Source organism: Rhipicephalus microplus, chromosome X (assembly GCF_043290135.1).
Source record: "Rhipicephalus microplus isolate Deutch F79 chromosome X, USDA_Rmic, whole genome shotgun sequence".
In the NCBI taxonomy this organism is placed as follows: domain Eukaryota; kingdom Metazoa; phylum Arthropoda; class Arachnida; order Ixodida; family Ixodidae; genus Rhipicephalus; species Rhipicephalus microplus.
In genome coordinates, this window is record NC_134710.1 from 449,032,172 (window position 1) to 449,104,260 (window position 72,089).

The 72,089-nt window shown below is 42.8% G+C and overlaps 2 protein-coding genes and 2 long non-coding RNA genes across 4 annotated transcripts; 2 read left to right on the top strand and 2 right to left on the bottom strand.

The window, feature by feature from the left end:
• Positions 1 to 6,281: 6,281 nt before the first annotated feature.
• LOC142777504 (uncharacterized) lies at positions 6,282 to 9,257 on the top strand. Its single transcript, XR_012888142.1, has 3 exons — positions 6,282 to 6,459; positions 7,433 to 7,511; positions 9,111 to 9,257. It is a non-coding gene; the product is annotated as an uncharacterized LOC142777504 (long non-coding RNA).
• A 9,095-nt stretch (positions 9,258 to 18,352) lies between these two features.
• LOC119182742 (uncharacterized) lies at positions 18,353 to 36,890 on the bottom strand. The gene is made up of 8 exons (XM_075880601.1): positions 36,620 to 36,890; positions 34,764 to 34,858; positions 33,841 to 34,051; positions 31,328 to 31,386; positions 29,624 to 29,728; positions 25,157 to 25,462; positions 20,538 to 20,769; positions 18,353 to 18,577 (listed from the first exon to the last, which is right to left on the bottom strand). The coding sequence occupies exons 1-8, from the start codon at positions 36,804 to 36,806 to the stop codon at positions 18,468 to 18,470; spliced, it is 1,305 nt and encodes a 434-aa protein (XP_075736716.1). The 5' UTR covers positions 36,807 to 36,890; the 3' UTR covers positions 18,353 to 18,467.
• A 3,646-nt stretch (positions 36,891 to 40,536) lies between these two features.
• Positions 40,537 to 44,697, top strand: LOC142775513 (uncharacterized). Its single transcript, XM_075876951.1, has 4 exons — positions 40,537 to 40,906; positions 42,471 to 42,728; positions 44,263 to 44,523; positions 44,603 to 44,697. The coding sequence occupies exons 1-4, from the start codon at positions 40,537 to 40,539 to the stop codon at positions 44,695 to 44,697; spliced, it is 984 nt and encodes a 327-aa protein (XP_075733066.1).
• Positions 44,698 to 50,202: 5,505 nt separating this feature from the next.
• Positions 50,203 to 56,970, bottom strand: LOC142776631 (uncharacterized). Its single transcript, XR_012887689.1, has 3 exons — positions 56,836 to 56,970; positions 53,826 to 53,927; positions 50,203 to 50,273 (listed from the first exon to the last, which is right to left on the bottom strand). It is a non-coding gene; the product is annotated as an uncharacterized LOC142776631 (long non-coding RNA).
• Between the last annotated feature and the right edge of the window lie 15,119 nt (positions 56,971 to 72,089).

Here is a 72,089-nt window from a genome sequence, read left to right on the forward strand (position 1 = left end):
CTTGCCACTGATTGTCCGCGTATTGAACGTTCCAATAGGTTAGGTAGAACATGCCCTGAACGTTCTTGGCCTGTCATTCTGAAATTGCTAGACTTCAATGACAAACTATTACTGCTAAAGAATGCTTTCAAGTTGAAAAATTCTGATATAAAACTGTCCGAAAACTTTTCCTCGAAAGTACGTGCCGTACATAAAAAGCTATGGGACGCTTCAGCTGAGCATTGTAATAACAGATCAATTGTCAAGATGAGGTTTGATCATTTATTTATCGATAACGTTCGGTATAATTGGGATGGCTTTCAAGCAGACTAATATTAGCTCGTGGTTCTGACAGCAATGCCAGAACGACTAACGCACATGCATCACTGCCTTGACCGTCCTATCAAACCACCTCCACTCTTGTGTTTTTGAACGTTAATGCCAGAAGCATTACTAACGAATTCCCAAAATTTTTTGCTAGTTTCTTCATGTTCTTCTCATGTTATAAGCATCACGGAAACATGGCTTCACGATGAAATTCACGATTCTGAATTCACGCCTCCTGGTTACCTTGCTCTCCGTTGTGATCGCCAGAATAGAAAAGGGGGTGGTGTCGCCTTGCTTTTACGCTCAGATTTTAGTTTTAAGGCTCTATCTGGTCCCCCTAACGTTGAATCAGTTTGGTGCAAGCTAATAATAAATAAGCAGAATTTAACCATATGTGGTGTTTATCGCCCTCCTTATGGCCCTAACGATCTGTTCGACGATCTCTCACAATTCATACATGAGCGTCACCTGGATAGTTCGAATTTGATACTTCAAGGGGACTTCAAAATCACCGGCATTCACTGGCCTTCACTTACGTATTCCGCTTGTAGTGCCTCTATCTGTAGGGATCTAGTTAAATTTTCCTTGTCACATAACCTAATACAACTAGATCATGAAAATACTAGGCAGAACTCTATTCTTGATTTAGTGTTTGTTAGTAACAGTCTGGCTCATTTAGGTGTCACATACGAGATCTTAGAAGGTATCTCTGATCATAATGCAGTACTCGTGCACATTAACTGTCCCATTCCACATGAACGTTCCAGCTATACCACATATCATGATTTTTCTAAGGCTGATGATACGGCTATTGTTGACGCCCTGGCAAACAATCTTGATCATTTTGTGTCGCTAAGTACTGAGTGTCATGCTGACGTGCTTGTCGATTACATTGAGTCACTTGTGAGGTAATGCATAACTTGCCACTTTCCACAGAAAACAATAAAGATAAACAATAAACTTCCTTGGAATAACCGCGATATCTTGCACATATCACGACGTGTTAGCAGGCTGCGTAAAATTAAACAATCTAATCCCGAGGCTCGCGTCTCCTTTGAAAAAGCTAAGAATGAACTTCACACTATTACTAAAAATGCTAAAGATTTCTATTTTTCAGTGCAGCTTCCTCAACTACTAAAATCAAATCCTCGAAAGTTCTGGACGTAAGTATAGCCTAGTATGACTGGCAGTACCTGTTTTAAGATTAACTATGCTATAACCAACGACCCTGATGTCATTGGGAATGCTTTCAACTCATACTTCCAATCTGTTTCCACTCTCGATAACCATGCAGTTGCGGAGTTTAGGTATGTTGCTTAGAATAATAAGCTAGAAAATATCGCAATTAGTTGTGATGGTGTCTGAAACCTTATTCTGAAACTTGATACAAAAAAATGTACCGGATCCAATGACATTTCTACTCTTTTCTCTCACGATACTCTTTATGGACAGCAAAATACCTTACCTGAACTTTTCAGAAATCCTTGGACTCTGGTGTAGTACCACGATCATGGAAATCTGCCAAAGTACTTCCCTTGCATAAATCAGGCGATAAACAACTTCTTTCTAATTATAGACCAATATCTCTTACCCCTTATTCTTGCAAGATGTTAGAACACATTATTCACAAACATATAATCAAATTCCTTGAGTCAAATAATATCCTATCATCAGCTCACAATGGTTTCCATCGCGGTTATAGTACTGTAACACAATTAGTCGATTTCATGCATGACGTTGCTTTTAACTTAGACCTAGGTAATCTAATAGATGCCATTTTCATTGATTTCTAAAAGGTTTTGATTCCGTCATTCATTCTAAGCTATTGTTAAAACTAAACCGCATTCTCGATAACCCTCGCATTGTTTCTTAGATAGCTAGTTTTCTTCATTCGCTTTCACAATTTGTTTCTTTCAGCGCGACAGATTCGTCTCCCATTGACGTCACATCCGGTGTTCCTCAGGGATCCGTTCTAGGCCCTTATTATTATCTTTACTTTTCAATTATGATTTACCTCATAGCATCTCGTCTAAAATAAGACTCTACGCAGATGATTGCGTCCTCTATGAAACTATCAACTCCATTGTTGAGCATTACCATCTCGCGCAATCACTCACGTCTTTTAGCAACTGGTGTGACACGTGGCAAATGAACGTTAACTGCACTAAAACAGTCGTAATGTCTTTTACAAATAGGCGCAACCACTTCTCTTTTGACTATTTTCTAGGTGGCACCCAGCTCAATAGAGTTTCACAGTACAAATATTTAGGAGTAATTGCGACCGAACACCTTTCATGGACTAGCCACATTGATCATGTATGTCGTTAACCTATAAAAAATTAGGTTATTTGCGCAGCACTTTACCTAACGCCCCTCGAGATACTAAACTGCTTCTATATAAATCACTCATTCGCCCTGTTCTCGAATATGCATCCCTTTATTATTTTTACTTTTCATTAATGATTTACCTCATAGCATCTCATCTAAAATAGGACTCTACGCAGATGATTGCGTCCTCCATGAAACTATCAACTCCATTGACGAGCATTACCATCTCGCGCAATCACTCACGTCTTTTAGCAACTGGTGTGACACGTGACAATTGAACGTTAACTGCACTAAAACAGTCGTAATGTCTTTTACCAATAGGCGCAACCGCTTCTCTTTTGACTATTTTCTAGCTGGCACCCAGCTCAATAGAGTTTCACAGTACAAATATTTAGGAGTAATTGTAACCAAACAGCTTTCATGGACTAGCCATATTGATCATGTATGTCGTTAACCTATAAAAAATTAGGTTATTTGCGCAGCACTTTACCTAACGCCCCTCGAGATACTAAACTGCTTCTCTATAAATCACTCATTCATCCTGTTCTCGAATATGCATCCGTACTTTGGTTCCCTTACAAACACTGTGAAATAAGCTTGCTAGATAACATTCAGCGAAAATCTATCCCTTTCATTTTTCATAACTATAGCCGCAACTTCTCGCCGACCAAAGCCCTTCAATAATTAAACATCCCATCACAACTATCGCGATACCAAAACGAAACTTTAAAAGTTTTTTACGGGATTAATAACTCGTCCTCCGGCCTTGGTCATGGTAACCACATCACATTTACTGATGATAGATGTACCCGCAGTTCCCACGCTTTGAATGTAACACTTTTCTTTGCTCGTACTAATACCTTTATATACAGTTTTTTTACGCGTGCAATAGAACTTTTGAATTCCCTGCCTGGTAGCATTCGCTCCTTACCACTAACCGACTTCATAATTGCGGTCGATGAATATCTTACTGACGCGTAATTAACTTCATTTTTACTTTTACTTTGTTACGAGTGTACTTGCTTCACAATTAGTATAATTTGTTTGTATTTTTTCTTTGTTGCCTAGTATTACATAATGTTCCATTCCTGCGATAGCACTGAATAGGGCTGCAGTATGTGTAAATAAATAAATAAAATAAAATGTGTTATAAGTTTGTGTAGTGGTTGATGTACGCGGTATACGATGTTTTAAGTTAGTAATAAATTAAATGAATCAGTAAACAGGAACAGGTCGTAGAGTCTCTTACTTCCCGGCCCCAGCACGAATCCCTGTATGTGGCAAGTGATTGAGCCACGTAGCCAAGAGGGAACCGGATAGAAAAAGGGTTGAGTGTTCTTCCCTTTTTTGGCAATCAGTGGCGTAGCGGGGGACGTCTCAGCCGTGCTGCCGAAAAAGACGAAGCGAATGACTTTGCTGTAGCGGAGATATCCAAACAAGCACCGGAGAAGATGGAATAAGCACCGAAAGATCCCGGCATCTGGGTCGTAAGACACTCGTAAAGAGAGCCTCAAAAGCAGCGTTGATAATGAGGCATTAGATACGGAGACGACTGCTAACAATGTGTGGGGATGCACCGGCACCTTCATAACTAAAGCCGAGCATCAGGCAACTGTGCGGCAAGCGAGGAAAGCGACTCGACTGCATGTCCGCGTCAATCACGTCGTCGCAAGTCATCACAGCCTGCAGGAAAGTGCAGACGCTCAAGGTGAAGAAGGCCGGGTACTGGTGACGGGGTGCATTCACCCGCCCCTTCTCCTCCAGACTGGCCAATGCAACTCTGAAAAGGATACAGACACCATGGAGCTGCCCCAGAGAATCAGTTTTGCGATGTTCAACGTATATGGACTACTATCCAAGCAGAAGCAGGTGCAGCTCCACCGGTTACTCTTAAGCCGACATCTCGATTTCGTCACCCTTCAAGAAACGAAGATCGAGGGTGAAGTGAATACAGAGAGGGCCTTGCGGCCTTATCTCTCTGCATTTTATTTATTTATTTCGCATGCCGTGGGCCTTTCGGCTGGCTGCCTTCTGTTTCTCAGGAAGAGTTTACTGTACTCATTCACAGAGTGTTGACCAAGAAGGGTGGCTGATACAATGGGATTTTGTGTTTTATGGTTTACCGGGGCGCCTAATCAACGTGTATGCCTTTAGCGATGCACCACGGCGCACAAGGTTTTTTGAAAGTTTGGCTGCCTTCTTAGATCCTGACCGAAACACTGTGCTCATGGGCGACTTCAATTGCGTCTGCAATCTATCCGATAGTTCCGGGCTTAGTCGCAATGACAGGAGTGCTGAAGGGCTCTTGCTTATAGTTAAAATTGCGGGGCTAGTTGATGTAGTATCGCTCAGCAGCAACCCGCCCTCGTATACGCATGCACAAGGAAGTACACATACGCGCGTGCCTTGATCGTATTTGCGTTTCAGCACCACTTATTTCCCACGACGTTACATGCGAAACGGAGCCTATTGTATTTTCACATCACGGCATTGCTGTGGGTCAGATACACTCTAAGCCAAAAACGGCCGAAATGGGAGCAACGGCTGTTTTTACTCCTTCAGACCGGCTGTTACTCTCCAAAAAGACCAAGCGAAACAAGATGGCCGACTTGTTCGAGAATGGGGGAGCAAATGTATTCATCTTAAGTTTGTAAGGAAGCAAAGGAAGGAGGAACCGCTGTAAATGCTCTCGTCTCGCAACTGTTACTCCCCGGCAGGACACCGCACACAAATATGCATGCCGCCCACATTGATATTCATGGGCCAGATTATTGTTTGTTATGTGTGCCAAACTTCACGAAACCAAAACCGTGATTTATTTTAGCATCCGCAGATAATAAGACAGCAGCGCTGGCTTAACACAGAAGGCTAGAGAATACAGCTACGGCAAGAACCTAACACACGCAGCAGCAGAATGAAGAGTTGGCACGTCAAAGCGGACCGAACGCCGAAACACGTGCAAAACAACGATAAAAAAAAGCCTAGACACGCCGTTCGTCCGCGAAGGAAGACGTCAAAGTCAATCAAGCACCAAAACACGTGCATAAGAAGCCCCCCCCCCCCCCCCCCGATATATCGGAGAAGAAAAAAAAGTGGACCGACCAACTTTGGGCCGTCCAGCAGGCCCGCGGAGCGGCCGATAGGTTTGGCCTAATGGTCCCGACGTGGGAGTCGCCCGCTGCGCGCTCACGCGCGCTTTGCAGGACCTCAATAAAGTTTTGCAACCAACTAACCAACCAGACACGCTTTTCATCAGCCGTGCACTTAGTAGCACGCTTCCCCGTGTAGTTTGAGGGCAGAATGACAAATCTGCGCCATCTGCGCCCGCACGACAAGTGTGGCGCTAGTGTAGCAAGCGATGTACTTTACAAAGCAATTTTTATTCAGTGTTTAGGTTTACTAGCACAAAATAAAAATTACACTCAATTTTTTATATTTAATTACGAGTTTTAGTGTACCTCAGTTTTTTTATAAGTGTATTAGGAGAACACACTGAAAGCATTGCGCTGACGCCTGTGATGCCACTGCTCGACGTTTTTTTTTCGGCGCAACTATGTTCGCGTTCGCACTACTCATATTCATATGGTCTGTGGTCGGCGAGCACATGGACATGCGAGCTTGTGAGCTATGTTTTGATCGCGTGTGTGTGTCGCAGATTTGCGTTTCTACTTATTCGTGATGAAGGTTAGTGTATATTTATCTTTATGGAGCACGAAGTTGTGGATTTTGCTGCTGGGTGGAACAAACACATCGTAAACACGTCTTCAGCTATCTGCAAGCCTGTTCGCTCGTCGGACAAAGGACTGTGCATGCATCAGCGTGCAGGTGAGTGGCATTTCCAGCAACATTTAATGCTCTTAAAATACATTGTTGAGTGGTTGCGCTATTAAAAGAAAAATGATTTGCTCTTTCTTATTTACCGTATCCATTGCTAGCCGTATTGGACTAAATTACCTCTATTATTACTGTCTGCATACCCTCTTGCTTCCCCTGTAACCACTGCAGTGCCAGTGTACTTTTGCAGTTAAAAGTTCATTTCTGCAACACTACCTCGCTTCAAAAAACATTGGGGCGGGGTTGTTGCTGCCTTCATACTGGCACTTTTCTGCCATTGGCTTTATGTAACGTTAACGGCTGGGTGTTGGGGCCTTGGGCCGATGTTTTTAGAGCTGTAAAGTCTATGTAAATCAGTAAGTGAACAAATCATTGTCACATCACTTCACTGGCATAGCCAAGCGGTTGCGCACAGAACTTTTTTAGGCCAGGCATAGGGAGCCCATAATGACGACCATATTCGCTTGTCCGGCCTCCAATTCAGATAAGCGGACCCCACCCTCTCCGCACGCCTCAAAAAAAAAATCTGCCCACATCACTGCGTCACTTGCTTTACCTCCGCGCTGAACTTACTATTTTATAAACGCACCATCAAGCGAGCAGTTTACATATGGACAGAACAATCGGAGGAGGAATGACCCAAATCTTTCAGATTTCTTCAGTGATGCAAAACCTTCGCAAAACTGAATATTGTAAAAGACAATCATAAATGCTCTATGATCTCGTTAGCGTGTCATTATTCTGCATCATGAAATCTTTATGCGCTGTGAAAACTTCGCATGCCGTTAAAGTCACATATCGACGTTAATACCAATCGACGAAAATGTCGACAACCTCAATAACGCCATGTGGGATTTGCCGCATGCTCATAATTAGGCTGATTCCCACTTGGCTGTTCTTAACCTGACTTCACTGCTACCAAATGAAACAATATTTGATGCATGTCTTTTACTACTTTTTTCAGGGATATGACACAAATTTGGTTATACTGCAGATAAAGATGCTCCCAACGATGCTAAAGTACAGAAAGCAAGTGAATTTTGGTAAGTGCAGACTTTTTGTACTACGTATATGAAAGCATCGCTTTTTAGGGGCCAACTGTGCATGTGTTGACCAGAGAATAGTTCATCATGACACATGGTTACACTGGCACTGACAATTTGACATGGCTCCGCTAGCCCGTGTGTGTGCTCACACTGTTACCGTTAAGATAAAATGTTTATGTTTTCATTGCAGGGATTGCTATTTGTACTAGAAAGCCAACTGCCAAGATTTGTTTACGCTGGTGCTCCTAAAAGTACGCTTTCCCTATTTACATGGATTTTGGCTTGCACAAAGCATAACACTTGGGCCTAGATTCACAAAGCTGACCATGCGCAGGCCTTCATAACATCGTTTTTGACTTGCCTTTACCCTGTTTTCTGCAGATGATTCGTGGGTTTAAAAGTGCCACAGCATGTTGACCTCCCCCACTCTTAAAAATTTGCGTTCAAAGTTCTGCAAGAGGGGGCTTAACTTTCTTGTGCACCTCCTTGCTGTTCCAAGATCGTGAAGTGTTATGCTCCTAATAGAGGTGGCAGTGTTTCTAATGTTTGTATTTCCATCACAATGACCAAGTATGCGATCTTGGCTTGACTGGTAGCACATCCTCAACAAATGACTTTGCGGGACATGTAGAAGGCAGTAGAAAATAAATAGGCAGAGTTAGCTCCCATTAACACTGGGAGCTAACTTCTAATAATGCTTTTTTGGAAACCACAGTGCGCCTATTCCAATTTGTCTAACAAAGCAGTAACCTGTTTGGCTGTGAACCAACAAAACGTTGAACTAATAAAAGCTTCACATCTTGTTGCTCTCAGATATATATGTATTGGCAAGCTATCTGTGACACTGTCAAACAAAGAATCAGAATATCTGTGCATGCCTTAAGATATATTGCTTCGTTCACATATCTCGTGGCTGTGACTCGTCAACCGAGGGAACAAATGCACCCTAGTTTACTAAATTTAAAGTATTTTTTGAAGGTAGCACGGTCTACATTTATTTGTCTATAGTTTTGTCCAGCCGTTTGCATCAGGTACAAATAAATATACTGAATATTATCATGTAGCCTCTGTAAATGGTTGCTTTCAAGCAGGCTTTGCATGCTTGGCTTGTGCCTACAGCTATTGCACAATTCAAGACGCAGCAGCGTATGATAGAACAGTAGAATCGAGAGCAACTATGTGCACGAGCTAAAGAAGTATTTTAACATGAGCGGACGGTACGTGATATTTGCCACACACATTATCTCACTTAGAATGCCCATTGGTGAATGGGCTCATAGAAATGTCACTCAGCTGTGTATAGGAAACAAGTTACCTGAACCTAAGGGTATATCTTTAACTGCTACAAATATGCCTTGTTGAGGTGCTGCACATTTTCTTCCAGAATATTGCTATCTGAGACATCATGTGAAGAGCGTCTACCACATCAGCATTTATATGGCTTGCCAAGTAACGTTTGACCGAACCTTCCTTTTTTTCCACATTTTGTTTTGCAGTAGACATTCTAGAATGTACGTGCTGCTGCAGTGTGTGTGACTCATTGTTATGTATTGATTCTGGCATGTTTAACCTCACACTTCTATTTTTTTCTTGCAGCAGTGAGATGCTTCACATATGCCTGCAGTGACATTCCGCTGCGCTAGCCTGATGGAAACACCAGCTGCGAAACTTGAGTTCTTCAGAATTGGAGAAGTTGCCCTTCTCTCACCAATGATGACACAGACTGCCCTATGCTAGAAATTCAAGATTGTTTTTCCACCGATGACCTAGAAAACTTTTGATGCATTATGGTGCCTGTTTAGTGCTGGCTGTGGTGTGGCGAAGTCTACTTTTACGTGTGCTCACACGTCGCCTCATAAAAAGATCAATAAAGCATTTATTTTCCTTTCAATATTGTCCACTTTTTGTGTTAGAAGCACCCAAGCAGTGCTCTTCCAAGGAGCTCTAGCCATGGGTTAAGCGTGTGACAAGCATACTCGAGATAGTCATTTCCCCAAGGAGTAACTGGAAGCATGTGCACTTGGTTTTCAGAGAGTAACTGCGAACACGTGGGAGGAACAGTAAAAAGTAACTGTTGCTCTTAGAAGAGCAACTGGTGGGAGTAATGGTTGGTCCGCCGGGAACAACTGGTGGGAGTAACTGTTGGTCCGCAGGGAGAAACTGGAGGGAGTAACTTTTCATCCCCCGAAGGAGGAACTGAAAGGAGAGCAACGGTTCGTCCCTCAGCAGTTATTCCTTTTAGGGGAGTAATGGGAGTGGCAATGCAATTCCTCCCTGAAAGGAGCAACCTCTATACCCCTGTTGCTCCCTTTTGGCTTAGAGTGTAGGTAGCAACATTCGATCTAACGTCTGACCACAATGGGAACTTTGTAAACTCAACTCTTCAATTGTGAGCGACCAGGAGTTTTATGCATGCGTCCGTGTAGCACTGAGGAACTGTTTGTCGGCTCACATGCCTTTGTTCGCCTATTGGGAATTAGTGAAATAAGAAGTTCGGAAAATAACTGTAGAAATTGGATCTGTGAAGGGCTTCAACAAAAATTAGAACAAAGCATGCTAAAGCAAAATCGTCAAAACCTATATGAATTTGTGCGTGAGGCACCTGGTTGCTATAGAGCCAAAATATCTAACTCCAAAAACGCACCCCAGAGGTATGAATCTTTATGTTACAAAGGTGCCCGTGTTCGATCCCGCAATACTCGTATTTTGAATTCAAAGCAGCCCACACGTAACGCCTTAATCGATGAATATTGCAAAGCTAAAGTCAAGGATATGCCAGACATTTAATCAGGGGGATTATTGGTCCATAATTTTAGTGGAATTATGTCAGAACTAGAAACCTATTACAAAGAATTGTTCAGCGTCTCTTCTGAAAACGACACTGAAGACCTGGTGACGCAGTTTTTGTGATTTGTGACTCCTCTAACTGCCGAGGAATGTGAACCTAATAGTGGGCCATTCACTGTACAAGAAATGAAACTTGCCGTTGAACAGTTACCATTGTCTATAACGCTCGGACTTGGTGGAATATCTGGCGAGTTTTACAAAGCATTTAAATCCAGACTGTTCCCTTTAGTGCTCGACATTTAACGCTGAGTTTAATCTGGGGTTGCTTCCTCGCTCTTTTACTAAAAACCTCACTGTTCTAGTTCAAAAAATGCTCAGATAGGAAAAAACGTTGTCACGTTGATAGCTTCAGACCAATTACAATGTGCAATGCTGATTACTAAATTTTTGCAAAGGTACTTTCATTCAGGCTTCAATTTGCAACGTCAATACTCATTGGTTCCCATGAGACGTGCCGTCTAAAAGGTCGCTCGATACAAACTAATATACACATCGTTCGACAGTATTGCAACATTGTTCACACTCATATGCACAACTGGCAATACTACAAGTAGACTTAGTGAAAGCCTTTGATCGGCTTCGCCATTATTTTATGTTTTCTATTCTCGAACATGCCAACATTGGCTCCACTATATTTAAAGGTGTAAAACTACGCTACAATGAATGTCACACTCATTTACTTGTTAATAGATATCTTTCAAGACCCGTGTGTCTTAACTCGTTTGCGATACAGGGCTGTCGGTTGTCGCCAATGCTTTTGCTCTTTAGTTGAAGCCACTGTGCTTAAGTGTAATTCGATCTAGTTACATCGTGGTTTCAGTTCTGACGGGAATTAGGTAAATGTATTGGCGTATGCGGATGACCTAGCGTTTTTTTTGTGCAGATCTTTCTAGTATAAAAATGGTGGTGACAACAATTAGAGAATTTGGAAAAAGATTAGGGGATGCACATCTATGAAGCGCAAATTATTGAAAAGAACGTGTACTCGTCCTAAAGCGTTATGCAAGACGTTTATTCATCATAACCTCTCTATCTTTGGCAGAGATATAGCATGTAACCTGTTTTCGGCAACAAAAATATTCTACGTTCTGCAAATTATTTATTGTGCGAGGGCTTACATACAGAAATTTCACCGTATATTTGCTACCTTTATTTGGTGATCAACCTATAAACCGGTGAGGCGAGATAATGTTTTTAGACCTGTATGCGCAGGTACTCTTGGGTTGGTACACCTCTTTATCAGACAACTGGTGTGGCGCTTTTCCTATTTTCCTGACTGTGCTCATCCACTGCTTCGAACATTCTTGCAAGTGAATTTCGCAGATGTTTTACCAAATTTAGTGGTATTTACTAGTGTTGGATCGTCTCCCTATCGGCAAGTGTTCATGCGTGAAATATTTGAATCAGCGCGTTTCCTGACAGCCAGATTCTCTAATGAGTACCTGTTCTCTAGCTCAATAAGAGACTTGTATTATGGTGTGTTGGATGCGCTCTTTGCGGCCCCACTTTACCGCTCACTATATAATGAATTTTCTGGCCATGACTTGCTATTAAGTGTAAAGAAAATGCCTATTTCACCAATAACCAGGACGTCATGATGAAACAAGCGCTAAAGATACACACACTCAGAGGGGACACAGACAAGCGCTTACTAGCAACTGAAAATATTATTTCGAAACGAACACTAATAAATGCATCCCACGCATGTACGTCCTTTTCTGAGTGTGTGTACTTTCAGCGCTGGTTTTATCATGCACCTTTACCAACACGCCAAATCGGCAGTCATCCTAAACCAAGACATTTTTTACAAAGTTCATACCAAGCCCCAAGAATAAACGACGACCACATAATGGGAACGTGGGAGGCCAAGCTCGTCCTGGAGGACCTGGAAGACCAGCGACAGCTCGTCGCAAGGGCCAAGAGGGCAGTCGAAGCCAGCGGGTTCCTGGACTTGGGAACCCTCCCACCTTAGGGTGACACCGGGCCTCGCTCGCAACACTGTTTTTTAAATAAACGTTTATTTTCCTCTCTCTCATGCAGAAAAATTCCTGTAAAAACCTGGTTAAACACCAAAGCCATATTTTTATTCAACTAACTGCGGCCTCTGGGAAGTTCGAGAAACAATCGAACATTGCTTTATAAGTTGTAAGGGCGCCATAATTTTCTGAGACATCCTGCAGAGGGCTTTAAAAACATCTGAATTTAAAATTTTATAGCATCTGTTATATTGTGCCACCCAAATGCATCTAAATGCCACTTTACATGCTGTTGTTATTGGGCATGCATAATTTGTGGAAAGCTCGTATGTTGTACAGGCATGTGGAACGAATGGTGCCTCCGCGAAGCGACTTTGTGCGATAGACTGTGCGATCAAGGGACTTTTCAGACCAACTGCAATTTCAGCCGGACTGGTATACTCACTCCATGAAGTTTACTACTCAAATACCCCTTTATAGTTGTGTTGTACGGGATTTACTTTGTAACATTCATTGTAGAGTTGTCAACTTAACCCCTATGTATGTTGTATGCTATGTATACACGTACGCCGCATTTGTAGTAAATACCATGTATGGAAGAAAAAAAAACAGTTGTGGCTCAAGGGTAGATTACTGTGCTGGCACCCAGCAGACCAACGTTGGAGCCCCACAGTGTCATTGGTACTAAGACTTTTCTTTTGTAATTTCGTGCGGTGTGTTTACTGACACCGGCGGCGGCGGCGGGCACTTACGGTGCTGTGCGAGACCCGAGTTGTGATCTCATAACAGCTTTCGCTCTAAAAAGATAAGAGCAACGTTCTATAGAGTCAGCTGCACTAGTGTAGGGGTTATACGGCGGCCATCTGCTTACCCGAAGGTGGCGGATTTGATCACGGCACGCGAAATGAAAGAGCCAGCGTCTTCTGTGACACGCGGTTCACTGTAACTCAGCACAGCTATAGTTCACCATAATGCTGCACAGAACTGGCACCCGCACCACACGGAAGTGACGTCATCTTCATAAAACCACTTTAAGGCCAATCAAATGCACAAATAATTGCCTTAGAAAGTGCTAAACCTACAAATGTAATAAGCATGAACAGTTCGATGAGTCAGTTGACGTACTCTTCTTAACTAATGACATATCGCAAGTACCTCAACACCAGGGTGTGCTGCGAAAGCTAACTGTGACAAAGATGGCAGCTGCAAAAAATAAATATGAAAGTTTCACGTGGATTACTGCTGATGGATGTGCTGCATTTTCTAGATTGTAATGTAAAAGTTTGTATCGTCGAAGGTGAGTGTGTCCTTGCTGCTGAGCACCTCATTTGATCATCGCGAAGGGCAAGGTCGACAATTGTATAAATATTTTGCACTGTTCGCGTGAATGCCCGCACGCTCATTGAATCACAGTGCAGCTGTGAAGTGTTTTTACGAAGCTGTGCTCATCGATGGACAGCGCTCCTGCAATGCAGACTTTTTCGCAAAGTGCGAGCACGTATCGGTCGTTATCATCTGTTGCTAGGTTAATGGCGCAGTCCTGTCCAGGCCGCATGAATCATCAAAACAGACAAACTGTTGCGCGTTGTTTTATAGGTATCTGAGCCAGCCCAGTCAGCACTTGCCATCGGGCATCGTTTATAAAGTGCTGATCGCCTAGAGCGTCACGGTGACAGGCCAGCATTTTGAAGTGACTTGGTCTGCCGTAACACTCAACATTCCTGACGCGCATGCCGGGAAACCGATGCATCCAGCTGCATCTGAATTTCACTTGTTCGGCGGGTTCTCGCCGTCAAAGAACATTCATTCACTAAGCAGCTTAGCATAGTAAATATGCCAATTCTACGAGGGTAATCAAACATCCAATATCATAGGGCCTGTAGACTGGGCCACCAGCAACGCAACAGCAAGTACGGCAAGAGCCTCGTCTAAATTGAGGAAGCGCTGGTCAGGTGACGGGATGCCGACGAGGACGCACACTGCAAGTAAGGTCGTCCCGTGCCCACTCGGTGAACCCTTGTCCTATTGAAATGATCCTAACAGAAAAGTGTACGACGTCACTTGCGTGGGGCGCTGGAGCCATTTCTGTGTGGAGGTGGTTCATGCACCAAGCAGCGCAGCAGTCTCTGTCAATAAAAATTGGGCATGGGAAATAAAATGCTAGTTCTAGTTCAATTGCAAGACGCGACGTCGAAGAATGAATTAAAATAAACCCGAACAATTCACTTCTAATAGTCTCAGAGAAAAAGGATCATAAAGAGGCCTGAAAATACGTAAGAGGTTCAAGATGGTTGCTAGGGGGTGGGGTCCCCAAGATGGCGCAAGCGCAGAATGGTAAGGGACCATCTTCGGTGGTTTCGACGACATTCTATATGCAGACACTGCATGGGCAAGAATACTGTATTGCACACAGCCTCTTGTGGCTCCGTCAACGGAACCGATGAAGTGCCAAACCAGACGGCATCTGCACCGCCACGGACCACCGAGATGACGGCGGGTGCCGCTGGCGCCCTAGAGGATGACGTCACTTGCAAATCTTCTATGGGGTCTACCCTTTGCTTTTAATGATTCCTGCAAGAACATTACTCGAGGTTCTTAGAGTAAAAACACCAGCATAAAATCATACACAAAACAGTGTTGTCTAAAATGAAAGCCAATAAGGAAACTAAAAATAATGGGAAGGCTCTTAAGTCAGCAAAGTATTTCACACAGCATTGTCGCCTCAAAGAAAAACATGGCAGTGCAGCTGAATTGAGGAGCGAAAATGCTGAAGCACTACACTAAAACGAAAGCTGGGACAGAACTGGCAACACAGGAAAGTACCAAGGTGTGGTGCAATAGAAGAGTGAGCGCATAAAATCATAAAAACGTAAAGGCTGGCCAGTCTATTTTGCCTGTAAAACTAAACATCAAATAATGCTAATGCTAACTTAGGTATTAACGACAACACACACATGACCGTAAAACGGTAAATTGTAATAAAAAAGGAGAAACCAAGGCCTGGGTAACACAAAATCAGATGGACTTTTGTCATTGTTTTACCTCACAGCTTCGCTGTGCCCACGTGGATTGCGTGCTGTTCGGATCGCTTACACAGCTTCATCTGGATTCTCCTTCTCATAGCACAAAGACTGCTGTTCATAACGAGGTCTGTCCTAGCTCATGATAAAGCAGGCTTCGAGGGGAAACCATGCGTGGACGGAGCCTCGACACTGACACGTGCGCTTGGCCTTCAAGTCGCCGCGTGCGTTAAGCAGGCGAGTGGCGTGTCGTTGCCGAAGAAGTTGCCTGGACTTTGCTCTCTTGCAGAAACGTTGAAAAAAGAAAAAGGAATTGACACTGCACAAGACGCCCACGTACAATTACTGTTCAGGAAGTCTTCACAACACTTGCGAGTGAAACACTGCTCAGAAACAACACGGGAGATCAATAATGGAAACTTTAAAACATGCCACACACCAACACTACACTCTGTCGCCATCCGAGGTGTCACTGGCCGTTGAACGCGCCTCTTTCAATTGCGTGGTGATGTGCTCCAGCTCCGCCACTTTGGTTTTGGCGTAGTGGCAGTACACCATCTTTATGCCACTTGCGATGGATCTTTTTATGAGTATGTCGTAGCGAAAAGCATGCTTGTTGTACTTCTTGGCACGCTTGTAAAGGCGTTTGAGGTCGCGGATTTGCTGGTTGAAGAACCCTATCTGACGGTAAGTGTTGTCCAGTTTGTTCCGTATGGCCGCAGCTCGACCCTCCAGTGTCTTATTTTCGTTGGTCGATACATCGGTCACTACTACGCCACTGTTGCCACTGCTGCTGCACTTCCCATTGGGCGCTGCCATGTTCTGCACCGCCAATGTACTGCGCCGCTTACCTGAGCAGCCAAGAACAGGTAGCGGCCTTCAGCCAGCCACAGCGCGTGTGTTGAAAGTCGTTCCAGTAAGAGAAGCTTGGCGGCTTCAGTTGCCTCCTTCCTCCGTTAGCTTCCCGGTCTTCGTTGTGTCAGGCTGCGGTAAGCTAGCGGTTTTATGCAGGGATCGCAGCGCGTGCAATACCGGAATGGACGTGCCTGTACGCCACCTTGCATCCAATTCTAACGTAACGCAAAGAAGGAACCCTATGTGTAAAAGGTTATTCTTGCTCTATTTATTTTTAAAAGACAGTTCACAATTTCTTCTTTTTATTTCTTTGTACATGGGATGACAATCAATGTGAAGTTATCTTACATATTCTACAAGTTTTTTTGGCCAATCCATTTTTTCACAGGTATGTTTGTGTTCCACACTGATAAAAGAAGAGAACAGTGTAATAGTCTTCCTTTTTGACAATTGCAAATACCGTGGCTATTAATGTTTGATTTCAAGCTGGAAAGAAATGAACAACAGTCATTCAATTGCTCTTGTTTAACATCTGAGGCCAGGTAGAACGTGCACCTGAGGCTGTCATGGACATGTGATAGTTGTTGCATCACATTAATGTTTATTTCCCTCTGACTCGTACTCATACTATGAGTACGCTGACGCCATTTTGTCATATGCCTTTCAAAACGGAGTGCATATTCATTTTCCAGAATTTATTTTCTCACTTTTCTGGGTGTTACGCGACCGCCGACTTGGTGTTTTTAGCCAGACAGTCTCTTGGTTAACGTATTGTATACAATACACTATACCTTAGCCAATCCCCTCCCCTGTCGAACATTTTCAATTCGGCATTTGCGTATAGTACACGCACACATACAAACGTACGCAGAAAAGTATATTTCAGGGTGAGAGGGTTTTCTCAATAGATTATTGGCTACGCACCTGATAGAACGTACACACCTGATGAGGCCGCGTGGAGCGCGAGGAGAGCATTGCGCGTGGTTGAAGTTAATAGACTGTTTCTGCAGCTCCAGTTTGGAGCATATGGCCCAGCGTCTGTAGGGTGTTAAGCATGGGGTGCGGCGGGCTTCTCTTATGGTAACTGGCTCCCCGCCATCGTACACATAGCCGATGTTGGCTAGTGAGGAGATGCGTTCCTAGAGACGGAATGAATGTTTCCTTTCATGATAGAAGAGAAATGGAACTGTACAGTTATTCAGGAATATGTGCAAATGTCTTCGGCTTTTATAGCCCGTCGTTTCCTTACACAGCAGTGCAAAGAAGGCAGTCACCACTGTTGCCGCGAATCAGGTGACGTCTCACTGATCCACCCACCAGAAAAGGCGCAGATATTGGACCACTAGGCTGAAGAGAAACACGAGTGAAAATGTCGAGTGGGTTAAACGAGCGCACCGCACAATCACGCACCGGGCACACGCCTTGAAGATATCGCAGGGCGCAGAGGTAGAGTCTGGTGGAGGGGGAAAGTTGAGCTCCTCTGTGGGGAAGAAGGCCGCTGACACGAACGTTAGCAGCAGTTCATGGCTGCGTTCAGGTACAGTGATTCTAGAACCTTCTAGAACACGGCAGTCCAGGTGCTCGATTTCTGAGATCTGCAACTGCTACGCCATTCCACTCTTCCGAACCGTCGGTGCCTTATCACGCCTCCGCGTAGGTGACAACCCTACTGAAACGTTCCGTAAGATGCGGAGACTGCAGGTACGGAATTATTGAAATATGGAAAGACGTATGATGCTGACTCCGCATCTTATGGAAAGATGCGGAGAATTACTGAAGATGCAGAAATTACTGAAATGTGTGCATGTTACGGAAATTTGTGCATGTGTAAACTTCTGAATATTGCATGAATTAAGAGGAAATAGGAAAAATGACAATTATGATGGGTGAAGAAAACTATAGTTTTCAAAGAAACAAAAGTATTAAATATACTGAATTAACATGCTGGATGTCATATCCTAGCTGCATATTCAAATATTGCAATATATTAATGCAGTGTCCTATAATTATATACAAAGATATATATATATATATAAACTTCAATTAGTTATCAAATAAGAAAACCACTCACAGCAATTATAATATTTAGTATTCACTTTCGAGCTAAGTCTATTGCCATTTCTCAATGTTCACAGCACTGAAATGAGGTGACCCAGCACCATCATTTCACGAGTTGGATCAAAGTGCAACAGGAATCTTAAAAAATGAAAAATTTTATGAATCAATAAAAATTACAAAATGCGTGCTTTTGTAGATTAGAACTTCAGCACTTTGAGGAGGTCAGCAAGGTGCCGATTGAAATTTCCGCGTCGCTGCGCATCCGGCACCAGGCTTGCGTGCGCCCGGAGGTGCTCTTCATAGGCATCTGCATACAATAAATAATAAAGGCTTGTTATGTAAGGTAAAAGCATGCCTATCGCATAGGAAATAACTAGGTAGTCCCAACTACTTTGAACGGTGTGTACACGTTATCAAATATCATTACAAAACAAAGAAATGTTTACCGGATACTAACTAAAAATTTAAGAATTGCAAGTGAAAGCAATAAATGTAACAATTAGTGCTGTGCACACGTACATTTACTGCCATTAAAATTTACAGTTTCTCTACAGTTATGGCATCTTGCACGAAGGCTCGGCGAACAGCAGTGGAAGGCTGCCATGCTCAGCTAAAAGCCCACACTTCAGCAGGCTATCCCGAGCTGTTAGAGTTGCTTCATCCTGTCACAGCCCCTTTCCTTTAAGATGGGATAAAGTTGTTTCTCTCTCTTGTAAACACTGTGACTTATACAGCATGCAGCTTCTGCAGCATGCAGATGCTAATGAAGCTGCATGGCACCAAGAAGAAAGAGAACAATTAGCAAGATTTAAAATTAATCACATCATACCCCAAAATATTTAACTCTTTGAATAATGAAATGCAGTTACTATCACCACCAATCTTTTTTCTAGCGTATTCAGAATATGAGAAAACATCATTACACTGCACACAGCTACATGTGCAGTTTCAATAAAAGCATGATTAAGGCATCACAAAGAGACAAATATTGCGCATATATTCAAGACCAGTGGCATGGCCAGTGGCATAGTGGGCTCACGCCCCCCCCCCATCCCACAAAATATTGCAGCTTATGCCCCTGTTCAAAACATAATGGAAATTGTGAACAGCATATCGTAAATTAAAAACTTTCGACAACAAAAGCAATTTTTGATGTGATCTTTGGCCACTAGAATCAAATTCATGACAGCCTTGGAAACTCGAAGAATCAAAAGGTCTGTGCATTCATGAACACTCATATAATATACCCAATAAAAAAGTTGACTATAGTAATAATAAATTACTTATTCAAGTGTCTTTCAACACCACTATACTCAATCAGCACTGATGACATAGCAGTGCAAAATAGCAGGAACACTATTGCAATTTCCAAAATCACAATCTTAACAAACTTCGAAAAAAATGCTAAAAATATGATTTCTTAGGATGCCACCTTCACGCTGGATTGAGAGCATATGCAGTAGCCACCAATTTATTCACAGCAAAGAATTTGGACACACTTGTTTAGTTCAGTGCCTTTGAGTGGCATCACTATTCATTCTATTGAAATAATACATAACCATGACCAATAGTTTTGAATGTCATACAGTGTGTCGTTTGATTTTTCCCTGATTGGCTGCACGATCAAATGCAATGTTCAATGCCATGGTAAGTGATGTCTGCATTTCACCAGGCTGCCAGCACTAAAATGAGCTAGTAATGACTGAATAGCTGGTGCCAAAATCAATGCATCCACGTGGCAATAGTCAATCAACAGTTAAGCCAATCAAAGGTTAAGGCGTTGTTGGCTGCACGTAATGGTTGTAGTATTTTTCATTTAGTCATCTCTAACCAGCTATCCTAAAGTTGTTTGTAGGGCTATGCCTAATCGAATGTAAAATATTTCAGTCTTTCTACTGCATAAACTGCTTCAAAAGTAGTCAACTTCCCCTGAAGTTTGTTCGTAAGCACTTAACCATACATAACACTATTTCAAATCCAAAATGGCTCTTCACAGACCACCGACATTCGTTGCATCAACATTTACTTGCTGGTATACTACTTTTTCACGAAAATTAGTGCACATCATGTTACATGTTTGGAGTGAGCTGTGTTGTTGGTATGCCGCTGAAATTACAGCTCATAAAGGTCACGCTGAACTGTACAATAAAATTGCAAAATACTATATTAATTCAAAAATAACACATTTTTCTATGGTGATTTAATGACATTGTGAATTACACACGGCTAACAGTTTTTACAACAAAAAACAACAAAAACAGGCTTACTCCTTAGGACATCCAACTTCCTTGGGGTCACTGCCCGTTTCTCCACGCTCGGAGGACCGCCCTCCTTGTGAAGGAAACGGCGACATGGGGTGCCCGTTATACTTCTGTTGTAAAGGTTGTGGACACCCCATATCGCCTTTGCAGCTTCCCTTACAAAAAGGGAATCCTTCGGCTGGGCCATCAGATGTTTCCATCTTTCTTCTGGTATGGTTATACCATGGCCCAGGTTTCTCTGCATAAACAAATGAACAGTGTCCTAATGCTGAGAATTCTGCAAGCAACACTAGTTGTGCAAGATCATTTCAATGTTCGTTGAAAAAACCGAGCTTCTTGCCAAATATATTTTTGATACAGAAGTAGGAAATTAGATCTGACATGTATGAAAACCTGGAAATTGCTCATCCCAAAACTGTGCAGTGAATAAAATGTCATAATTTCTGAGCAGTTCAGTAACACATGCCTATAACAGGCCAGAGGCAACCTTTATACCCTGAACAGAAAGAGGGAAAGCAGGTCTTCGAGACTAAACGTTGGGGGGGGGGGTTCACACTTTGAAAATATGTTTGGATTTTGCCACCTCTGATGCACCAGCATTCTTCACAAGTCTTAGATCAGTATTTCAACTGATATCATCAAGCTGAACTTCTAGCGATGTGCGTATAAAAAACGGGCCTTTTCAGGGCCACATTGTTGCTGTACGTTATACATTCTCTACAGCAGCCACCTCAGTCCGATATGAAAGAGCCACGCTTTTTCTAGAATATCCTCCTGCATTTGTTTACTAGACTCAAAAATCACACCGTGCAGATGAACTCATCAACACTGATGCCAACTGGAATTTCAATTGCCATGGCAAGTGTCATCAAGAGCGCCTACTAAATATCTGTCCCATACAGATACTTAATAAGGATGGGGGCACTGCGACGACCCCATCCCCCCCAAACTGGAGCCCTGTGCTTGCCTTTGATTATACTGCTCTCTGCATGGTCATTCAGAACAGGGTTTTCCCCCCGCCAGACATTTAGTGGGTCTCATTCCTGTTAGAAGTCATAATCGGCAGAGAATGGCTGATGTGCCTTGTCTTTTTATGTTCTGACATCTACCGTCGAACCCCGCTACAACGAAACTGATGGGGCGCGGAAAAAATTTCGTTGAAGCGAAAATTTCGTTTTAGTAAAATCGAACAAAATATAGCTGATCTGAGCTAGCAAAACAAAGAAACGTTCATTCTCAAAATTCAAAAAATGGCCGCAGCTTCCTATTCTTTCCCAGCAACATCGCGACGCGATTAACACCCATGCATAGCGATGCCATGGTGAAAAGCAAGCTGAAACAACGCCTAAAACCGCCTTGGTGAACGAACCAAACAGTTGCATTAACACGTCAACACCAGCAGCTGTCCGCTGTCAAAAGTACCGTAATTACTCGAATCTAACGCGCACCTTTTATCCGGTTAAGCGAGTTCATAAATCGCCCTCGCATTAGAATTGAGTATGAACAAAAAAATTACGGTCAATCTATTGCCATCGGCAAATCCAAAATGGCTGCCCCCTACGTGCGTCGGCATGTCGCGTCGGCCATTTCTGCCTGTGTTTCCCCTGTGCGGCACTTCGTACGTGTGCTGAGGAGTTCGTCATCTAGTAGTGCATTAGCATCGACGGCGTGGAAGGGCCGACTCCAAAAACTCGAGCGCACCACGATGCCGCTTTTAAAAGAAAAGTCATCGCGTGTGCAGAAACGGACGGAAATCGGAGCGCATCGCGGCCATTCGGAGTTCCCGAAACGTGCGTGCGGGACCGGCGGAAACAAAAGCAGAAGATTTTCGACAGCAAAGCTTCACGCAATGGCTTCAGTTGACCACAGCAGGGTCGGTTTCCGCAAATTAAAGAGCTGCTCGGCGAGTATGTGCTTGAGCAGCGAGCAGCACAGCGGCCTGTGACGACAGAACTGCTCCAAGTGCGGGCTATGCAATTAGTCTTAGAAAAAGGTCTAACGCGGAGCCAGTTTAAAGTGACCAGGTGCTGGCTAACTAACTTTATAAAAAGGAAAGGCTTTTCCCTCCGAAGGGGAACATGCATATGCGAAAAGATTTGCGGAGGAGTACGATGAAAAGCTTCACAGTTTTCAGAGGTTCGTCCTAAACTTGCGGCGCAACAACGGCTACCTGCTTGGACAAATCGAGAATGCCGATCAGACGCCTCCTTACTTCGACATGCCTGGCACCACAACCGTCGAGAAGAAGGGGGCGAAGCAAGTTCGCGAGCTGACATCGGTACACGGTAAAACTACAGTGACGACAATGCTCTGTTACACGTCAGATGGGCTCAAGCTTCGCCCGTACCTCATATTCAAATGGAAGACGCTCCCGAAAGGAGTCGTTTTTTCGAGTGGTGTGATCGCTCGGGCCAGCGATAAAAATGGGTGCGCGTTGCAATCAATGTCTTACGTTTTTTTTTCACCGGTGGAAATCGGGTGCGCATTACAATCGAGGGCGCGGTAGAATCGAGTAAATACGGTATCTGAGAACGCCGAGATGGAGGCAAGGTATCGTGGAGCGACGACTTTTGCATTGTTCTATGCCATTCTTATCATCCATCACCCGCGGTTAGCAGATTTTGTTGATAATGCAGACGAACAGCCACTCTGATTAGTTACCAGCCTGGCTAAGCGCGAATATAATAAGCTTCGAAATTACAAAAAGCATCGTTCCGCAGTTTCACTGAGCAGTTGCACGGCAGGAACCATGAACTGAGCGACTGAGCTTCAGCTTCGGATCGTCTGCAGCTAGAAGCAAGCCAGTGGCAAAAGCAGGGCAGTCTTATTGCCATCGCTATCGAGCAATGGCGGTGCCATATGCTTGCTGAACAGCGGCAGTATAACGGCGGTTTCTAGCGGTGCCAACGCGTGTTCTAGACTTTGTTAACGCATTTTCAGGCTCTGAAAATGCATCGAAATGTTAAAAATTGGAATTACTGCATAAAAGTAGGTGCCCGAGCCTGGAATTGCATCGTGAACTTCGTTGAAGCGGGACGATCGAAGAAAAAGTGTTTGTTATGGCGACAATATTTATGCATTGACTCCTATTGACTGCTGACAGGGAATTGTGAATTTTTCGCTGCAGCAGAAATTTCAGTGGAGCGCCGTTTGTTGTAGCGGAATTCGACTTTATAACATAATTTTAATCAGTGATGGCAAGACACTGCTGGCGGTCATGAATACAAAACAAGTTTTACTACATGCCACGTACATTGGAAGTTTGTGCACACAGTGTCAGCAGGGAAACATGACAAAGTTCTTTCTCAGTTGTGGACATGTCATTAGAACGCAATATCATTTTGCTGTAGTACTAACATGTGTTAGACACTGGAATGATAACACGTGAACGCCTATGCAGCATGTGGTGTAATGGCCGTTTTCCCCTTGACCAGCTAGTCACTGGTTACAGAAACTCATTCACTAACTTGCTTGCTAATAAACTTCACGCTACTTGCAACATTTTATGAGATAAAAGTCACTTGTCATTTATTTGGACATTTTTGTGGCACTGTCACTCATCTTATTGAAGTACAGGGGGGTCAAAAGTTCCGAGGCCACGCTCCCATAGGAATACATGAGATAGCGACCTGGAAACTTTTGACCCCCACCTTCGCCCTTTACATATGTAAACTCACAACAAAAATTCGGATGCTCCACCGTGTGCCATTCAATTTTTTTGGACTGCGGCTGCCTGATATAATGTGATCTTTCATGGCATGACAAGCAGCCAGCGACGCTTACGATAGTGTGGCTGACCCTTTGAACTTAGCGGGCACTGCAAAAGAGCCGAAATAACCGAGTCTGAAAAAAAGTATTCACAAAAAAGCCCCTTTTTCAGCTCAGTGGCCAAAAAATCTTGTCCATCTATATTTTTACACACGCACGCTTTGCACAAGTCGGTCTTTATTTCAGCCAGTGTTTGGCCATCCCTGTAGAGACTGTTACAACTTCCACTGTAGGTGGACATAATGGTTGTGGAGTGGACAGCACATCATCATCATAATGTCCACCTATGCAAGTTTGAGTACTTGACAAATGATCGTGTTTTCAAATTGACAAACTCCCGAACAATCTTAGATTTAGGTCAGCTGTCGTCCACCAGATGGCCAAACACAGGCTGAAATACTGGCAGACTTGGTAGTGCATAAGTATGTGTGCCAGAAGCACGTGAGTGCAGTGACACATTTTTCCGGTCAGTGGGCCAATAAATGTTGAACAAGGGTGTCAATATAGGATATAGTTGGTATTTCATTGTGATGTACAAAAATGTCTTTCCTAGTCATCTTCACTCTTATCAGTTTCATACATGGGCGTTACGCCCAAACCTCAAATAAAGGTGCTTTTTGTGGCGAATGACTTTTTTTTTGACACTTGGTTATTCAAGCTTTAAAACGGTTCCCCCTCCCACCCTAGTTGGCAGCAGTTATGTCTCATGCACCTGCACAATACGTGGTATTTATGTTTGCAGAGTTGTATGCAAGGACTAACAGGAAACAAAGATTACAGGCAGTCATGCTTGATAAGTGGTTATGTTGTGTGAACTCAATACTAGCCATCTATCAAGATATGACAGAGAACCTTACCTCAGTAGCCTCTGTTTCAAGTACGCACTGATGCGCAGCACTCACTGGTGGCTCTGCTACCAGCAGCATGGCTTCAGGTTGTGCCACCAGAGTTGGAGCTTGCGGTGGTGGCATTACAGCTGCTGGCGGCACTGCTACAAGCGGCATGGCTGTAGGTTGTGCCACCAGAGTTGGAGCTTGCGGTGGTGGCATTACAGCTGCTGCCGGCACTGCTGGAAGTGGTGTTGGTAGTGCCGCCGCCGCTGCTGCTGGAGCTGCTGCCGCCACTGCTGCTAGTGGCAGCACTTGTTTAACAGCAGGAGGTGTCTTTATTGCAGTGAATATTGGAGATGATAGCGCTTTAACATAGTGCAATACAAATACACGAACTTATAAAAACAAAGTCCTTTTCAATATTCAGAGTTTTGAAAGTGTAAAATACTTCACACATACAGATCCAGTAACGCCAATAGATTTTTCAGACTTGTTCGATAATTTGGACTTCATTAAATGTGTTGTCAATATTACCATAGCACAAAACATTTTTGCGTCTAATTTTTCAAACAAATTTTACCCTAAAATTTATTTTTTGGACAAAATAGCTCGTTTTAAAGTGCCGCTCGATTTTGAAAGCCACCATGTTAGATTTGTATTGGCTTGGTCAAGTTTGTTGACTTCCAATGGAAAGTTGCATTGCCTCCAAACTGAAAATGTGCACATCTTCCGATTTTCGAGGCAGTGTCCTATCTTCCTTGGCAAGCAAAACTGCATAGAGAAAGAAACTACACCCATAGGTTTTTCTTTTTTGAAGGATTATTTTTCACATCAAGAAAGGAGAGTAATAGTTTTTCTGGTTGTCTTTGACATGTGGTCATTTTGGAGGTTTTTCAAGTTTTTGAGCTGTTGTGTGGGTCACGTGTTCTCAGCTAATGCAGCAGCTCAGTAGGAATGTAGTTAACGTGAATATTCTGAAACATGCTGGTTCAATCGTGGCCACGGCAATAGTAGTTCGATGGAGGTGAAATAGTGAAGGCTTACACAGTATGCAATGACAGTGCTGGTCAAGAACCCTGACTGCGTCGCTAAATCTCACAAAACAGACAAGACATTGCAAGCACCTCTTTGCGGCCTGCATCAAGTTTCGTTTGCTTGGTGGGATGGAACTGCCAACTGGGTTGCTCACAACGGTCAGCGGCAGCAATTGCCAATGCGCTGACATTACCGTAGCCCAAATAAATCCAATTCTGCTTGTCCCGAAGCACAGCATGAAGCCTGGTGTCATTGGGGGTCTTTTTAGGCTATTGTAATCTAAATAACTTAATTTTCATGTATTAAGTATTTTTCAGGACTGTTTGATATTTCACAGACCCTGCAAGGTCCAGAAAATTGGTCAGAAACTGAACTCGGTTAACAAACACCTAACCAACTAAAACCCACACATCGATCAAGAATGACCGAAAGCAAAGTATGGGGTAAGCTAAAAATATTAATTCTGGCAAAGAGCTAGAAACATGAAAAGGGCAGAGGAGAGATACGTACAGCGGTGCACTGGAACAGCTCTGCCTCTTCCTGTTGAAAAAGACTGTTCCCTCAACCTCTCCTAGGTTTATAGCTTTGCAACAAAATCACCATATTCATGGAAATCTCGACAAAGTCTTTTTTTCGAATTTTTTTGCTATAAACTCCACGGTCGGCTTAAATATGAGGATTTTCGAAAACGTGGCATTTTTAATTGAGAAAAGTGGTGAACAACTAGCAGTACCTAGACGGCAACATAGCTGCTAGTAATCAACACCCGGCTTATGTACACACGTGACACACATACATACACACGTACACACATACACAAGTGCCTCAAACAGGCTGGCTGACGTTTTGATAGGAGAACCTATCTTTGTCAAAGGCACTTTGTCATCCTTGGCATGTTAGTTTCAAGGGGGTTAGTAGTGACGTCATCTTTTGGTGGTAGCATATGTCCCTGTTGGTAATCTCGGCCTGAAAAGAAAAAAATCTATAAAGCAGCAGAGTGCAGCCCTCGCTTTCTTTCAAGTTAGGTTGCGATGTACCAAGTGCTCGCCTGTCAGAGGTGGGGGCCGGGAAGCAAAAAAAGAAAGTGAAAGAAGAAAAGAAAAAAAGGAAGAAAAGGATGCGAAGTAGGAGCGAGCGGTGGGCTACAAAGCGGCGGCCGCTACGACTAAAGGAAAGAGCATGAAATACTTCGGAACCAGAAGATGGGTGCCGCGTCTAGCCGCTGCAAAAGGTTGCCGACGACAGCGGCGTACGCCTATTCTCAAACACTTATAAATGGGAAAGACAGCAACGAAGCAGTTACTAAAAGGGGGACAAGCAGGCGGCATACATTTAAATGTCAAGATGATGACAGTAAGCGATGCCGAATGGAGTCTGAAGAGCACGTGTTTAATGGAAAAGGTCCTTTGCAAAATAGGGGGGGGGGGGGGGGGGGCAGGTGTCCTTACAGGTAGCCTGCTCAGGGGAAACGCCCTAAGAATTCGGCCTCACGTTGGCTAAGGAAAAGGGGAATTGAGAATGAAAAGAAAATGAGCCATAAAGAGTTAAAAAAGAGGAGGAAAGAAAAAAAGCGGCATGGGGGAAAAGTGGGACTTTGGTGTACACAGATGGAAAAAATGCTAAAGAGAACTTTCTGGATTGATAATGACCTTGCCGACGCGTGGTATAACTGGTTTTAGAAGCAAGAAAAAAAAGGAAGCCTACATATCATGCTATCATTGATTCTCTTTTAATTTTTAATTTTAAGTACAGATATACATGCATCCATATATGATTACAAAAAATTTTATTTTCAAGAACCTTCAAATCACTGCTTCCTTTTTTCTTTCCTCGCTTCTAAAACCATGATAAAGAGTGCTTACCAGAGCAAAGGACGGGGCGGACGGGGACAGGAGAAGAAACGAGACAGAGCGTCAGCGCTCTGTCTCGTCTATTCTCCTGTCCCCTCCTGCCCCGTCATTTGCGCTGGTAAGCACTCTTTATCATGTTATACCAACATGCCCAATCCTACTGTTTCTAAAACCAGTTCTACCATGTACCCTCAAGCTCATTGACAGTAGAAAAAGTTCTCTGCCGCCCGCCCCTTTTGCTAATGACCTTTCCCAATAAACACGTGCTCTTAAGACCCCATCCGGCATCGCTTACCATTATCATTTTGACAGTTATATTGTTACGGGGAAGATTTATTCACCGAGAGCTGGTCTTGCTAACGGCTTAAAGAGCGCACAGTCATTACACGTATCAATATGTATGCCGCCTGCTTCTCCCCCTTTTAGTAACTGCTTCGTTGCTGTCCTTCCCATTTATAGGTGTTTGAGAATAAACGCACGCCGCTGTCGTCGGCATCCCTTTGTGGTGGCTAGACGCAGTGCCCATCTGCTGGTTTCGAAGTATTTCATGCTCTTTTCTTCGGTAGTGTCTGTAGCGGTCGCTGCTTTGTAGCCCACCGCTTGTTCCTACTTTGCATCCCCCTTTTCTTCCTTCTTTTTCTTTTCTTCTTTCACTTTCATTTTTTGCTTTCCTGCACCCAACCTCTGACAGGAAAACACTTTGTACATCGCAACCTAACTTGAAAGAAAGCAAGGGCTGCACTCCTACTTTATAGATTTTTTTTCTTTTCAGACTGAGATTACCAAAAGGGACATACGCCACCATGAAAAGATGACGTCACTACTAATCTCCTTGAAACTAACACGCCAAGAATGACAAAGTGCCTTTGACACAGATAGGTCCTCCTATCAAACCGCGCCAGCCTGTCTGAAGCACATGTACTGTTCACCCCCATTACCCCACTACCTGTTACCATCTGTTGGCTCCCATCTTGATTTTGGATACAACAGGACTAGCGGCTTATGTTTCTTGAGTTCTTAGCATCATGAACCAACTGCTTTCTTTCTTCTTCAGGTTCAATCAATGTTTTCCTTTTGTGAACGCCATCTTCACCGTTTCATTCTGCCTACATTCGAAGTAATTTTTTTTCCTAGGCTTTGGACTTTAGCGGGTAGACTTAAAATCAGGGCCAGCTTAGATTGGTGTAAACGCAGTAATACATATGTTCAGCAAATTCAGGCAAGAATTCGCTCAAGAGCAAGTTCTTTAGAACGGGCTATGTTTGTTTCTTTCTTTATGCAAACTCATGAATACAGCAACTTTGCTATGTGCAAGAGTTGGATGAGCCAACACTATTCTCATGCACATACTTGGTTAAATACAACACTTGCGCCACAATGCCTGTTTGAAGGACCATATTCTTGCAGAGGTTTTGATGTGCAACTAACACTGAATGTGCCAGTGCTTGCAGTGATGGCATATTATCACTGTGGCAGAGAGACAGTCATTTATAAATGTGAGTGCATATCATGCCACAGTCCCATGAAATCAGACAAAAGTAAACGTATGAGCTCTGTGGGCATATTTTCCCCAGCATAAGTTCACTTTTGAAAAGCCAGTGATGCATACCTGATCTTGAAGACTGTGTGTCACCATCTGTCGCACCTCTTCAAGATGAAACTGGTCATCTAAAGGCCCTCTCAAGCACATGGCTTCAAGATTTGAATCCATTTCCTGTAATGAGGCCTTGCAAGCTTAAAAGAAGTACTGACATAAAAATTTAATTGTTCATTTGATTTTGTTACAATGAGCAGCTATCCACCCAAGTATCAGTCTGGAAATGTTCCTTGCAGTCTGTTAATCGGGCTGTTATTGTTGAAGACAATTTTACTGCACCCAGCTGCAGTTTCAGTCAAACAGCATGTAGAGGGGCGGAACCGAGAGTGGTTTGTAAATAGAGCTGGCCACGTTAGCACACAAAGCAGCGACCGACTCTCCATACGTAGCCTCACCAGCACACGACCACCAAGTAGGTGATAATGCCCATGAGAAGCATAGAAAGTAACCCAAAGTTGTGGTGCAAGAGTGTCAGTTGTTTCGATTTAGGCCAATTTAATGTCAATGGGCCAAGTTGCTTCACTATGAGATGCACAGTACACCTGTCCTGCAGAACTAGTATGCAATTCCTTTGGCACATCCACTGCAGCTTTACGTGCAATAAAATGAAAATCAGTGGGTGTGAAAGCTCGCTTTATAGGGCTAGTGAACAACCCCAAGGTCCAAAAGTTGTAAAGAGAAATATGTTTGCTTTTACTTCGTGAACATGCTGCCGCAAGAATTTTGTGAATAAGTGCTGTATTAAGGAAGCAAGAATTTTGTGAATAAGTGCTGTATTAATGAAGTTACAGGGGCTAGAACATCGCGTTCAGCTGGTTTAAAATTTTCGTGCAGTCTCGCCACCCGTCTCCTTCAGAGGAAGCGGAAGGCATGATCTGTCGTAACTCCGCCCACTTCGGCATTGCGACAACCCGTCAGCGATTTACGTCATCAGCTAACTGGATCAGTCCCAATGCACTTCCAATTGCTGTGACACCTGGTTCTTTCCCGCATACCCAGGCCGATACTTCTCCGCAGCTAGCCCAGTCACTCGATTTGCAGCCGACAACTATTTGCAGCAAAACTGCGTTCCGAAACCCGGACATGACATCTGGGAGCAGCAACACAAAACACAAATAATGCGCTTAATGTGGGTGTGCCTGTCAAAAGGTGGCGCGACGATTTGCTTACTCTCAAAAACTGGGTCAGTGAAGTGTCCCGGTTACGTTGCATGGAGCCTAAGGGCAGTTTTGCAACTCATATGATTAAATATCTCTGTCTATGCTGTGGGTGGGAACAGGAACTGTCGTTGATTTCACTACTGTTTGTTGAGACCTGATTTAGACCAATTAACGAGCTGCATGCTGCATCACATCGCTGATAGCCGAGTTATCGTTACTGTGTGTGCAAGGAGATTGGTCAAGCATAGGAATAGAGGGCGGGAATTGTTTTTCGAAATGAAGCTGTGCGCGGCACGCCGCTCTGTAATACTCAGAAAACGGGATCACTGCGGTCTACTCCACGAATTACCGAGATTGTTTGGGGGGTTGTAAAAAAAAGTCTGCGCCTGTTGACTGGCCCTTTAAAAAAAGTCTGTTAGAACACCCATTTTTTTAAGGCCCTGGTAAGTAACTTTTTCAGGCAATGAATGCTTCATACTTTCGTCTCAACACATGCGAAAAGCACACTTTTCAATGATCTTGAATGCAATTTCAGAATTACTGAAAGTGCACATACCTCTTGAAGCAGACTGGCCGCCCGATGGCTGCAGCAGCACGATTTCTCCAGCAATTTTTCTGCATAAATATTTCATAAACATAAGTAGGATAACATCATTCCTGAACATACACAGGGTTCATAAAGGTTTGAAAGGAGAAAATTGAAGGATATTTATGGAACTTCATGGCCCTGTCAAACGTTTCTGAGGGACTTAAGGGAACAGAGTAAGCCCTGTATTTGCCATGTAGTCGAGGTGAAGTTTATGTACTTTTTTCTCCATAACTGTAAGAGCTGGAGTAATTATTTTATTATTGTATTAATGAGCCATTCTTATTTTTACTAAAGCAAATTTATCACTGAAAATTGTAATGCTAACTTTTGGTAAATTTTTACTCCAGGTGCCTCGCTATCACACAATAGCTATTAGATGTCACATTGCACAAGAGCACTTTCTCATACAACAATTATTGTGCTTCAGCATATTCCCTTTTACGTTACCTAAATACTAGCCGAAATCTAGGATTCTAGATACGGTGGTTGTTGCGAAAAAGGAACTTAAGTACGAAAAAAGCATGTTTTGAGGTAATCGCATAGAAAGTTGGAAATCTACATTATTTCAAGAGTATACAACGAGTAACAGCAAATTGACGGACCCGTTCAATAGGCATTAGTCAGATACACATCACCAATATAATTTTTTTCTTTTTGTGCTGAAACGTCTTGGCTGGCTACCTTTACTTGTCACCTGGTATGCAGTCGTGTTGTCAGCACAGTACTGTCAATGCAGTTCAAGGGTGCGTGGGTCCTACGTTGTGCACTGCCCTGGTGAAATTCTAAAGTAGTTCAACACATTGACACGGGCTATATTGCCATCATTAAAAGTGAACACGTACAGACTCAAGGGTGCATATTTACAGTGTTTGATGCCCGAGGAAAACGTTTTTTGGAGTCCACTCTCACACGACAATTCACTGAATCATTATGGTTTTGAGTTTTCCCATAGAGGCATTGAGCAAGTATTCTGGATGAGCTAGTTCAAATAATTTGGCTTAACAGCCTCAATACAAATGCTGGAAGGTGTTCTTTATCAACCAATGGTTCACCATTCAACTGCGCTTTGTTGAATTAACACTAAGTTTCGGCATCGTTCGATAAGGCCGTGTCAGTGATTGATATTTTGAAGCCATGGAAAAATATGTGAACCAGACAGCTTTTCGCATGTCCTCTAAACTGGCTCTATTTCTTTTAATGACTTAACGACAATAGTTTTGGTGCTTTCCAATGATGACACCACTAAGAAGTCTCCAACTAGATATGTATTTCCCGACAGAAAGCTTGATGCCTTTGTCTTCTTGCGTTTTCGCAGTTCCGCAACCATTGTTTTTTTCTCAATGTGCCAAATGCACTCTGGCTTGCTAACTGTAACTTCTCCATATAGCCGTAATGTTTGAACTGCAAGGAATCCCTCGCTACGTAAGATTGCGGGCATGGCAGGCCTCCACCGAAGTTGTGAAATATTGTCATATTTAGAATGAAAAAAATTGCGCTAAGACAAATGACCGATTATAGTTCAGAAAAGGCTCCATATTTCAAATAATGCAAAAAGAAACAAATAATTTTTTAAAAATACTTTTACTTACCCTGTCCCCTACGGTACCCAAACAAGAAATTTTTTCTACAACCTTTCAAATTATCACTAAATTTACTACACTTATAGAGTTTAACACAAAGCCGAAATTACTTTCGTAAATAGGGAAGTTTCTACAATCAATAAAGGGGTGTTACAACCCTCTAAATCCAATAGACAACCAAAATCTACCGCACCGCTTTTGCAGCTAACCCATGCCTGCTCTGGTGAAGTCTGTTTAGGAGTACTGAACATTTATTCTCACACATGTGCTCCAGGCAACACAGGTCAGGTAGAGTCACAAAATACATGACATGCAATTGAAATCTAAAGACAGGGAGAACAAATGCAGTGATTATGAGAAAAGGGCTACCAAGAAAGTTGACTGTCAGTGTAACCTGTCATGCAAATAAAAAGTAGTGTTCTTGTGGGAGCATTGTTAGGAAGGATAAGCAACAACCACTCGTACATTGTACTAACCACATGCACCACTCGTTAAGACAGGGAAGAGAGAGGGAATACAAATGGAAGGGTGATCAACCTAGGCCAGCAGGCAAAAGAAGCATAAATGCAACAGGCATAAGTTTCGTAAGGAGATAAGTAGAGAGAGTAAAAGCAAGACATGATGACATGACGAATGAGGAATGAAATTAACGATAGTAGAAAGCATAAACAAACAGAATACAACTAAACTCGCACAGATGTATTAATTCTGAAAGGGGATCGAAGCTTGCTGTATTAATGCTAACCTACAACAGATAACGGATTGCACTGTGGACCTGTCTGCACTGGTCCCAAATTCAAGTGTTTTCATCACCTTTAGGAGCCTTCAGAATGAAACTTTCAAATTCAAGGGTTTGTAAGGTGTTCCAATTTCCTATACAAACCCTGCACAAATGCTTACCCATCCCTTTGACCACGACCTCTTGTAATTCCCGGTTCCGTTTTTTTTCGTCAGCAAGTTTCCTTCTCAACGATACAATTTCTTGCTCAAGCCTCGCCACCTTGTTGTTTCTTTCTTCACCTTCTGCTGCAGGCAATTCGGACAAGGCCACCATCTCCTTTCGTTTGGCAGCCTCCTTTCTTTTCTTTTTTTCTTTTTGGCTCGGCTCTCCCTGCAAAATCAGACTGCATGACAACTCTGCGTGGCTGAAGAGTACTGCCTCGACATGCCCACATTCTTTACTATGAAAATGTGCTTGCTCGAAATTATTTCGATTCTATTAACACATATACAACATATGTTGTGATGTAGTCCAAGCCACCTATAATGAATTATTGAATGTATTGAGCACTTGTGAAATCCTTTGATTTTTTATATACGAAATATTTTATAACATATTCACTTAAATACCTCATTTCCTTCTGATTGAATATCATTAGAATACTACTTGAACGAACATCAGTTCACAAAACTGTGCAAGCGAGCATGCCGAAAGCAATGGAGAGAACTGAGGTTGACAAGGGTGCAAGAAGGTACGCTTTTTTATTGTGCGTCATGCCCTCAAGCCGAAAGCAATGGAGAGAACTGAGGTTCACAAGGGTGCAAGAAGGTACGCTTTTTCATTGTGCGTCATGCCCTCAAGCACTTTTGTTCTCTTTCCTCCTTACAAGACACGGCTTACTTTTAGTGCATGTGATCGTGAGGCAGTGCACAGGTATTTCATGGCATACCATCTAGGCCGCAATAGCTATGCAAGAAGCTTTGAAGAACCTTTCTAATAGACCTAACATGATGATCGAGTTTTTTTAGGTCAACTTACGAGTCTAAAACGAGGTACAATACATTTCATCAGAGTTGCCAGAAAGAAAACAAAATTTAGTTACCCGAAAAGGCGCAGCTTTAAGGACGTCGTCAAAGACGTGCTCTGGGAATCGGATACGCCTTCTGAACAGCTTCCGGGCTAGGTCTTCTTTGGACTCTGTAACAATAGTTCAATGAAGTTTCTCAGAGAGGAAGTGATGAGGTCATGTGTAGTTGTTTCAGGCAAAGTAATGTACAATACCAATGTAATGATGACACATAAGTGGCCAAAAGTCTGAATAATTATGACATGCAAAATCACAGTCAGGCACAAAGATGGATAATTTAAAAATAATTGGCAAGGGCCACTATGCAGTACAATTGTGGATTATGGACTTATTAAACAAGTGTAAAGGCAAAATTAACTGTTGCACAGTGCACAAATAATCCAACTTTTAAGCATACACACAAGCACAGTTTCCCTACAAATCATAGAGAAGCTGAAGTGCTCTTAGTCGTTCTCACCAACATCTCTATCGATATGACCATTTACCTACTTGCCAAGCTGTCTAACAATAGAGACAAAGGCAAGAAGTGAGACCGGCAGAATGAAGTGACATGCATTTTTTTTCATGTTGCACGAAATCCATACCTTTCTGTCAGACCCCTGTGCTTTATTTGTGATGGTCATATCAACAATGTAAGGGGCTTAGCACACCAGGAATATGCACACAACAAAGTATTCTTACATGCCACTGAACTTTTTGCCCTATAGCCTGTTTCAATATGGCATCAGAAAAATATTGCTACAAAGGAATTCTTTTTATATGTTTTCTTTCCTGTATTCATTTCTTACAGAATTTGTAATCAATCCAGTATATATAAAGAAGAAAGAGAATAACGATATGAGAGGGTAAAGTTGTTTCCAATGTGTGGCTTACGTGCATTCACTTCAACTGCCTTGATTGTCACATGAGAAAATTATTTGGTTTGGAAGGCAGCTTAGCGTCGACATGCACTTCATAAATTTGCTTTGCAACTGTGGAGCATGTAATTATGCCTGTGTGGTTGGTGTATACCTTGCACACAACTTAGCACTGATAGCTCACTGCGACATCATGCCCAAAAACGACAACATTTTAGGTCGTAAAGAGAACGATGTTGTTGAAAATGCGTGGTTACGAACGAATTAAAACATACCTATAAGTAGCAAGGCCTGGTTAGAGGTAAGGTGCATTTAAAATCCCACGCGATACGACTGCACAATGGGTTAGACAAAGGTGATATACAGAAATCTATTAGAGGTAAGGTGAATTTCAAAACCCACGCATTACGACTGCACAATGGGTTAGACAAAGGTGGTATACATAAATCTATAATTCACCAAATACATAAAAAATAGCTGACTGACGAGTCCGCGCTTTGTCCTGCGGGCTTACTAGCATAACAATGATCTGCGATTGCCCAACTTATATTGGGCACAGGTATACGCCACTAGCCTTGAGAGTTTAAATAAAGGGCCTTGAATTTGTTTGTTTGTGTGTGTGTGTGTGTGCGCGCGCGCGTGCGTGCGGCACAGCCAAATGTTTCGTGCATGCACAAGATTCCTTGTAGAACATAGCGCGAACAGTGACGAGATTGACCAAACAGGACTAGCACTGCCTATTTGCGTTAGCCCAGTTAGGGCTTTCTCGTCATCGTTGTTTACGCTGTGTTCCACCACGAATCTGTACTAACAAACTCAACTTCGTACGCTTCTATTGCACAAGGCGTTAGCGCAGGAACCAAGAATCCACGAAAACAACTTGCACCATACAAGTAGCTGTTACAGTCGCAAAGGGCCGCTATAACTCAATGCACGAAGAGACGGTAAACAAAAAAAGAAACATACAAGCAGTAATGAACAGCCACGCTTTACAGCAAGCTGCACGCTTCTCACCTGCTAATTCCACGACATCGCCAGGAAAGTAATCTTCAAGCTCGCCTTCTTCCTGCTTTTCTCTCCAATAAATCATTTTATTCTTGCCTGAGGCAAGGTCCGTTTCAGACGACGGCCTGAAATCGCGTATCAGTGAGGCCGCCACGACGGCTTTCGCGCCATCTTTATATGCGACGTACGCATACATGATAATAAACAAAAAAACCGACTGATCAAACAAAAACACGCACCACCAGAGTCTCGGCGGGAAGAGGGGCTTGCAAGCAATGGCGTGCGCCATTAGGCCTAAGAGGCTATGGATGGCTTCGTCTGCTTTGAGCTTTTACGACTTTTGGCTTTTCTGGTGTTGTCTGCTTTTGTAGCTGCACCCTTTTGAAGAGAATGGGGTGCTCGAAGCGTTCGAATCACGAAACATTGATAAATATGAAACAGTGCCGATTTCTTTACTGCTTGTAATAAGTTGTAGCACAAAATGAAGTATTGTATTTCGAAGGTGAATTAATAATGCCACTCTTCTCATTCGAAAACCAGCAGAGCAACATGAAAGGTTTGCATCATTGCATGTCTTCCACAAGGCCGGGCGTGACAAGTTACCGGAAAGACGCAATAATTAACAATATACGAGGGCACGCATAAGTTGCATGTTCATTGTTAACATACTTATTCTTGCGTCGATAGCTGACCTGAAGTTGGGGCGACGAAATGCCGGCTGCAAGGGCAGTGGTCAATGGATGCGACATGCTAGAGCCATGGATCCATGTGCTTAGATTTAAGGTGCACACTCATGAGCCCAATATGTAGTCAAGACTTCTGGAGCCGCCATCTGTGACATCCCTCATAACCATATTGTGGTTTTTGGGCGTGAAACCCCAACATTATTGTACTATAAATACTTACAAGAAAAGGTACACTGAGACAGGGCTGAGTTGAACATTCCTGAATTGCACAGTTTAGCACTATTACTTGCAAAGTGTCATTCGATTTCAGTTGCACCTGTGAGGATGTCTGACCAGACGTACAGTGCGGACATGTCTGTATACGTTGCACCAAGAAACTCCAACGTATCATATTATGTTGGTACGTAGGTAGTAAACTTTACTGATATCCTGAGTAACTCCCGTATTCATAGAGCAAGGACTGTGGGCTGCTCCTACGTTGGAATGGCAAGGCCAAGCCTCACCGCCACGTCGTGGGCCTGCTGGACTGTCTGAATCTTGGTTCGGCCCGCTAATACAAAGTGTCTTGCGAAATCTCTTCACCCGCGTGGAGCTGTAAGGAGGGACACGATAGAAGATCTCCGTGAAACGTCGACTAGATCAAAAGATAGCGATACGAGTGCATTGCGACCGCAGTATAACCGACTGAAGGCGTTATAGCTTTCAGTGGGTCAAAAGAAACACCCCACAAGTGAGCTAATGCTTCGTGACCCGCCGCGGGTCCAGCCCGCTTCGACTTTGGAGAGCCCGAGCACGACAATTAAGACCGCAATCATTAATTGCGAATTGACGTCGCAGCACGTTTATTTATAAGTGTTGAAACAAAAAACAGAAAAAAAAGTAATGTTACAGACGGCATTCGACAAGTGCTTCTCATCTACAAGATCAGCTATAGTCAATGGTCAAAGCACATCAGAAGATCATCGGTGTTTTCTACCGTGGTAGAGACTATCGACGAAAACTGGGAGCTGGTACACGCGGGAGAAAAAAAAACTTTATCATCAATTCTGAATGATAGGATCGAAGTTTGGTTTGGTCGCTTGAATACATTCTGACAGTGTCTCAAAGTGGCGAATTCTATTTTCTGATAGCTGTGCAACGAGAGCAAGCAGGTATGCATGTATTATTTCCTCCCCTATGGCCCGCTCATTTCAGTAATAAAGCTTAGTTGTTCATCAGGACGTCTAGGGCGGCTAGTTGGTTCATTACTTCAAAGCACGTGCCTTCCTCCGTGCTTCAAAGGAAAATTGCGCAACTGAAAAAAAATAAAACACCACAAAGAAGGAACATTTAAACAGGTCGAGAGCAACAAAACAGTTTGCGCTCGACCTTATTAAGTGTTCCTTCTTTGTGGTGTATTTTTCTTTAGTTGCGCAATGTTTACTTTGAACTTAGTTGTTCAGTTACGTCAATATTTTAGAGCCTTCGGAGGGCTCTCACACAACCACTCAAATGTGCTTTTACAAATACACCGTGATATGGTCGATTTATTGCGCCTTTCTATTTTAATGTCTTAATATATACATCTGTATGCATCCTCATTTTTGCCTGCACGCGCCATAGTCCGCAACGTTTAATATTCACTAATGTAGTTTGCCCACAGATGCGGCCCAGCTGGGTACTTGAGTCAAATAATCTATCCATTTAGAGTAGGTCGTGCCTTATACATCCACTTATCTAGAGTCCCACTAGAAGGCAGGGTTCTTGAACTGCACGAATTGCACAACTGCGTTCAAAAATATAGACACGCAGTTGGTCCAACTTTTTAAATGTTAGCTGATGTTCGCGTCACCTAGACACTGCAATACAAAATGCAAAAAAACAAATAATTGTATAGAATACAAACAACAGATGGCGCAAAAATTGGTAATTACTTGTTAAGGGTCTTTTATTTGTTAAAATTTCGATACGTGTGAATGACGGGAGTTTTGCAACTAAAATGTACACTCTGCAAGGGCTTCACATGTTTTCCCGTGTGTATTTTCCTAGGCAGTTCGAGGCATTTGAGGCAACATAAAATTGACTGTGCGATGGTTCGGTCTCCTGATTTTAGTAGCAAAAGTGTCACAGGGACAGCCACTTAGTCATTTCTCTGCTGTAGCTACTGCTCCCAGAGCTCTCAATGAGCCCGCGCCTTTGCCTTTAAAATGAGCCAACGTTCACCCAGGATTCCTCGGAAGCGTTACCTCGACAGAGACGAGCCATTCGTACTGCCGCAGTCGACTGCGTATTGGAAGAAGCAACGAGAGCGCAGCCGCACTCGTGAGTATGACTCCCAGGATGACCGATTTCTCGCAGAAACTCAAATATCCTCTGGTGACCCGTCGTCGTCATGTGACCCTGCATTGACCGCTGACGACGTGTCGTTAAACTCACATTTGAGTTCTACATCTGATTCGTTCGGTCCCGACAACAACGCCGGCTTGAGTCCAGAGGACGTGCGTCCGCCACAGGCCGATGACCTTGTTGATGATGACAGCTTCGACGCCCTCACTGATGCGGAAGGTGACACAGACTCCGAAGCATCAGAGGGAGCCCAGGATGAGCCTTCATCGATGGACGAGACATTCAGCGACTGTAACGACAGTTTCGAAAGTTATGGTGACGCTGAAATCGGCGACGGGTCTGAAGAAGTGCGCCCCACCTTTCTGGATGAGTCGGAGTTGTTGGCTGAAGACTTTGCCCACTTGGAGTCTCAGACTGCCAGGCTCGACGACAACAAAGGCAGCTGCAGTTATAATGATCATGGCCTTTGTCATAACACATGGCCTCAGCTGGGTGGCCTTAGATGACCTCCTGAGTCTCATTGATGGCATCTTTGGATTCGGAGGAAACACTCTTCCACGAACGAAGCACTTGTTCCGAAAGATGTGGTCGTCCAGAACGAAGAGCCTTGTCAAGCACGTTTTCTATTGCGATGACTGTGGCAGCCTGCTGAACTCCCAAACTGGCGCAAAAACCATGAGGTGTCCCACTTGTTGTGTAGACAATGACGTCTCTGCATTGAAGGCCAAAGGAAATTTTTTTATTATTCTAAATTTAAAAGAGCAGGTAAAATCGGTAATTGCTCGAACCAAGGATGTTCTCTTTAGAAAACTCACGCAGTTAAATGATGAGAACAACCTAACATCGGGGGCTTTCAATGACATAACAAGTGGGACAATGCTCAGAAATTTGCGCAAGAATGGGCAAGTAGACAAGATGGATCTGACAATCACATTCAACACAGATGGAAGCCCTGTGTTTAAGTCATCAACATCGTCGATATGGCCCATTCAGTTCTTGATAAATGAGCTGCCACCAGATTATCGTATGAAAAACTGCTTAGTTGGTGGTCTTTGGTTTGGACGCCATCCAGACATGTCACTGTTCATGGGCAAGTTCGTGGAAGAAGTGAACAACTTTGGCCACCTAGTCTGGAGGACGGCATCCTCAGCCATCAAGTCTACAACAGTTCATGCAATCTGCTGCTGTGTCGACGCACCTGCCCGTGCCGCAGTTATTAACATGGTGCAGTTCAATGGCATGTTTGGCTGGCCCTGGTGCTACGCTTGTGGAGAGCATCATGAAGGTAAATTATTCTTGTAATGCACAATACATTCTATTAGATGCATAAATTTTGTGCCATCATAACTGGTGCTAAAGCTACTGTTACAATATAGCGAGCTTGCATGAACGGCAGCGACGCTACGCACTCTGGTTAGGCAGCCATTTTTCGTCAGAGGCGGTTGGAAAGTGCAGCAGCGCAGTCGTGTTTGCGAGCGTTGGCGTAGCTTTCAGGCGTGATCGAGTGCGAGTGTGACGCAAATTTAACTCCAAGAAAAGTCGTGCACGATGCCAGCCTAACCAAAAGACTACACCCCAACGCTGTGCCAGGAAGACCTCGAGCGGTACCAAAAAAAGACGAGAATTTGCTCCGAGTGACCCATTCACGCTTTGTGCGGGCAACTGTGTAAGCAAAGTGCACTTGTGGCCGCGCGTCGACAGCTCTGATATTCATAAATTTCTCGTTCCGAGGGCAAGTTTGATTACCCGGGGGCTATAGTCGAGAAAGGAAATCAAGGGCCACAACTTTGTGACGAGTGGCTGGTTGTGGGAGTCCTAATTAAAGAAATTCGCTGCCGATACCGTGGTCGTCGACACTCAAGTAAGAGGTGTTAAATCACTTGATTTTGCCGCAGATGCTAATGTTTGTTTCCGTGCAGATTCAACTTCCAGTGTGTTAACAAGCCGCGTTCAAAGTCTTGTTTATGGGAGAGTGATGGTGAGGTCCTTGCCGCGCACTGCACATGCATGACCAGGAACAACGAAGCCTGCTCTCATCTCACTGTGCTGTTATTCTACGTACGTTATTCGACGCACATGCACGAGAATAGCGCTCCTCAGTTGAACACGTCTTGTTTGAGTGACGACTACCGTGGTGTTGGCGGCGACTTTCTTCACCCACGGCTCCCGTGCCCGACCATTCTACACAAACTTGTGACCCTTGAGGGCTTTTCTGGGCTTAATCTGCTCCAGGGTTTTCAAACTCGTCTTCGGAACGAAAAATTCATGAATGTCGGAGCTGTCGACGCGCCGCCACAAGTACATGTTGCTTACACAGTCGCCCGCACGAAGTGTGAATGGGTCACTCTGAGCAAATTCTCCTCTGTTCTTCGTACTGCTCGAGGTCTTTCTGGCACAGCGTTGCAGTGTAGTCTTGCGGTGACGCTGATATCAAGCACGACACTTCTGGGAGTTAACTTCGCTTCGCGATCACACTCGATCACGCCTGCAAGCTACGCCAACGCTCGCAAACACGACGACGCTGCTGCACTCCCCGGCTACCTCTGACAAAAAAATGGCTGCCTACCCAGAGTCCATAGCGTCGCCGCCGTTCATGCAAGCTCCATTCTGTATCTAGGAGTCTTCTGTCATTGAATACTGAAGTCCATAAGCTTTTTTTCAGTTAAGCTTCATTTGCAAAATTAAAAGTGATCAAGCTTAGCTTATCTAGTACACAGAAAATAAAATTGGCATGATGTGGTTTGTGGCTTAAAATATTGTTATGAGCCTGTGTGTAGATTGCATTATTTATATTACGTGATTAAATGCAGACTTAGTGCTTGCTTAAACTTTACGACATAATTTTTCAGGAGGCCAGAGGTACATGAATGTTATAGCAGAGGAGCTGCGGACAGCAAAGGGCATGCTTCGAGATATGAAGTTCGCCATCGACGTTGGAGAGCCAGTGAATGGTTTGAAAGGGCCCTCACCACTCTCGTGTCTGAAGGGTTTTGACCTTGTGCTTGGTCAAACAGTCGAATACATGCACTGTGTTCTTCTGGGCGTCACTAGGTGTTTCACCGATACTTGGTTTGACTCAAGTAACAATCAAGAGCCTTATTACATAGGTTAGTATTGCCTTGTAGATTACAAGGTGGTTTGAGTGTAGCCTTGTGCCTTTGACTAAGTACAATGCATAGCTCATTACCAAAAAATTCCCCCAACTAATCTGATGTAATGAGCAAGACAGACACAACACCCGTTCGTCGGGCAAGCTGTTTTATTCTGCCTCTTCTTTCTCCTCCTCGCTCGCCTAGCATGCGCGTCTGTGCCTGATAGCCAGTTTCGGTCTTCGTCATCACACTGAATATTTCCTGGAATTTTTTGAAGAAGCATGTATACCTGTTGCTAAATTAGCTATAAAAATGAACAGAGGATGTATGATAAATATCTTGTTTACTGGTCTGAAGTATGAATACAGATTCTTGAATGTAATTGTTTAAAAATGGCTGGTATAAATATGAACATGCTTTACAAGAATGATTGCGTGGCTAAATCATTGTAGGTTAACAGTTCACGTGATTGCAGCAGTATTTAGAGAAAAGCTGTTGCTTTAAGTATTTAACAAAAAAGTAAGAGCATTTTCAGTTGATGTCTTATCGGAACGAGATATCGGTTGGTTACTTAATATAGCCTATGCATGGGCACTAGTTACACACTTTGCCGTCTATTAGCAACTAAAGTGCATGCTCATTTTTTTTAAAGGGACACAAAGAGGAAGAGTGATGTTGCTTGAATTGACAAAGTGTATTCTGAGAATGTTAATGGCATATGTTTGACCACCATGAGTTGATTATTAGCGGAGAAAATCAAGGTTGAAGTATTTTTAAATTGTATTCCAAAATCTCCATGCGTCACATAAGAAATTTCAAAATGTACTTTAGGTATTTTCGTGGCATTGGCTCAATGAAATTTTCTCATACTTCATATGCTATGTCTGTGGTACCCACAGATAAACAATGTACTTCATTTTTATCTCTTGGAAGCTATGTAAGGCCCAGAAGATGCTTACGAAATTTCGTATATTATGGAGTTTAGTGTGGGAATCTCAAGGTTGCATCGCCACCCCCATTTTCTCTTTTCAGGTTTTCTTACTAAGCGTCGTGTCGTAGTACGAGTGACATTTTTGGGATTGTGAAATTGTATTTTACTGATGGGCAAAAAATTAATTGGCTCTTCAGTGTCCATATAAATTATTTGAAAACTTCATTTTCGTTGACATATAGTCATAAATAAAGCATATATTTGTGGAAAGCAACTTCAAAGGCCAACAGAATTGCTACTGTGACATGTTAATGTGTGTCCTTTCTTGAGATTTTTCTCCATTTATTTTCTTGCCACAGACATGTACATATAAATTCTGTTAATTGTTTAATGTGAGGTACACTGGTGCTGTGACATTAAATGGGGTGGGAAGTAAAAAAGAGAAAAAAGTGACATCAACTGGACAAACTCTCCTACAGCATGTCTCTGGTGCCTGCAATTATTTGCCACTCATCCTTCTGTAGAGAACAGTGTCCCCCTTTGTCCCTTTGCTTACAAAATTATCTGCCACATATATGAAATTTTATAATAAAGTATATAATGTTACACTGTATGCAGGGCGCCCAATAACTGTGGCTCAAGTGGACAAGAAGCTGCTCTCCATCAGGCCTCCTCAGTGCTTCACCAGACTTCCACGCTCAATCAAAGAGCGCTGCCATTGGAAGGCAAGCGAATGGCGGCACTGGCTCCTGTTCTACGCTGTGCCAACCTGTACAGGGATCCTGCCCCAGCGCTACTTTAACCACTTTGTGCTCCTCGTTGAAGCTGTGCACATACTTCTTTCAGAAGAGCTAACTGCGCCACAACTGCAACGTGTTGGTGAGTTGCTCAGATCGCTGAACTATAGAGATTGTAGGGTTGTCAGTTTTCATGTAGAGATCTTCAACTCCTCAAACAGCCAACCGTCGCTGGCCACAGTGCACACGATGGGTCGAGCTCCATCGAGTGCACCCTGCAGAGCACACCATCGGGCAACAAAGATGGAGCACATGAAACGTTTGAGGTGTGCTCCGTAACATGTCGCCAAACTACAAACCGTTCTTACTTACTCTCCTGCTCATCGACAATGTGCAAAGGCATGTGGAAAAATAGAAAGTATTTGACAAGCAATCACCAATAATCATAAACTTGGGCAATGTAGTTGTGTCTTCAGGGGTAGAGTTACAGCCACTGACGCGTGAATTCTGGCATTATAATTGATAGCGCGAGCCCGACTCTCACTGCAGCGACAAGCTGAAGTGATTTCTTTCACAAAATGCCTTACGATTCTTACACGACATTGCAGCTTACAAGTCTCCTATAGCAAAATTTTTGACATACTAGTCAGCTAGGGCAATATATGGTGTGCAGCTCACATTCACACAAAGCATATTGTAACACAGGCAGATAACCCTACTGAAACGTTCCGTAAGATGTGGAGACCTCACATACGGAATTATTGGAATATGGAAGACGTATGATGCGAACTCCGCATAAGACGTATGATGCGGGCTCCCCATAAGACGTATGATGTGGACTCCGCATCTTATGGAAAGACGTATCATGCGGAAATTACTGAAATGTGTGCATGTTACGTCTGAATCTAGTGCAAAGCAATATAATGTGTAAATTGAATAGACATCTACATCTTGAGTACATGCAATACTGTGTACAAATCACAATATTTCTTAAATGCGCATGATGAGGGATTGAATCATCGGCATCTTACTAATTGTTGTGATGCAGAAGCAAAATTACCGTTTAAATAAAATACATTACAAAAATACTAAATTAACATGCAAGCGATCATAAATGGTGGTTACATTGCAACACATTAATGCAGTGCGCTATGCAAGACCTAAAGAACTTATAAAGTTATTATTATCAATAGAGAAGCATTATTATACACATCAGCCCTGCTACAATCAATATGTTTTTTATTTGTCTGTATGCTCCAGCTGTGAATAGTGACATTGCAGTTTGATCGTACACAAATGAGGTGACTGCACCGCAATTTCACGAGCTCCACCTAAGCCACAGGATCGTGGCACAATGTAACAGCAATTCTAGAACGAAATGTTTAAACATAAATAATAATCATAGCACTGTGAAAGTGTGGCGCTGTGTTTATCTCATGAATGCCTTGTGGAGATCGGCGAAATGCTGCTTGAGGCTCCGGCACCACTATAAATTTCGAAGGTCACTGCGATAGAACTTATGTGTCCTTCATAGGCACCTGGAAATGAAAATAATTGGCACAAATAATGTCAGAGACACATGTTAGCACAATAGTTTACATGCACAAGAAATATAACACACAGAATGAAACTGAAAATTTAAGGCACACAATCCTTCATGTTATGCATATGTGAATAATAGAAGGAATGAGTGTATAAATTAGTTCTGCCACATCAAAAAAAACAGCATGCTTATCACAGTGAAAATAACTAGGTTGTCACGATTTTCAATGGTAGAGATAATCAATTATTATGTCCTTATGAAATTATGATTTAAACGCTTCCTGCACAGTAAAACTTTAGGAACTGCAAGTGAAAGCTCTCAGTGTTCATTTAATAGTGTGTGCATGTACATCTGCTGCCTTTATATTGTACAGTTTGTGCACAAAATTGGCATCTTGAACAATTTTGAGAGTTAAACCTAAGCAACTTATGAAGGTTAAAATCACCATGAAAGCAAGCAGAACCAGGCAGGTGCCATTAAAAATCTGTGCAAGCCAGATAACTATAACCGAACTGCACACATATAGGGGAGCAAGAGTAACAGTAATTCGGCTGCTGACCCGCATGTCGCGGTATCAAACCCCGGCTCCATTTCCGATGGAGGCAGAAATGCTGTAGGCACGTGTGCTCAGATTTGGGTGTACGTTAAAGAACCCCAAGTGGTCGAAGTTTCCAGTGCCCTCTACTACGGCGTCTCTAATAATCATATAGTGGTTTTCGGACGTGAAACCCCACATATAAATCAAGAATAACAAAAATAAACTGCCAACAGAAAAGTTGGTTGCATGTGCTATCTGTAAGTGCTTACACCTTACTACATACAGCATGCTCATTCCATTTTAAATACCGATATTGAAAATAACTGCTCTATTAGGAATGTATAAGGTAAGGTAGAACTGAACGACTGTACAAATAGTGACCCTATTATGACATCACGTTTTCTTATAACAAAATTGACTAAGACTCTCAAATATCATTATGCAAGGAAAAAATCTTCAAAAGAACAATCAAGTTTGAAGTCATAATTATTTATATGTATCCTATGACTATAACCAAGAAATCGACCTCAACATGGCTAATGTTAGTTTTTAAGGCCTATGTTCACTAGACAATGAACTATACCACAAAAAGCACAGCGTTCAGGCAAAGCACCACACAAAAAAAGAAAGCAGTTCTTTTTGTTATTAATTACAATGCCTTTAAAATGGTATTTTTACCTCTACTTTCCGCTTTTTATCTAAGTAACTGGTGTGAAATAAGTTAGCTGAAAATGCACTGTGCCTCCAAAACCTGTTGGTTGAATCTGAATTTAAAAAAATGGTGAAGCTTGCACTAAATTAGGCTCCACAAGCCTTGGAACAGTGAGACTACATTACTCTTAGGACTACTTTAGTTACTTGTGTTTTGTTTCTGGGCCTAAGCATAAAGACAAGGGCTTAACTGAATTGCTGCTAACAAACAAATGCTTTCGAAATTGCCCGAGCGTCAAAGGATGCTCAGCCATTTGTTGTTTTTTGCACTGGGCTATTCTACACCAAACATACAAACCATACTGCCTGGCAACCATCACAGATGTATAGTTTAAAAAATGATGGTAATTTACTCTTCTGAAAATAGTTATTTGCAGAATTGTTTTTAAGGGAAAAGAGTAGTGGTCACGTGGGTACCTTCAGAATTTCGCAGAATGTCGTGCGGGTGTTATTTGTGAGAAAAATTTCAAAGTACCGCTTTTTTGCCACATCAAATTTGATATACATAATAAGTAAAGATGCTTCTTAAAGTATTTGAAGTCAAGTAACATTAGTGCAATTTTTCTGCTACATAGGCTTTGAAGAATTCCGCCAAACTGTTTATCGTTTGCATTTCTTGTATGGCAATACTGCATTTTGTATGAATATTTGAGCCACAAATACTCACTGCACAGAAGTTATATTTTACGAAAAAAATAATGTTAGGTCCAGATTACAAATATCACTATATAATCGTTTTTGTCCACATTGAGATGCAATTTGAGCTGTGTGTTTGTCTAATTGAAAATTACTTTTATATGTAAGTTGAAAGCAAATAAACAGTTCTTGTTACATGGCAAGTGTTATCATTACAAGTTTTGTTTAAATGAGGAAAATGATTTTTGAAGTCTCCTATTGAGGGCTATGGGGAACTTCGGAACGGAAGCTGTCGTACATCAAATGCAGAAAACAGCCATCATAAGAAAACTTCAAAAATTCATTTCTACTTTAAGACAAAGTGTAATCATATAACTTGCCATATAAAGAGAACTGCTTCCTTGCTTTTGATGTGGCGAAAAAATTGCACTAAAATTACTGAGCTTCATGCACTACACACAAGCACCTTTACTTATACCAAGACCGAATTTGGTGTAGAAGAGGCAGTATTTTTGAAACACTTTACTTTTTACAAACAACACCCAGACGACATCCTGGGAAGTCCAGAAGGCACCAACATGGCCTAATATTTTGTTCTCGGCGATATACTTTAGCATTTTGCTGTTTTCAGAAAAATACAGTAAAGGAGCACAATATTTTTTTTTCAAAACACATTTAAAACGGTTGGCAAAATGGCTGGGATGTTTGATGCGTAATTGCCTCACTGCCATCATTTATTCTTCCGAAGCTCAAGCTATCACCTCTCTGTTACTGCCTCCCTCACATACAATGCCTGCATAGGAAAGAAAAAGAAAGGCAGGTCCGACAAAGTTCACAAGGCAAGATATTTTCGTGTTGGATAAATTCATTACCATAAACAGCAGCAAAATAACATTCATTTTGAGTAGTCCAAGACACAAGCTATATACCAGCATACTAAGAGGCAAGCACAAACTTTTCAATTGAACATGTGTGGTGATAGACAGGAAGCACTTATTGCAAGACTGATCAGTCTGTAATTAACTAAATGAAGTACAATGCACTGTTCAATCCAACACCACATAGGCATCTTTGCTATAGCAAAGCCATGTGTCATTGATTCATGCACTAGATGGGACAATGCAAATGTAACAAAAAAGGTGAAAAAAGAAAACAAGAGAAAAAAAAGAAGAAAAGGGGGGATGCAAAGTAGGAGCAGTGTAGCGCTACTTTTACTTTGCATTCCCCTTTTCTTACTTTTTTTTCTTCTTTTCTATCATTTACCTTTTTTTTTGCTTCCGTTACCCCCAACCTCCGACAGGAGAACACTTTGTATCAGCGCAACCTAACTTGAAAAGAAGCAAGGGCTGCACTCTTCTGCGTTATAGGTTTTTTTTTCAGACAAACATTTCCAACAGGCACACACGCCTATAGCAAAAGATGATGTCATTACTGACCCCATTTAAACTAACACGCCAAGGATGACAAGGTGACTTCTAAAAAATAGGTCCTCCTATCGCAACATCGGCCAGCCTGTCTGAAGCACTTCTACTGTTCACCCTGATTACCCCACTAGATGTTTCCATCTGTCGACTCACATCTTCATTTTGGATAACACTAAGACGAGCTTACATTGATGAATACGCACGAAAGTTTAGTGATGTATCATGTATCAGATTAAGCAACTCTGTTAAAAATTATTGATAGCTTGCTTCCAGGCTTTTTATACTGTAGCCTGAAACTTCGTAATGTCTTCTATGCACATGAACCAGATTGAACCGTAATGCACAACATGCTTAAGAATACTGCGAGGAACAAGATAACGACAAAACGACCAGCCACCCAAAATTTTCGCTGTACATGTTTATAAAATGTTCATGTACCCAAACGAGGTGCTTATTATACAAGCCGAAAAAACCTAAAAGTAGGGCCTTGGAGTCTTCTGGAAGTAGACGTGTTGCATTTTTTCTGTAGAGGGCTTTAGACCCATAAGTGAGGAACAAAATTCCTGTATAATGAAGAATGTTGGCAGCTATCAGTTATAGAAAAACCTAATGCAGCTAATCTTCCCCGACACATCTGTATATTTAGAGTGGTGACGTAGCTTCTGTGATTCTGGCAGTAACTCCAACAGGACCAGTGCGAAAATTGGCGCTACTTGGCTAGACAAATGTCCAAACATGCCTGCCCGACTCCCTTTAGCCATCCTGGCTGAATCTGACACATGATTTCTTAACTGCTGGCTGGACAAAAACAAAACCACTGAAGCACTCACAATACACAGCGTTAAGTTCCTCTGGAGTGGTCAACTTCGTCTTCTGCGATGAAAGAGCAGCACAGTGTACTGATAAGGCACTCCTTGCAATGGTTTTCAATGGCACACAGGGACCTTGCTGTTCCTGTCGAAGAGAGCTTCGGGAGCTTGGAGGGTGCTTGCTCTTTTCTGGGGGCTGCTGCCGGTCCTCGTTTTCTGCTCAAGGTCAACCTGCATAAAGTTGTAGACGAGGCTTTAAGAGTTGTATATAATGATATACAAATTTTCGCTGAACACACATTTCCTCGTGGCACACTGAGGAATTTCTTATAAAACTTAAGGCCTCGCATATGCAAACATTTACAATCGATCCGAAGATGCACTCGACACTAAAGAAGCAAGTTTGTTATGTAGTGTATATAAAGAAAGGTCATTCAGCACAACCACAACTACAGTTGCACACGAAAATGACATTTTACACGATCCTGTTTATTTACATGGTCCATTTTATTTTATTTACACGGTCCATTTTACACGGTCCTGTTTTACACGATCTGGTCTGCATGAACTCTTGAACCGGGCACAATATAGGTTGAAAGACACACACAGACTTTGAGACAAACCTAGTTTTCCGTGGAGCATCCTCTTGCACTATAACAACACGTCTCAATCTAGTTAGTTGGTCAGAACGAGGTGAAAGCAGCTCGCACTTGAAAAGCACGGGCAGAAGGAATGACGCCTGCACCCTGTGCTTTCTGTACATTCTCGTTGAGGGTGCAGTTTTCACCTTATCCTTATGCAATTTCGCATTTATAACATTGTTCACTGTATAATCTTTGTGGCGTTAAAGTGTGTGATACCGTCATGTGTATCCCATGTAATTTATAAAAATAGAATACAAGATAGCTTGATTCAAAAATAACAAAGTGCATCCAGCGCCATGTCCTGTAGCCATTCTTTAGGCAAGTGGCAGAATGATTTATTCTTCAAAACATATCTTACTTGTAACCACTACAAGAGCTAACTCGTACACTGGCACATTCTGTTTGCCTCTTCAGAATATAAGGTACCTTTTTTACACCAGAAAATCTTCAAGAAGAATAGAAGTGTTGTAATTGTGAAGAAAGAAAAGTAGAAGGAAAAAAAGATATTGATTGATTTGTGGGGTTTAACGTCCCAAAACCACCATATGATTATGAGAGACGCCGTAGTGGAGGGCTCCGGAAATTTTTACCACCTGGGGTTCTTTAACTTGCACCCAAATCTGAGTACATGGGCCTACAACATTTCCGCCTCCATCGGAAATGCAGCCGCCACAGCCGGGATTCGAACCCACAACCTGCGGGTCAGCAGCCGAGTACCTTAGCCACTAGACCACCGTGGCGGGGCAGGAAAAAAAAAGATAACCTGCCCTGTACAAGGACCGAGCCTGCGAACTTCGAATAACATGTCCGATGCTCTATCAACTGAGCTACCATGGCGGCTATCCCTCTTCCATTTTGTACGATATATATGTGCATTTATACATGGAAGAGTCAGTCAGCGCTGCCTGTTACCATTATGGCGAGTGTGGGACACCTTTTTTTTTGCCTACTGGCAATTACATTACGATTGCAATTACGTTACGATTACTTCCAATATCCCTATACTTCTTTGGCAACATTATGCATCTGTCCGTTCTCAGAAAATCTGCTAGTCACAGGAGGAGGCAATAGTTCGCCCTCCCACCTAAATGCATGTACTTGAATACATGCACTACTGATCAAAAAAAAAAACAAGTCACACACCGCTAAGATTACTGAGATTCACTGTTTCAGATTCATGAGTAAAGGAAAGAACTATAAATTTAAGGGTTTGTTGTCTTTGTTGAACACATTATAATGAGAACTAGCAGACCATGATGCCAAACAAACTATTGGTGATTTTATCAAAAATAACTTTAACAAAATTGTGAAAAGAAAAGTGAACGAAAACGTAACTTGGCGGCAAGTTACTAATGGGTTGACATTTATTGACAATTTAATTGACATTACTTTGTATAACATCCTTATATTTTCTTGAGTAATGTTGTCGGGTAATTCTCATTATTAGAGTGGTGAGTAGGCTGACAAAGAAAGTATATGGCATTGATACTTCTTTTGAACACCTAAAAGTTTGAGGAACTTAAAAGAGTGGAAGCTACTTTGAGTAGACCCGAATATTTAGTTGGAGCAAAAAAAAAACGTACACACATTTTTACCAGGCTTTTTAACCTATTTTGAGACATCAAAGTGTATGCTGCCAGTAATGTTAAGAACCATTACTTTTGTCACACTATGCACTGTAGCAGGTGTAGTTAGAGTGGTGATAGTGAAGGATTAATCAAGCACGCCACCAACTGCGTTCACATCAATGGTCGCGTATTTTGAAAATAAACCTGCTGTACAGTAAAAAAAATTTTAGAGCATTTATGATTTTATCCAGATCAAGTTAAACCGACTGGGTAAGCAAACCATTTGCATAAAATCAAAAGGCATAAAGTGATTCATGTTTTATAACTATGTGAACAATTTCAGCAATGCAGGGCAAAGTGACAACAGTTCTATTAAAAACCCCTCTCATTATAACATGCATGAAAAGCACCACACCAGAATATTTTATAGTGCATGTAATATCGAGACTACTAGGCTGTCTATTGACCTTTTAGAAGAAGGGTATCTCCTTCACATTCAAGGGGCAACCACTTAGCCTTTTCCTGAGCTTTTCTGTGAATATTTCCTGAATTTCAGAAATCATTAGGATTGATTTAGAGTAAACAGATTTTGCTTACGTATTGAAACCTAGTTCTGTATGTAACTGCAATTATGGGTGCCAAACCATCTCCAATTAATTGTTAACATTTCACTTATTTTTTAACTGCAGCAGCACAACTAGCTATGGGTGCCCAAAAAGTAGCTAGAAACAATACCTTTACCTCTTTGAGCCTTTTGGAAATGTTCAGCTTCTCAGTGCTCACCTTACAACATTTTTTGTAAATACGTGTTTGTGTGCCCACTGCTCTTGCTCCTTGTACAGTGAGGAGGAACACATGGCAAGAAGAGACAAGAAAGAAGCATAGCGAAAAAAAGCGAAATAAGTGAGGACCTCTTTTGTATTGTACAATGTGTGTAACATTACTATTGCGACAACATATAGACAAATTATCACGGCTATGTATCCATTGTAGAGTCATACACAGCTGCAACACCACGACTAAATTTCAAGCTTGTGTTGGTTTAGGATCCCTTTATAGTGGCAAGCTAATGATATCTGCATTTGTTTGGCACATACTAAGATGCAGTGAAATGTGATATGGTAATTTCATTTAGAATGCACATCATGTGGCTTCATTGTATATGTGGCCACAAGTAACTCTGGTTGCAAAGCAATATGGCAGAGCCTAAACAGACGTCACCGACCACTCCAATCTGAACTTGCCTTTGCTACTTGTCCATTATCATCCCAGCAAAAAATGAATAATTGAATCTGCTACAGATAAGTGCTAGCTTATGCTAAGGACCAAGTACGAAGGGTGTTTCGTCATTATTGAGATCAGTTATTTGTTCAAGAACACTTGCTTTCAAACACAAATACATTGCTGTCGAAGCATCAAGACTCAAATATAAAGCAAAAAGAAGTGTCTCTTTAAAAATTACAGGCCACAAGGCAAGATAAATATTTGATATACTTGGGATGTAAGGCACGCACAAGAGGTGCTGCCATATTATACTTTTCCTTGTGTTGAAACCTGCTTGCTTTACTCACCCAACACATCTGTAAAGATGCCGTGAAAACACCAAGGAGCTGATGCAGCAAGGTTGAACACATGTCCAGGAATTCCACCATTCCTAAGCAGCCTCCACAGTCCTGCAACCATTTGTAAGATAAATATAGTTCTACCCAAAGTTCTTGGTTTACAGACACACATGCAAGATGCATAACCACTCTATAGGAAGTTTGCATGATAATGCGCTGGGTAGCAAAACGGATGCCAATATCAAGTATCCCGGCCTGCCGCTTCCTTCTTTCCATTCTTAATTAATCAATCCATGGTTATTAAATGTTCCCCCAATGTGAAATGTGCTGGCAGTCCGGTGAAGAATTGCAATGTATTTAGAACACAGTCCAATTCATGGCAAGTAAGCATGCAATAGCGTTTTGTCAGCTCTTAAAGAAAAGAGCATGAAGTTTAGCTAAAACCCATGTTTTTTATAAACACCATTCAATTTGGTATAAAAGTTGTGAGCATTATGTAAACGAACACGGATTCATGTTTAATCAATGATTTCTTATAATGTACTGATATGAATGCAACTAACTGAATATGAAACGATCAATTTTGCTCGAGAATTTAGAGTTATGAACACTATGGCACTTGCCTGCTGCATCTTGTCCTAAACAGCGGCAAGATAGGCTAGTTTGTGTAGGTGAGTAGTAATGAGCAGTGCAAAGTAATAACAAGAAACACCAGTAACAACAGTATAGGGCAAGCACAGACTGCCAACTGTATAATTTATTGCACAAAAGTTCACCTGAATATCAGTCAGACAACTCGTGCAAATGAAGGTCCAGTTGGGAATGAACAAGTTACGAAATCAACAATGCCTGCTTTCACTAACAGGACCCTCATTCACATAAAGTATGCAGCGATAGGCCCCTACCGAGGTACGTCACAGCATGATGTCACTGGCACATGTAAAAGGTGTGGCTGGAAAAACACTCCCGCTGGTGGCTCAGCCCGGTACAGTCGTGCGGTGTTTGGGGCAAGTTTTAATTTTTCAAAGCTTACACTTCACGTTACAATGTCCGACATTAGCTGTAGTATGTGTCAGCAAACATCCAGCTGTGTGGTAAACTGTGTGGTAAACTGTGTGGTGAAATATTTGCCACGCTGTCTGTTTATCTTGAAGAAGTGAACACACGTGGTGGCCTGTGCGAGCAACAGCGGCATAGTCTTCAAAAATGTGCTCTGTTGATTGCGGCATGTAGTGTGCATTGAAAGGTATTGAGAATATCGGTTCAACTGAGAATACTGAGTGTGGTGTGTGCAGTGTCAATAACAATGTGTCTTGTTTACGAAGACTAGCACTCATGGCAGGGACCGGTCGATGAAAAAACTTGATTCGACATTTTAGTCACGGTAAGTATGCACTTGACGTGACCATCTGCGAGTGGTTACATCTCGGTGTTTGCGCTGTGTGCAGGAAAAAATTGCAAGGTCACCGGGCTGGAAGATACCATTTGCTGAAGCTGCATGTATGAATCGCCCCGACGAGTACGCAAGCTCAATAAAGGTATAACTCGTTTTATCGAAGGCCTCATATCTCTTCATGTAATAAGCAGAGATTCTTGTTTCACATATACTCAGTACCTTTACCGCTCGATATTCATGAAGTGACAATGCAAACAACAAGTTTGTGTGTTAGGTCCTAAGGGAGCAATGTAAATATGCAAATAAGTTGTAGGTGTCAGATGCAGCGATGTAACTGCACAAAAGATTACGTATATATTAGGCTACAGGTTTAGAATCGCATACATCTCGGTGGTCTATCAGGAACGTCACAAACAACTTCCTTGCCAACCAGCCCTTGCACAGAGGGAGGGAATGGCTGGCACGGTGCTCGAAGTGACGTCACACTATTTGCAAACATAGAGAGGTTTCTTACTTAGGCAACATTTTGCACAATATATTTTTTAGATGCAAGACTGTACTCATCCACATTGATCATACTGATGTCATTTGTTGTTACTTTGTGCTGTGAGTTACTAGGCATTTAGTCACCATGATCTTTAAAAGCTAATTTCAGTGTTCTCTCTCATACTGCTGACAACTTTGTTGTTGCATAAATTGGGCAAAAAAGCAACACAGAAAGGCTGTCACAATAAATACACCAACATGGGTATCCTCCTGCAAACAAAAGTCGGCACTGGTCCTGTCATTACCCGTCTTCCTTCTCTCTTTGCCTTGTTTGTGCTGAAACAGCCAAACACCTGATGAGTTAGATGAGAAATATTAACGCATCAAAACTATAAGTGCTTGCATCAGCAACTACACAACAGCGTGATAACCGCACCCCTGCCACACAGCAGCGAAACATATTTTGAACATGCTGGCAGTGTATTATTTTATAAAAAGCAACTCTGGCAGATTACAAAATCTCACATTGTGCATGCAAGTTTTCTTCAAAGTCAGGCGTACAATGTAGGTGCTGGCCGGTACATTATTAGTTACAAGCAAAGACGTCTTGCAGGTACACATGCAGATTGCACGAACACCTCTCTCTCTCTCTCTACACTAGGCACACACATTATATCTTTCAACAAGCACACGCCACTGTTTAGGGGCATAATAACGCTCTACCGTGAACGTATGCTAATCAACCCACTTAGGCGGTTGACTAGGTGAATCGAGCCAAGTTACAAATTGTATCGCCCGCGAACGTAAACAAAATGCTGCTTTGCATGAAATGGCACTGCAGGCTTCGTTTAATCAACAACGTAGCAAGCGCCGTGTGCGTCTTCCTCACTACATTGCACATATGAAAAAAATCGATCACCATACACATGCACGTTGCCGCAGTTGTCTCGAATTAGCTCCAGTAAGGCCGCGCCAATGCGCCATGGCTCTGCTGGCGTTAGCGTTGTCAAAGCGAATCGGCAACCGCACTCGCAAAGGCGCGTAAGGTTGCCGTTTCGCGACGCCTGGTTCGAGTGCAGCAACACACACTTGCACTGAGTGGCATACTTGGTCTACATAAAAAAGTGTCCCCCTTACCTTTAGTTTCTTTCACACTGTCCTGAGGGAAGCGACCACAGGCGTCAGCCGTCACCTCGGAGTGCTTCGAGCGCCCGCCCAACCCGCCGATTCCTTGGACGACTCGCACTTTATCCGCACTCGGACAACCGCGGGAATAGGGCGCAATCCTAGCACATCGCACGAACGAGGAACGGCGCTTCCTTGCGTAAATTTAACATTTCGTGCTCTCGTGTGTAGCAGCGCGAACACATGAGACACGCACCGAAACGGCATGCTCACAGAAACAAAGAAGACAAACAACATGTGGCTTTAGCTGTGATTGGATTTGACTTGGATAGCAGTGTGAGAAAAATAAAAAAAAAACATCTGTCGCTGCTATAAACTGAAAAAAAATGTATGTTATCTGGCATAATAACTTTAAAAGTGTTAAACGGTTATTCAAAAAACAAGTTACAACTTATGAATATTTTCGCAGGTCTTTGTTTTGTTTTTGTTCTAGCAGACGACAGCCTCCTACTGCTTCTACGACAGACGTAGTGCGGTTTCACGTTCGGTGCGTGTCGCCGACGCAAAGCTCTACAGTAGTGATATCAGAGTTATCGATTCTCAATGAATCATAGGATGGCTACAAAGCAGTAACATTTTGACATAGTGCAGTACGCAATCTTTCAAGGTATGACATTTCTTTGCTCTGAAGCAAATCGAAGCAAGCCGGCCGGCGCAATCAGCTGATGTCGCCGCTACGCGAGGCATGGTCGTGCGCAATAGCGTCGCGCCCCGCGCTCGATTTGTCATCAAGCGATAGAGCTACTAAGTGGAATACAGCTAGATGCAGGGATTAATGGCGTATCACTCTAATTCCCTGTGGTGGCCGACTCAATCGCAAGAGAGCCCCGGGAAACAACCTTCAACTGCTCAAGCTTGTGTGTGGGTGTAAAAATACTTGTTTTCATCCGCGGCGGTGCAGCAATCTATAGTTGAAAGACATGCGAAAAGCATGTGACGTATATACAATCCCAAAACATATGCACACAACAATAGATACGATCGCATATCGTACATAAATATAACAACACATAGCGTGTAAAAAGCAAATTTATATACATAACTTAAACGCCAAGCTACCTTCAGCGCGAATAGCTTAGCAAGCTAACGCACTCAGTTCACGTACGCGAGCACAACTAAGTGGCGCAGGTTCGATTCCGGCCAAGTTTAATTTTTTGTTTTTTTTTCAACGTTTTTATTGTACTGCTATCTTTTCTAATGCCTTAGGTTCTAAAACAAAATAAAAGCAATATTGCGTTCAAGTACGTATGTGGGACTGTGTTTTTTGCGCAACAATTATTATAAATTTTATTTTCATTATAAATTTTTTTATTTATTTCATATTATAACAAAATTAAGGACAAAGGGGAACAATGGGTCTGATTGATTGTGAAGGGACTCGAGAAGTAAGAAAACTCAAACCAAAAAATTTATTTGAGAAAAAACTGAGCATTTCACAGCCGGACCAGTTTCTTCAAGGGTAGGCCCTAGGTATGCGCGAGACTTGCTATATGACTCATCTCAAGCTGTGGCAGTTGAGGGAAGGCAATATCACCGAGAAGCAGTTCCAAAATATATTTTGGTTGATGTTTTTTGATTCCTCCAAAATAAGGGCTGCACAATTGTGATCGAGCCAAACCAAGAATTGCGGGAACGAAGTCATCAGACAGAAAATGAATAATGTTGATTGTTTGAAAAATTGCCCTTAATAAAAGGAAGAGTTATGGAGTGCTACGTAGCTTAACTCGCAGTAGGAATTTTATGTATACAAATAGATAGTTTAAAATGGACAATGTTGCACACAAAGACATTGGTTAAATTTGTTTGCAGCACAGTTGAAGCATCTATGTAGAACTGAAGCATCAAGAGAAGCTCATGCGTCCTCACTTTATTGCGCTTTACATAGCTTGTATGCGTCCATGCAGCAATGATATGATATATATTAAAGCATTTGTTTAACCTATAATCTTCTTATTCATCAAAGCTGGCCCATAAGTTCTGTCTTATGTAGCACTACAATTGAAGTGTAATCTGCATGGTGGTCTGAAACAATGCTTTTGACAATCTCAAAACGACCCAGCTCTATACACGACCATCCGTGCATCAGTGGTAAGCACCATTATGTGTTTGTACATATCAGTTGTGCTCTCATACCTAATTATTTTTCTGACCACTTCCTCTGCCCCTACCTCGTTTCTGTCGTGAAGCTGTGGCAAGTTGTGTATAGCTGTATTCATATTGTAGGAGCATATACTATCAATAAAAAATTATTTTTAGGCTACATGCAATTACTTTTCATACATTTTCATTTCTTTTGTCGGTGCTCAGGAGAGCTAAGCTCGTGGCCGATATTTTAAAATGACATTTCTCTTTGCCAATGTTAATGAGAACAGTTTCATTAAAATTGACAAGTTCATTCACATTGAATTTAGTTCTCATTATTATTGTTTCTACCAAAAAACGAGCCCTTGAAGTTATGCTTTTTTTGCTTGATTTGTTTTCGTGTGACAGCATGCAAGTAAAATGACAGTTATTGTCATTCCTTGTGAATCACACAATTTCTGTGTGACCGACTTTAGCACCTGGTCATCTGCAGAAGTGTTATTCATTCTGGAAAAGGGCGAACAGCGGTGACTGACAACACAGACTAGGCTGCGTTATTCTTTTGTACTATATATGTCACTGTGCATTCATTTATAACTTTACAAAGCTCGGATTTCCTGCTTAAAATGTGACAACAACTGTAGAGTTTCCACATTTTTGCAACAATCCACATGCCTTTCATACACTATTGCACATTTTCGTAAGCACCTTACAAAGTCTGTATATTTCCGTAAGACCTTACATTCTGCATTTCCTTATGAAAGCTCCTGTACACTCCATACACTTTCCTTATCCTTCCATCATGAACTCTCCGTATGCTCCATAAGTTTCCTTATCTTTCCTTATCCTTCCATATACTCCATAAAAAGCCTTCCATATATGCCATACATTTTCCTTATCTTTCCATATACTCCATAAAAAGCTTTCTGTATACGCCATACAATTTCCTTATCCTTCCTTATACTCCATAAGAAGCTTTCCGTAAATGCCATACAACTTCCGTATATTTCCATAAAACTCCATATTTTTTCCGTATGTAGCATAAGGAAATGTTACGGAGTCCATATACTTTCCGTAAGATTTCATACGGAACGTTTCAGTAGGGAATGCATGCTGTCTACAAGAGGTTCAGTGACATAGACTAGGAATCTGATTGATATGTGGGGTTCAACATGTTAAAACCACCTTATGATTATGAGAGATGCCATAGTAGAGGGCTTCAAAAATTTCGACCACCCGAAGTTGTTTAACGTGCACCCAAACCTGAGCACCCGGTCCTACACCATTTTCGCCTCCATAGAAAATGCAGCCGCCGCATCCGGCATTCGATCTCACGACCTGAGTGTCAGCAGGCGAGTACATTAGCCACTAGACTACCGCGGCAGGGCGAGACTAGACATCGAGTTAGATCAGTCACCGGTGCTACGTAATGTTAAAAGAAAAGGTACTACATATTGTGAATGCGGGAAGTTGCCATTTCATTCGGTTGAGCCACTGTGATCTTTTGCAATTCGCATGTTTAAAGTATTTTAAATAGTAAATGCAAAAACCTAAATAGATCTGTCTGTGAATGATTCTTAGGACTTGCTGTACTGGCTTAACATGTTTATGCGAAATCATCGAAATCGTTTCAGGGCCGAAAATGATGTAAAGTGAAACTTCCATCTTTCTGCATCGTCTCTGTCACTGTCGGTGCTTTCCAAATCTAGAACTCGGAGTGAAAAATCATTGTTGTCAGCAATGCTTTCAGCCCTAAAAAACAATCTGAAGAAGCGCCTCCTTTGAGAGGCTCAGACTACACCATGCTGCCATGCTTGAACTAAGAGAAATATGCTTGTGCTCACAGAACATTCTATTTTTGACAATGATTTTCTTTCATAACTGTTGCCGCATATGTTCATCTGGTGTCAAGAAAACCAAACAAAACAAAACCGGTAGCAGTATACAGTGAAATCTCGCTATACCCAGCTTCAGGGGACCGTAGAAATTTGTTCGTTATTTTGAAAGGTCGTTATAGCGAAAGCTCGAAAATTAATCATAAATACTTATTTCTCACCGACCAAAATGACTTACCTTTACAACAGTGGGTCCTTAAACTCGTTTTCGTGAGAAAAAAAACAAATGCACAAGTAAACACCAAAAAACGCACGCTTACTTTAAGGAAGTCCTTTTTTTAACGCGAGCAGCACAAACTTTGCAGCGCGAAGGCCTCCAGCTCATCCACATTTCTGTGGTGCGATTCGGTTCTTTGGTCACAACAGCCTGCTCTTTGCCTTTCAGTTGCCGAAGAATATTCATTGTCTCGCTTAGTGAAAACTGCTTCCGCTTCTTCGTCGCAAGCTGAGATGAACTCATTTGTAGTGTCATCGCAGCGTAAACACCCACTTGCTTTGCGGACGCGATAAGTAATCACCGAAAAGAGATGAATACAACAAAAAAACAAGGCTTTTGAAAAAACAACTGAAGCGTCATGGCTGTCATTGTCTCTTTCAAAGAAAAAAAGTGCTAAAAAAGAAAATTCCTCTCGATTCGCTTTCTGCTCTCTTGCTGTCTCAGGTTTTCAGTGCCCATGCTTCCTGCTCCGCAACTCCCACTTTGCATCGCTGACCTTGCCCTCCCGTCTTGCCCTCGCCTCTGCGCCCGCCTGTTTGTAAACCTGCAGTGTCTCTGTTTCAACAAAAAGAAAGAAAACAGTCGTCCTTTTGTTTTTTTCCTCGACACCGTCGCACGTCTTCCGAAAAGCAAGGCGTCCGTTCGCTTTCTCGTCTGCTTGCATACCACTCCGGTGGTCGCGACAGATTCCAGAACACAAGTTCGTTGTACTGAGGCATTGTTGATATAATGTGGAACTAAATTAACGCTCGTTATTCTGAAAAGTTTGGTATTCTGAAGTATGTACGTAGTAGTGAAATAATTTTACATTGAAACTATTAGCAGTCGGCGCGGGATATTTTAAAAGTTTGTTAATCTGAAAAGTTCATTAATGTGGGGTTCATTCTACGAAGATTTCACTGTATGTTGTTGCCACACAAAAACAAGTGCTTTCAGGACGGCTAGTGCAGTGCTGGTCACTGACACATCGGCCTCCTGTTGCAGCCAACTTAATGGTGGCTGTGAAAGTGAATGGGTTAAAGATTGTTCCATTGAAAACTTGCGGAATCTATAATCTTAGAAGAATTTGTGCTGAAGCTGCATGTTACAATTATTTCTAAGTGTTTCAGTGCAACCATTGTTTTCACTTCCCGTTACGACTATACGACAAGGTTTTTTTATAGTTGGTGATGATTGCACCCATAATTTTCTTAGTTTGGTGCTGTCACAGTGTACCTAAAAATTTCTGAAAATGATTTTACGTGCATGATTGTTTTACAGCAAAAAATAGCAGTTGTCAATTTAGAGTTAGTAGAAGATTGTATGTATGTAATTATTGCTGAAAGCTGAAAAAACACACCATAGTTCCTGTTTTTCCATGAATAAGTGTAGATACCAATGTAATTGGCATTACAGAAATGCAATACCTAAAGTTAGTTGAGTATTTCAATTTATATTGTTTGGCTGATGAATTGCCCATTGCATCATCACACTAGGCTTTTTGCAGTGTTTGGTTTCATTCAGAACTATGGCTTACATTTAGTATTGCACATTTATTATGCAGGTCGTCTACTGCAAGAGTTCGTCTCTCGGGCAAAGAACCTATACAGTCCACGCCTCATGACATTCAACTTGCACCAGTTGCTACACCTCGCATCTGCTGCCGAGAGCTTTGAACCGCTATGGGCACATTCAGCGTTTGTCTTTGAGAGCGGTAATGGACGGCTTCTAAAGACGATAACAGGAGCCAAAGGGGTACCAAATCAGGTCGTAGAGAGGCTAGTGATGCTGCAGCAGGTTCATCTCGTATTAACATTGACTTCTTTTGAAACTAAGGTGAAAGATTTCACCTCCTCTCTTCTTGGTTATCCAAAAACCTCGGCAGTCACATGCGTTGATGCGGTATCATTGTTTGGAAATGCTGATCCTGTGCCCAAGCTGACAGCTGAAGAAATTGCTGCTTTACGCTCAGTGTATATGCCTGTAAGTGCTTGGTATGAATATTTTCGTCTTTCATTCAAGGGAACCATATTACACAGCAGGCGTTACACAAGGGCAAAGAAAAGTGATTCCAGCATTGTGCGAACTGCTGATAATGAATATTTTTCTATTGAAAGAATTTTCGTTGCGATACATGACTCCTTGCAGAATGGCGAAAAATTATTGTTTTTGTGCAAGCGAATAGTATGTATTGAAAGTACTGTGAAGCTGCCTAGCCACATTCAGGAGTGTTTTTTTCCCTTGTGTCTACTCCATGTGTGTTAAAGGTTTTAGATATTGCCTCACCTTGTTTGCTAATGGCTTTTCCCGCTGATGAAAAAATGTATGTAGGTGATTCGCCAAACTCTATTGAACGTGACTGATGACAAACTGATTATGCCTCGACAATTCCCAGGGCAAGTGTTGCAAGAGTGTTAGACGGACACTAAAGGCAAATAGTACATAGAGCCAGTGTGTACTTTTGCAATGCCTTCCAGAAACCTCTCAAATAATAACAATAATGTCACAGAGTCGGGATGTCGACAAAGAAGCAGACAGTACGATGACGGTTAAACTGTTTATTTGGGCGAACGTGTGCCTAGTAAACGGAAAGTGGGATCACAGTAGCAGACCTGCACTGATAGCGGTAAACGAATCGTCAGCCGTCGATCAACTGACAAGCGGCGAAGCGCGTTAGCATTTATACACTTGCCATCCAATCGTCTAGCGTTATCGCTAGCAGTGACCAGGCTCCAGAATAATCTGTGTAGTTCGACGAGCGGGCGTGATCTTATCCAAATGACCTACTATAGTCTTGAAGCTTCTCGAAGACTGCAAGCATGATTGGCGCTGAGAACTACGTAGTGTATTGGGGCGATAACAAAACTTGAGAAAAGGAAAGTGGCACTGCCCCCCTCTGAAAAAGGCATTGTCCTGATGCTTTAATGGAAGATGAAAGTACAACAATGATGCAAGAAAGTACAAGCAATAAATTACGGTACAGCAATAATACAAGTTACACTGTTTCAGTTCGTTAACGCGCATGAAATCGCTTGAGGCGCGCGACATGGATGACTTCAGGTCGGGATCGGCGTCGCTGAGAGTTCGTGACACCGTCGGGGACAATCTCGTAATTGAGTGGGCGGAGACGTCGAATTACCTTGTACGGTCCGAGGTACCCTCGCAGAAGCTTTTCACTGAGCATGTCAGCGCATCGGCGTCCAAACCCAAACACGTTCACCGGGCTGGTATTCCACGAAGCGTCGTAGAAGATTGTAACGGCAGTTGTCGGTTGTCTGCTGGTCGTCGCCTGACGACCCATAGAATGTTGGAGGTCCCTTCGGCTGCCGGAGAACAACTGGGGTAGGCTGCACGGGGGCGGTCGATCATGGTTGCTGCAGTTGATGTTGGGATCCGGGGCTGCCGGATCTTGACAAATGTATGTAGGTGATTGATGTATGTACGTAGGGGAATGATGTAGGCTGTTTCAAGAAGGGACCCCTACTCTGGTTGCAGTCCCCTCTGCCTGCAGCTTCTTCACTGTTAAGGGTTGCCGTTTTTGTTTTCTTTGCCGCTTGGGCTAGTTTCCTGGCTTGAAGGGGGTGTCTGGAACATCAAAAAAGCAGCACCTCCACCAGATGTCACAGGGTTGTGACGTCGACAAAGAAGCACAGAGTACAATGAAGGTTAAACTGTTTATTTTGGCGAACTTATGCCCGGTGAACGAAAGTCGGATCACAGTAGCAGACCTGCACTGATAGCGGCGAACGGATCGTCAGCCGTCGATCAACGGACAAGCGGCGAAGCGCATTGGCATATATACATTTGCCATCGAATGTTCTAGCGTTATCGCTAGAGGTGATGTAGGCTCCAGAATAATCTGTATGTACTGTTTGGTGTATTGTTTTGTGTACTGTTTGGTGCTTATGTGCATTGGTATTTTTCACCAGGATCTATATGCAAATGCTGCCATATATATAGAAGGTTCTAATTAAACATGTTTTTTATGTGTGGTATGTGTTAAATTGCCTCATTTGACTGAATTCTTGCTTCCCTATTATTTTCATTCTGCAGTGGTACTTGCAATAAATGATTGTGTTTGACATTTGTATATTCATTTGCACAAACTGTGAACATCAATGGCAGTGACATTCAGAAATTTTGAATTGTTCGTGCAAACAAACTTTTATTGAAAGAGCTATTATATCTTGCTTACGCTGCTAGATGTAAATTTAGATATATCTTCCAGACGGGAGTTAGTGCATGTTGTTTGGTCACTGAATGAGTCTGCTTGTTTAAGCTCAACATGCGTATGTGTGTACGTTTCTTATACCCCTATCACGCAACAAATTTTATGTAATTTACAGCAAACACCATTGGTTTTTCATGTCATTAGATGGAAACATATCCTGTCGAATGAGTTTATGAAATATATTTGCATTCGATTTTGGACCAAATGCATAGTGCCTATGGCAGGGACCAGCAGAGACATGGCTGTTAACTCCTATAACGTAACTTTTATAATTCGTAAATACCTTAGTCTATATTAGATCATCTTATTGGTGGTTTTATTTCGAGAGAGATCAAGGTTTTTAAAAGAATTCTACGACGCCCTGCCGTAGTGGTCTAGTGGCTAAGGCTGCTGAACCGCAGGTTGCGAGATCGAATCCTGGCTGCGGCGGCTGCATTTCTGATGGAGGCAAAAATGATGTAGGCACATGTGCTCAAATTTGGGTGCATGTTAAAGAACCGCAGGTAGTCAATTTCCGGAGCCCTCCACTACGGCGGCTCTCATAATGGTTTTGGGACGTTAAACCATACATATCTATCAAAAGAAAGCTACGTACTACAGTTGCTTACGCCTGTCATATTTTTTTGTGTTCTTGTGTCGTGAGTGGTAATAGTTTGACTGCTTAAGTTGTGGTGATTGAGTGGCTACATGAAATTGCTGCCAGTCTCATTTCTGCAGCCAGGGGTTGGTTGTTGGCCATGCAGAGGCAGCACCATGATTACTTTACCAGGGGGGCACCCATGATAAGTGAGTTTTTTCAGGGGGTAGGGAGATGGAGAACTTAGCCATTCTCTGTGTTCCCTCTTGGGGGAGGCAATAAGGTGGGGGAGGCACACAAAAGTTTTGGGAAGGCTCCAGCCCCCCCATTCCCACCCCCAGCTGGCATATATGTTCCTTTTCATCTGGTACGTGTCTCAACTGTGCACCCCTGGTCATGTTTCTTTTCAACCTCGTTTCTGTCGTGAAGCTGTGGTAAGTTGTGTATAGCTGTATTTATATTGTAGGAGCAAATTCTATCAATAAAAAATTACTTTCAGGCTACATGCAATTAGTTTTCATAGATTTTCCTTTCTTTTGTCGGTGCCCAAGAGGGCTAAGCTCATGGTCGATATTTTAAAATGACCTTTCTCTTCCAATATTAATGAGAACAGTTTCAATAATATTGACAAGTTCATTCGCATTGAATTTAGTTCTCATTAATATTGCATGTTTCTACCAAAAAACGAGCCCTTGAAGTTATGCTTTTTTTGCTTGATTTAAATCAATTGTTTTCGTGTGACAGCATGCAAGTAAAATGAGTTATTGTTATTCATTGTGAATGACTCATTTTCCGTGTGACAGAGTTTAGCACCTGGTCATCTGCAAATGTTGTATTCATTCTGGAAAAGGGCGAACAGCGGTGACTGACAACACAGGCTAGCCTGCGTTATTCTTTTGTACTATATATGTCACTGTGCATTAATTTATAACTATATAGAGCTCGGATTTCCTGATGAAAATGTGAGAACAAATGTAGATATTTCACATTTTTGCAACAATCCACATGCCTTTCATACACTATGACACGTTTTCGTAAGCACATTACAAAATCTGTATATTTCTGCAAGACCTTACATTCTGCATATTCCTTATGAAAGCTTCTGTACACTCCATACACTTTCCTTATCCTTCCATATCTTCCATAAGGAACTCTCCGTATGCTCCATAAGTTTCCTTATCTTTCCTTATTTTCCATAAAACTGACTCCATCCACGCCATAAAACTTCCTTATCCTTCTATATACTCCATAAGAAGCTTTCCATATATGCCATACATTTTCCTTATCTTTCCGTATACTCCATGAAAAGCTTTCCGTATACGCCATACAATTTCCTTATCCTTCCTTATACTCCATAAGAAGCGTTCCGTATATGCCATACAACTTCCGTATATTTCCATAAAACTCCATATTTTTTCCGTATGTAGCATAAGGAAATGTTACGGAGTCCATATACTTTCCGTAAGATTTCTTACGGAACGTTTCAGTAGGGAATGGGTGAGTGGAGAGGTTGACTCCATGATAACTGCAACAGTGACGCCGTCTTACACTGTACAAACCCGCACAACAAAGGGTTGTTCGCGAAGCTTCCGTCGAGTTCATTGTAACCCGGCCACATTGAACTGCCAGGTCCACCTGCAGGACAGCGTCGTGCTTTTTGCTTCTGACCGGGCGCCGATATGGGTGTTCAGACCAGCTCACGCACAATGACGTCTCCTAAGACGAGCTGCCGGGCCAGATGTAACAAATGTGAATGGGAAGTGGAAATGGTCATATATCGGGAGAACAGCAAGGTTTGAGATTGGGCTAGAGTATGTAGTATATCTTCAACAAGCACACTGATTGATTGATATGTGGGGCTGAACGTCCCAAAACCACCATATGATTATGAGAGACGCCATAGTGGAGGGCTCCGGAAGTTTCGACCACCTGGGGTTCGTTAATGTGCAACCAAATTTGAGCACACGGGCCTACAGAAATTTTGCCTCCACTGAAAATGCAGCTGCCACAGCCGGAATTCTATCCCGTGAACGGCGGGTCAGCAGCCGAATACCTTAGCCACTAGACCACCACGGCGAGGCTCAACAAGGAGAGTATGAGCGGACTAAGAAAGCGGAGAGACGCTCAGTTTGAATGAAGATCTTTTTGTTGTTCAAAAACACACGCGAATGTACGTGTATGTCGTCGTACTACAATACGTGAACGCACGCAAGCAGTACAAGTTGAGTAGAAAAATATTATCGGACTTAACAAAATACACATGCCAAAGCATAAGAAGAAAACAACGAAAAGCAAGTCATACATGTGTACCATGGTTTACGCTTTTCGTTACGCTTTCAATACATCCTCACCTGGAAGTGAGCGTCCATCTTTGTTCATTTCATTGCCCTGTGAGAGTGGCCTCCAAACATACTGTCGCGCCCGTGTATTCAAGACAAGGTGGTTTTTTTTTCTGCGGGAAGAGAACAGCCGGGCATTCTGCACGGTAGGGGGTAGACCCTGGCGCCCGAATATGGCAATCACGGAAGCTTACTGGGGCTGAAATGCAGGGCTGACGCGCAGGATGTGCGCCAGTATTGATTAGGCCCTGCAAAGAGACGTGGAGACCCGGCCTAGATGGTGGCTTAGAGCATCGGGCCACTGAGCAGCTGATGACCAGCCTGAAAAGGAGGGACCGTTCCTCCCCGTATTTAATCCGCAGTTCGCCAGCTGGGTTGGTGGTTCCTAGCTGTCCACACAAAAACGTCGCCTGCCAAAGGTTTTCTTGTCCATGGACAACAATGTAAGGACTCGCATTTGCTATAACAATTGTTAGCGATCGACAGAATATTTATCAACCCGTTTTCTTGCTGTTTTCTCCTCTACGTTACTCAAGACCAAACCCATGCATTGGTCGCTTTTACTGAATATAGCTTTCGCGTATGCTCCTGTCATTCAGAAGCAATCTCTGATAGACAGCTCTTACGCAGACGAACCCTCGAAGTAACGTATACGACAGTGCCAAACACAGAATTAGAAGGAAAGCAGATGCAGATATTGCATCTCCAGGTACTCGACTATGTGCTATGCTGAATATTCATAATCTTCCCAGTAACTACTGCTCCCTATCATTTCATAAGTGCTTTGGTACCTTGCTGTTGGTGATCGGACAGTACCCCGTCACTTCAATGTTGCTAAGAATCAACAGGTCACCTCCACCTTCTAAATATGAAACATTTGTGTGCGCGCAAGTATTTTCACGGAGGCACTCCGGGTGCATGCCGCTTCCGAATTTTAATTCTGTCTGAAATAGGATGTTTAGCCGCGCCAGAGGTTTCGTCGGGTGAATTAGGCGTAGGTTTACGTACCTTTGTTCCAGTGGGTGGTTGAAGAGTTGAAGCCCAATATAACTGTGCTGGAGGGAGGCACATGCAGTAAATTTTTATAGTTGTGACAAGAATTTAAAACTTCACATTTATCCGAGTAGCATGTCACACTAAAAAAGAAAAAGCCGCCTGCGTCTTTCCACGGGGGTAAATCGAGTTAATGAGTCGCAGAGGGGGGGGGTATTGGGTGAATGTCACATAATTGGGTATAATTTCGGAATGCTTCACTGTTATTTCTTATTATGGGTTGAATGAAAGAGAAGCGTTTCCTTCAACTAGTAGAGGGACGCTGATGTTGGATTGTGCCCCACTACTGGTTGAAGGTATTGTTGCTTCCATCGCACCTACTCTTGTCAAGCAAAGCATCGTGTTTAGCGAAAGCCAAATAACGATGCCCTTGACTGAATTCTGAATGCGTGATCCAGTGCCCACATATACGGGGTTGCCAGTGAATGGTTGTGCAGCACGAGAAGACAGTTTTTTACTAGCGGGGGTTGATTCTTAAATGAAAAGAAGAGAAACGTTAGCCCCGTAGCTGTCTCTTAGGGGAGGGCACCTCAAGAGTAGCTCATGAGGGAATGGGGTAAGGAGGGATTAAAAGGATGGTATAAGAAAGTATAGAGATAGAGAGAGCGGAAGGAGAAAGCGAGGCACAAGGACAGCCACATACTGAAGTAAGAAGATAGAAAAAGATGGACACGGTCGCAGGAGTCCGAGGACGGGGCACTACTCGGCGAGAGCCCCTCTCAGCGCAAAGAGATGGCGTTGGGCGAGCCAGTCGGCCAGAGCTGCGCTGTCGTCGGAGATCGCGGGGCACATCAGTCGGCACGAAATCCAGCGAGATAATTGAATTGCACACAAACTTGAAGGAAAACATGGGATACAGAAAAGAGCGCAGAAAAAAAAATGCGCTCTTTTTTGTCTCCCATGTTTTCCTTCAAATTTGTGCAGCAATTCAATTTTTCAAGTATGAACCAACTAGTCTGCAAAAAAGTATTGTTCCAGCGAGATAGTTCCTCTTTTTTCTTTTCTTTTTTTACTACGCTGCCTGCGTCGGCCTTGCGAGGCGAGAGAGGGGAAGGGGAGGGACAGTTGGTTAGCACGAGACGCGAGTATGCGCAGCGGGGGTGTGGACAGCACTACTCCTGTTCATTCCTCTCATGTGGCATTTCTCGTGTTCAAAAAACGCGGCGTGCTTTTTCAAATTTAGATGCTGATGTGCAATAGCCACGTTTTTTGACTATGAAATTCAGATTTTTTTTGTTGCGGCAGTTGCTTCGTAAAAACGTTCTTGCTCTGCCCGTCGTCCCACTGATAGATATCCACAGCTGTCAGCAGTCCTATACAAAAGACCACTGTCACGCGCAGTTGTGTCTCACCTCTACCCAAGCGCAAGAACATTTCGATGTCCTCTCACCCGGCATTGCAGCTTTCTGCTGTGAGTCAAGCTGACAATATAATCGCCTCGAAAGGAATACATGGCCGTGCAGACGTGGCGTGGGACCGCGTGGTGGTAAAAGGACATGAGTGGGTACAAACACACTTGCAGATAGTTTTTTAGTCTGTCCATCTGTCGATGTCCTCTCGTTGTGTTTCGGCAGTCAGTAATAGCCTCACACAAAAAAAATCTCTACGAATTTCCAGCTGAGAGAGATAGAGATATACAGGAAAAGAAAAGACGCAACTTCTGCAGCCCTATTTGGGAGCATGGCTCAGCGCTTGTAGGGGGGGGAGGAAGGGCATTAAAGATGTGAAGAAGAGGTAAGGAAAGAGAAATGGCGTCCATGACTAAAGACGTTGCGGGCGGTTTCTATAGCCATTGTCTAGTCCAGTGTCCTCAAGGAAGCGAAGAACCGCCTTGAAGACCTGAGTGTGGTGCGGTGCAAGAAAGAGAAGGTCCCTCTGTGTTGCCGTGTGCTGACCGTGGTGACGGAGTGTGGTGAGCAAGACGCCGTGTTGTGTTTGAAACGCTGCGCAAACACACAAAAGATGCTTGATGGTTTCATCTGCTCCGCACGCAGTGCACGCAGGGGACGAGGCTCTGCCAAGCCGCTGATGGCGGGCCGTGGGCGAGGAGCAGCCAATGCGTAAACGAAGTAGCAGGGACCTCTCCCTATTAGTGAAACTCCGGTCAGGCAACCGGTTTGATGGTTCCATCCTTGCTACACGATCGTCAGGGTGGCAGCGTAGCAACAGCCTCTTAAATGTGGGCCTCGAAAAGTCTGAGGCGCCCATGGTACGGCACACAGGGACAGCGGAGTGATTACGAATTTCCAGCTGGCGAGAGCTTCGCGCCAAAAGCGTTGGACGCGGAAAGCGTCTGCTAGCTATGCACCGCGCAGGTGGAGCCATGGTTGAAAGAAGAGGGAGCGAGCGCCGGCGCAGGAGGGGGAGAGATGAGTTGTTACTTTTATTTATTTCAGGGGTTTTACCACCCATGCCAGATCTGTGACCTCAAGAAATGCTCCGCATTTAAAACATTTTTACTCTTGACAACTGTCGAGCAGCGTTAGTCTGGTGAGCATATAAGCTCTTACAAAAAATGAAATAGATGTATTTGGGGCGTTTTTTGTTTTTTCTTGTATCTTAATTTATCTCGTCTCATTTAGGTGTTTCATGTGCATTTTCCTACACGTGCACATGTTATCGGTGCGCGCCAGGTACTTCGCTGTCACGAAAGGCGTGCGCATGGCCTCTGCCGCAGCATCGCTGGATGGACCGTGGCAATGCCATTGTGATGTAAACAAAAGGTTGAGTATTTGTTCAGCATTTCTGCGATGTCTCTACAATCATCATCTACCTCATCCTTTTTCCTTGCATTATCCCCGCTGCTATGGCACTTCCAAACGGCGTGAGCGAT

Coding starts and splice junctions, on each gene's coding strand:
- LOC119182742 (XM_075880601.1), bottom strand. CDS start 36,806: ATGTATGCGTACGTCGCATATAAAGATGGCGCGAAAGCCGTCGTGGCG. Junction 34,859..36,619: donor CGATGTCGTGGAATTAGCAG/GTGAGAAGCGTG, acceptor CTATTGTTACAG/AGTCCAAAGAAGACCTAGCC. Junction 18,578..20,537: donor GAAGTTGGATGTCCTAAGGA/GTAAGCCTGTTT, acceptor TATTGTATGCAG/ATGCCTATGAAGAGCACCTC.
- LOC142775513 (XM_075876951.1), top strand. CDS start 40,537: ATGGATCTGACAATCACATTCAACACAGATGGAAGCCCTGTGTTTAAG. Junction 40,907..42,470: donor TTGTGGAGAGCATCATGAAG/GTAAATTATTCT, acceptor ATAATTTTTCAG/GAGGCCAGAGGTACATGAAT. Junction 44,524..44,602: donor GCCACAACTGCAACGTGTTG/GTGAGTTGCTCA, acceptor CTCCTCAAACAG/CCAACCGTCGCTGGCCACAG.